The sequence below is a fragment of the Lynx canadensis genome, chromosome B2, assembly GCF_007474595.2.
Source record: "Lynx canadensis isolate LIC74 chromosome B2, mLynCan4.pri.v2, whole genome shotgun sequence".
NCBI classification, from domain to species: domain Eukaryota; kingdom Metazoa; phylum Chordata; class Mammalia; order Carnivora; family Felidae; genus Lynx; species Lynx canadensis.
Window position 1 is genome coordinate 128,318,778 of NC_044307.1, and position 72,089 is coordinate 128,390,866.

The 72,089-nt window shown below is 35.4% G+C and overlaps 1 pseudogene; it reads right to left on the reverse strand.

The window, feature by feature from the left end:
• Positions 1 to 10,674: 10,674 nt before the first annotated feature.
• Positions 10,675 to 54,881, reverse strand: LOC115515012 (annotated as a pseudogene).
• Between the last annotated feature and the right edge of the window lie 17,208 nt (positions 54,882 to 72,089).

Here is a 72,089-nt window from a genome sequence, read left to right on the forward strand (position 1 = left end):
CCCAGAGCAGCTCTTTCTGCCCATGGGTTCTGTCCCGGTGCTCTAATAAAATCACCTTTTTGCACCAAAGACATCTTTAAGAATTCTTTCTTGGCCATAAGCTCTAACCACCCCCCCCCCAATAACCCCAAAACCTCATCATTTGGCACTCAACGTGGGGCTGCTAGTCTTTACGTATAGACCATGAGGTGGTACAAACTTGGTGAGTACTTTCTCTTCCTTACACTCATTTCAGCAACTTTTTAAGGAGTATGGTCTTACCGGAACATTTTCAGGTTGATTGCTCAGGCTGCAATACTCTAGGCTGTGGCTACTCCACAGGGAGGAGAAAGACTGCCTTTTGCCTGGCTGGAATGGTAATAAGACCCAAAAACCTGATGCCTTCTCTTTATTCCTGTTCTTACACAAAGTTGTCTCTGTTGTGCATGGGACAGCCACCTAAGTGACTAGCATGGTTGCCAATCTTAAGAGTCCCATGTGAGGTTTCCTCCTCGTTGGTCTAATGTGATCCTCTTCACATCCCTGGTCTAGCCACTTCTGGTCACAAGACCTCTGCTCAGTGACAGCCAAAACTAGTACCAGATTGAATTAAAACCCAATCAGGGATTACTTCCTAGGAAGTCAGATGTTAAGGAATATATGTGTTAGAATGTGGCTTAGATCATGATGGATTTCTATTTTTACTGTTTTCCATCATTGCCTTCAACTACAGAATTATATAATTTTGTAAAATTTTTCCAGTGTTTTCCACGGGTTAAAAATGGCAGGTTCTTTGTGGTCTTCCCCACAAGGTAAGCCACAGTGCCACACAACATTGCCTTCTCTGCAAGGTGAGCCACAGCATGACACAGCAAGGCTGCCAATGGCACAGCACAGCATGGTCACCCTGGTGCAGAGCTGCATGGCCTTCTCAGCAAGGGAAACTGGGTCCATAAACCGGCACTCATTTGTAGTCCAGAATCCAATGAGGAAGTGGGGTGAGGGCCAGCCTACCTCCTACAGGGGCCTTTAAAGGCAGTGGTGATCACACTGATTTTGTTCCAGCGATGCCTTGGGCTGCTCTGACACCTCAGGAATCTCTGACATGTTCTGTGCATGGGATACCACCTGAGAGTCGAGGGGGATTTTCATGGTAATGGAATTTCTCCACTTTTCTCTCTCTAGGAGGAGCATGGGAGCTGCTTCTTCCATCCCCAAGGACTCTCCCTTGGGATAACTTTTAGCCCATTAGAAACAATTTGGATTGCAAAATTTATGAAAGAACCAATCTTTAACACTGCATGGCCTCAACAGGATCTAGCAGTTAGATCTCTTCTGTAAGGTACAGGGCAAATGCACAGAGGTACCCCAGGTCCAGACTTTCATTTCTCTTCATCAGGACCCAGATCTAAGGGCCTCTTATTATCTAAACAGGCCTTCCTTTCTCTAAATCAAGACCCAGAGTTAAGGCCCTCTTAATCTAAACTGGTCTCCTCCCAATAAACCCAGGTTGCTGGAAGAAACATAGGCATTGCCTAACGAATGGGACACTGACCCTCTCACTGTTCCTAAGAGTGGGGGCTTCTCCCTCATTCATTTCCTGGGTAATGGTTCTAACTGGAGCCAACTGTGGTTAGTCTGCCTCAGGATAGGGATTTTAAGGAATATTCCCAAGCAGCTGCCATAACTCCCTGTTTCAGAGAAATTCCTGGTCTTCTCCAGCCTGGCCTAGACTGCATATTTCCACTTGTTGGTGGAAAAAAATATGGCGTCTGCTCCTCTGTCAGAGCTGACATGATTTAGAACCAGGAACCCTCTTTCTCTACATGCTGGTGGCATCTCACCTCTTCTGCCTCCTCCTGTTTCTGCATCACCTTGGATGTGGCCTACAAACTGGTTCCTGTACTATCCTCAGTATCTCAGGCCCTATTGGCTCCTCCTTCCACCCTCAATATCTGGGAGCAAAAAGCATTCCCACATGGACCCACCACTTCAGATTTCCCCACCAGTGTCCCACGTAAAAACTGACAATGGGGAACAGATTGTATTCTAAGTGGGTGCAGCTTATTCGGTGTTTAATGTAATTTGCCGGTTTAATTAATATAGATATGTCTTCAGAGTTATCAGCATTAACTACGGAACTTATTCTATCTAGGTTTTCTAAAGGTCAAAAAAGCTTGTGTTGTCTCTATTGCAGTTTGTTAACAAAAATGTAACTTAAAAAGATGGTTAATTCCGTTTCAAAGTTTTCATGGATAATTGTTAAGATAGCTTTCAAAGTCTTTTTTTTTTGTTTTTGTCTTTTTTTATATATGAAATTTATTGTCAAATTAGTTTCCATACAACACCCAGTGCTCATCCCAACAGGTGGCCTCCTCAATGCCCATCACCCACTTTCCCCTCCCTCCCACCCCCCATCAACCCTCAGCTTACTCTCAGTTTTTAAGAGTCTCTTATGGTTTGCCTCCTTCCCTCTCTGTAACATTTTCCCCCCTTCCCCTCTCCCATGGTCTTCTGTTAAGTTTCTCAGGATCCACATAAGAGTGAAAACATACATACGGTATCTGTCTTTCTGATAGCTTTCAAAGTCTGTACTAATCTGAAACTTTAAAGCTTTGCTTGCATGATAATTGGTTATCACTTAGGCCTCTTCTAAATAGGATGAGGTGCTAAAGCATTGATTACTGAACATAGGTTTGTGCTTTTGACTTACTGCAGAGCAACTAAGGATATTTGGGTCTGATGGTAAACATGCTTGTGCTTTATAACTTTCTTAGGTTTTTTAACAAACTTCTCCAAGGTTTAAATTGTAAATGAATTTAACCAATTAGGCTTATTTGGTATGTTAAACTCTGGAAGCACTGTCAAACAAATATAAGCCTTAGGTTACATTTAGGTAAATGCTATAATTAGATTATATTGCAATTCTTAAAGTCTTGATAAATTTTCGCAATAAGGTCATCACTTAACTTTACAATTTTTAAGTGTTATGTGCCACAGAAATAACCAAATTTCCTTGCCAGCTATATTGTAGTCTCTCATTAGATCTTTAACTTTGCACATTTTTAAGTCTTTTTGTAAGTTTTGTGACTCTTGTTTTAAAACACTGCTGGTTCTCTAATGTTTGCTCTTCCAGATTAAGGAAACTTTCTCAAGATATCCATGATATAGGGTAATAGGATAAAGCATTCCTCTGTGAACAAATTAAAGCATTTAACTTTTCTCTCTACCTGAACCCTCTGAAATTCAAAAACTCTCCACAAGTGTTCTTTCTTCCATGGCAATTATAATTACTTGCATAAGTTCAACGAGAATCTTCTAACAAGACACCATTGAAAATATTGGTTATTTTAACAAGACTTGGACTGGAATGTCATATTTGAGACACATGCACAGACTCAGATATGACTACAGAGCTTTATTTTTCAATGTTTATTTATTTTTGAGAGACAGAGAGACAGAACACAAGCAGAGGAGGGGCAGAGAGAGAGGGAGATACAGAATCCAAAGCAGGCTCTGGGCTCTGTAGAGCCTGACGTGGGGCTTGAACTCATGAGCTTTGAGATCAGGACCTGTGCCAAAGTCGGACACTTAACCGACTGAGCCACCAGGTGCCCCATTCATACAGCTTTAAGGAGCTAAGATTGACTTTATGAAGCATGAAGCCAACAAAGCCCCTTGAAATGTTGGCCTGATAACTTGTTTACAGAGTTCCCAGCAGTCTTATCAGGTGAGGAAAGAATGTCACTTCTTGGCAGGTACAGGAACCTCAGGACACTTAGGTGTGAGAAATTCACCCAAATCAACAGGTATTGCAAGCATGTCTGATTGCAAGCACTTGGCTTGGCTTCTGGCCTGAAGAGGCTATTAAACGTTCAATCTAGAGATTCCTTATAAAAAGTTCCAGCGAAGCAAATTTTAAAAGATCTCTACGATCAATTAATACTCTTACCAAGCTTATGTAAATAATTAGGCTGAGTACATTTAAAAGACTCATATCGATAATGCAGATGACAGTTGGCTTGCTGATGGCAGTAGTTTCATGGAGAAGGGGATAAGGAAGGCTGGGTATGCTACAGTCAGTCTAACTCAGACTACTGAAGCCAAAGTTCTTCCAGCAAACATGTCTGCCCAAAAAGCAGAATTAATAGCACTCATTCTTGCTTTACAATTAGCAAAGGGCCTCAGAATCAATATCTGTACTGACTCTAAATATACTTTCCTAGTCCCACATGTGCATGGGGCAATCTGGAAGGAGAAGGAGTATCAACTCATAACTCTCCCATTAAATATGGATCTGAAATAATAGCCCTCTTAGAGGCTATATATGAACCCAAGGAGGTGGTTGTAATTCATCTCAGGGGACATAAAAAGGACAGATCCAGAGAATCTAAACAGAATAACCTAGCAGACTGTGAGCTGCACTCATATAAGGCAAATACTGAGCCTCATACCAGTCTTGACACCAATAAAAGATATATTCCCAGTCTATTCAGATCAAGAAACCCAAGTACCCCAGGAATGGGGATTCTCAAAAACTGCACAGGACTGGTTTATAAATGATAGAAGAATAGTCTTTATAGCCAAAGGCAACTAATGGAAACTAATACAGGGTATACACCAAGCTACTCATTTAGGTAAAAAGGCCCTGGGACAATTGGTTAAAGATACTTTGATGGGATTAATTTAACCACTACCATAAAACAAGCCTGTCAATCATGTGCTATTTGTGCATAAGCAAATCCAGAGGGTGCTATTTGCCTCCTGCCTCTTTTAAGGCCACTCCAAAGGCAGGGAATGTATCCAGGGAAGGACTGGAAATTAGATTTTGTACAAATGTCATCATGCAAAGGGTATAAGTACTTATTGGTTTATGTAGATACCTTTACTGGATGGATAGAGGCCTTCCCTTGTAAGACCAAAAAGGCCACTGAAGTGACAAAAACTTTGCTAAGGGAAATTGTCCCTAGATTTGAACTCCCTTGGTCCCTACAAAGTGACAATGGACCATCTTTTATTGCACAAAACTCAACAAATAGCTTAGTCCTTAAAAAATAATTACTATTTATATTTTGCCTCGTATATACAATCCTCTGGAAAGGCTAAAAAAGCTGACCACACCTGAAAGCAGCATCTTACCAAACTAAGCATTGAAACTCAAGAAAACTGGGTTACTCTTTTACTGGTAGGGCTTCGCAGAATGAGAATTGCCCCACAACAACCAATAGGGGTAAGCCCCTTTGAGTTACTATATGGAAAATCTTTTCTCAATGTAGACCTATCAATAGATGGAGACTATAATGTTCTCTTAAATTATTCACTTGAGGCCAGGTTAATTCATAAATCTCTAAATGAACATGCAAACCATATCCTTCTTAAATTTGATCTGACAGCTACTAGAAATCCACCCCATAGAAACCCAAGAAATACTGTTTATTTAAAGAACTGGAAGTCTAATACAGCAGGGGATATAACTGCAAAATGGAAGGACCCTTACCAAGTCATATTACATATTCCCACTGCAGTAAGTTAAAGGGGCATTCCTCATGGATTCACATATCAAGAATTAAACCTGTACCTTCCTCATACAGGAATCTAAAAAAAATCTTTTTAATGGTTATATTTATATTTGAGACACAGAGAGACAGAGCATGAGCAGGGGAGGTGCAGAGAGAGAGGGAGACACAGAATCTGAAGCAGGCTCTGGGCTCTGAGCTGTCAGCACAGAGCCCGAGGCGGGGCTCAAACTCATCAACTGCGAGATCATGACCAGAGCCGAAGTCAGACACTCAACCGACTGTGTCACCCAGGCTCAACCAACTTCCTCTCATAAAGAAATCTAGTATGCCAGTTGATGTATCTTTTTATTCCTCTGAACCAGTGGAAGACCCCAAATTTCTCTTCAAATGACAAGAAAGACTGGAGGAAAATTATCAAAGATTTTTTATTTAGGCTTCTCTTTTTCTCATTATCAACCTTATTTTTTTGTCTTTTCCTGTGTCTCCCTGTCTGGTGCCAAGACTCCTTCACCGCCATACCTTCTAGCTGACAGATGATCCTTTCTACTCAAGGAGGTTCCTATATGTGGTCTACCTTGGACCGGCTGCCTCTGTCTTTGGTACTCTTCTATATAAGTACCCCAACTGACCAATATTCACCCAAAGGTAGAGACGTCTCTAAACCTCTATACAGCAGGAAGAAGTTACAAAGGAGACGATCTTCTACCCTCAGCAAAGTTAAAGATTTAACTGTCAAAATTGTTCAGGGGGGAATGATGTGGGAAACAAAAGCATAAGGAAATGGCAGGTAAAATTAAATTTCTTTATAACCTGCAGCCCCTTGACAAATACTTGAGGCAGGCAGAGTAAAACTTTTCTCCAGGAACTCCCTAGGGTCTTAATGTTAATGCTTTGCTAGAGGGAAAAACAACCTTAGCTTGACAATAGCCAGGCATCCAGTCTCCTATTAGTCTTTTTTAGCATATGAAAATCCCTTTGGAAACTTCCCCTTGTCTTTATCTCCCTCAACTCCCAAGTATATAACAAATCTCTCTTCAGGGTCCCAGGGCAGCTCTCTCAGCCCATTGGTTCTGTCCCCATGCTCTCATAAAATCACCTTTTTGCACCAAAGAGATCTTCAAGAGTTCTTTCTTGGCTTCAGCTCCGAACCCCCCCAATCACCCCAAAATCTCATCAGAGAGGGGCACCTGGATGGCTCAGTTGGTTGAGTATCTGACTTCAGTTCAGGTCATGATCTTGTGGTTAGTGAGTTCCAGCCCCAAACTGGGCTTGCTGCTGTCAGCCTGTCAGCATAGAGCCTGCTTCAGATCTTGTGTCCCCCTCTTGCTGTCCCTCCCCTGCTTGTCCTCTCTCAAAAAATAAACATTAAAAAAACATAGAATTCCATGGAGACAAGAACCCTTCCAAGATGAATTATGTAGAAATAAACAAATGAGAACAGAGGTTGTTTACTCAGAGTTTGCTAGAAGGGAACCAGCCACTATCACAGCATTTGTCTGGGACTCAAAGAAAGGCAGGGGAGTGGAAAAGCTTTATGGTGGAAAAAAAAAGCTTTATGGTGGGGAAGGTTTAAATTATGCTTTCATTGGGGGTTGTTACCATAGGGAAGCTGGAGGCAGGCTAACTAGAAATGGATCACCCTATGTGACTGTTTTGGGGGGCCTATCTGGCTTTGTCCAGTTGGTTCTGATTTGGGAGTGAGTGTAAAACTTATGGAAGCTAGTAGTCCCTGTCCAGCTTCTGACTGTTCTGGCCTGACTGCTGCAGAAATTTTGATTTGACTTTCCGGATTGTTGGCTGCAGAATTTGCAGGTCAGATGTCTGCTTTCACATATGGTCTTGCCATTGTCCATTTGTATATTCATCACTCAAGTCAAACTATCTCCAAACAGTTCGTTTGCAGATCCTGGGCACTAGCTGAAGATTGGGGTAAATTTATACTACGAGTCCTTGTAAAAGAGAAGCCAACAATTTTTAGCAGCTGTGGATGATGGAGTAACACATTTTTTAACCTGATGGGTTTCAACCCCATGACAACACTTCCCCATGATATAACTGCTAACTAGCTATTCTGCAGGAAGTAAGGGGCTGAAGAGTTAATTTGCAAGTTTCTAAAAGAAAGAATAAAATCTCCTGCAGTACTGCCTTCCTGTTTTAGGAAAATAAAAGATCTGTTGGAGAAAGAGAGCCTTAAGTACAGTACAGTTGTCCGCCTTAGGCATTTGCCTGTTTGTGAAGCTGTATGGGGCAGGCAGCTGAAGAGCTAGGCAAGGTATCTCTGAACTCTCAAATTTTCAGAGCTGCAAAGACAGAAAACCATGAGGGTCTTAATCCTATACTGTAGAAAACTTAGAAGGCCACATCTGTAAATAAAGGTGAAACAAAAGAAGACTATACCTTCTCAAAGCTGTAATGAAGCCCTGACCAAGATAAATCTTTGAATGGACTGAGAAAATAAATAGCTGCCTTACTAGCCTTACACTGAAAAAAAAAAAAAAAGAGAGAGAGAAAAAAAAAAACCAGAAGGGGGAAAATACATATATACGAAACCCTATTGTTTGACAAAATGCCTAGAATATATCACTAATATTCATAAACTTGTAAACTGGTAAGTATACAAAAGTGAGTATATATAACCAATCCAGAGAACAAAGAGACAATGGCAGCAAACCCAGGAATAATCCAGATATTTAGTTATTTTATATAAATTATATGTCAACTGCATATATTGAGTTGTGAATCAAGTATTTTAAAGCATATTTTAGGATATTTGAATTTTTAAAGAAACTAGTTACATTAATTAAAAGTTATATGTAAGAATATGCAAATAACCAAGTAAACCTAAAGTTGGAAAATGAAATGTTAATTAACCTATCATACAGTAAGACAGAGTGCGCACTCAGAGAAATAAATATCAACAAGAGAAAAATAGGTTACTGGAACAAAATAGGCTACAGATGGACTCATGCATACATAGAAATTTAATATAGGATAAATTTGGCAGCATCAATCAATGCTGAAATGAAATATCATCCATAGATATGGAGTAGAGTGACTCACCATATGGGGAAAGTGAAAAGTCATTATTCAATCTCAGGAAAAAGAGTCCCAAAGAGGTTAAAGAAAACATGCCAAGATAAAATTTCAAAGATTACAAAAGTAAATGAAGGGGGATATATATGTGACAAAGGGGTAAGAGTGATGAGAAATACTTATCACAGAAAATTAAAAAAACAACTATCAAAACAAAAGTGATTGTGATACTTCTAAATAGGTTTCTCTTCAATGAAGAATACCAAAATTAACATACATAGGAAATTGGGAAAAACATTTTGGTTTGCTCTAAATCAGAAATGAAACGATATTTACAATATAAAAGGAATATACGTAAATCAACAAAAATTCTGCAATCCACATAGGAAAATGGGAAAGGATATGAATCTGCAAAAAAGGAAGAAAACACTCAAGAAAACAAAAGAAATGAATAAAAAAGAAACCAGAGATACAATAGATAGGATCAACAAACTCAAAAGCTATTCTTTGAAAGAAACTGATAATACTGACAAAAATCTGGAAAATTAAGAAATGAAAAAGAAGGCACAACATCAGAAATTTTTTAAAAATTACTAATTCTATAGATATTAAAAATTACTAGAAAATACTATGAACAAAGCTGTCAAGTTATTTAGCACTGAGATCAAATAAGTTCTGTGAAATATATAATTTCTAAAAGCTGAATTTAGAAAAAAAAGTCCTGCGTAATCCCATAAGAATAAATCAGTGTTTTAGAATGTTCTTATACAGATCAACAGCAGTTTCAAATAGTTTTACTTGGTTATTAAACTCTAAAGGAACAAATAATTCTACTCTTAACTTTTTTTCCAAACAACGAAAAAAAAAAGGAAACAGTCATCAGCTAATTTGGTAGCATAACATTAAAATCTGCTAAGTCGGTATGAGAAAAGAAATTACTATCCCATCTTACTCATAAACAAGGATACAAAATCATAAGAAAATATTTATTAGCCAAATTCAGGAATATATTTTAAAAAGACTATAAATAATAATATATGATATATAATAAAATATATATTATACTAATAATATACATTATTATATATTATATATGTTATATATAATAACTATAAAATAATCATTAAAAATCCAACAAAAGTTGTTACAGAACTTTAAATAAAAATTTTATGTTTATAACATTATGAAGTTTAAAGATTTTTAAATAACTAAATATACAGAGTGATGGATTGCAAAGATGTCAATTTTTACTGAATAGGGCTACAGAATAAATGTAATTCCAGTGCTAATGTCAAAAGATAGTTTGTAGAAATAGACAAACTGATTCTAAATTGTATGGGGAAAGGCAGTTTTAAAAATAGCATATAGCCTTATTTATAACCAGAACATAATAGGAACCCCCAAAATGTGTCTGCACACTCACAGACACACACACATTTGAAACTGGTAGGAAAACAAATTTTATTTGCTTCCTCACCAGCATATATTAAAGAACTTAGAGATGTAATGTAAATGTAAAAGTGTGAACTGCAAAATCTAAAGCTAAAGATTCTTAAGGGGTAAATAAGGAGTAAGTCACATTAGTAGTGAGAATTTCTGAACCAATATAAAAAAAATTACTAAACATAAAGGAAAATATGAATAAATACATTAATACATTAAAGCACATTAAAAACAAATACATTAAAATACTTATTCATCACATTTCATGAGAGAAATTGGAAAGGTAGGTTGAAATGACATTTGTATAAATACGGATATTACAGTCATTTGGAAATAGCAACTTTGAATTTCCAAAGATTATTTAGTTTTTATTTTTTTTAACATTTATTTATTTTTGAGAGACAGAGCAAGAGTGGGGAGAGGTAGAAAGAGAAGGAGACACAGAATCTGAAGTAGGCTCCAGGTTCTGAGCTGTCAGCACAGAGCCTGATGCAGGGCTGAACCCACAAACCTTGAGATCATGACCTGAGCCGAAGTTGGACACTTAACTGACTAAGCCACCCAAGCATCCTGAATTTCCAAGGATTATTTTAAAAGAATTTGTACTTTTAAATCAAGTTCAAGTCTCTTCCCCAAAGTGGATTGATAACATTACTTTTTTTTATAATAAGACTTTTCGTCAGCATTAAAAGTCTGAATTTTATATAAATTCTTGGACGGCTGAGTCGTACCCATCAGTTTGTTAAACTTTAGAACCTGTCTCACCCTTCGTAGCTTTTCAGAACTACTACCTTCACTATGAAGTTCCATGAATTTTCCCAATTCAGATTTAGGCTTCTATAGCACTTTTACTTTTCTATCAAAGACATCATGGAGAAGATAAAAAAAATTGGAAACCCTTTCTGTATCTTCTACAATGCTCTCCACTCCATTTATTGACGACTTCTTGCAAGTTATTCGTCTACAACTTTTGGATCATGAATTTCATCAACTTCTTCTGGATTTTGCAGACCTGTGGTCCTGAACTTAAGTCTTTTGAGTCTTACTGTTGCATTTTTTTTAGTAAAACCAACACAGGGTAGAAGAACCAAATAACCATCAGAATTCTTGACTTCAACATGAACCTCAATCACAGCCTGTTTTTTGTTCGTTTGTTTGTTTGTTTATCACAGAGCACAAAAGTATAATCCATCCTATGGAAGTGGGTCAGGCAGTTTTTGCCCAGAACATCCTTGGTAACTAGCATGATTTTTCTAACTTCATCATTCTGCAAATCAGCAAGTCTCCCTTCAAAAACACTACCCTTGATGCAATCAATATACACATCAGAGGCAATTTTGGTTCCTTGAATCCTTCAGATTAGCTTTTTTCCAGCTCTACTTATATAAAACATAGCTGTTGCTTTCACATCATATCAATGTGTCTTTAAAAAACGGGTCAGCTACTTTCTTTTGGCTCTCTTTTTTGCTGCCTTTTGTAAGATGCTAGTTGTTGCCATTCATCATGGTGCAGCTCTGGGAGCCAAAGCCTTACACCCTTATTTTATTTTGCAACTTTTATGGGCACTGCAAAGTTGCCAACCCCAGTCCATAATCTCAGAAGAAGGAAACTACTTAGACTTTTAAGAGCCTTTGCGTGTGTTTGTACAAAGAATTAAATAACTATCATTCCACATTATTTCCTTGTAATTGCCATTTTTTTTTTAAATGAAAAGCTATTTAGGGTATATGTCTTGAGGAAATGATAAAGATTATGGTAACAAGGTACTATAGTGCGACTGTGCCATACCCCTGAAAAAAAACCCATATGTTGAAATCAATACCCAATGTGATGATATTAAGAGTTACTTAGGTCCTGAAGGTGTGGTCCTCATGAATGGGATTAGTGCTCTTGCAAAAAAAGACCCTACAGAGTTAGCTCACTCCTGACCCAGAAAAGGGTCTTTACCCAACCATGTTGGCACTGTGATCTCAGGCTACCAGCCTCAAGAACTGTAAGAAATAATTTATGCACTACTTTGTTATAGCATACAGAATAAGACACACAGCTTATTTAAGCATTATGTTATTTGAAAGTTACTAAGATCATTTTTCAATACAGTTTGGTGAATAAATATTTCAACCCTTCTTATATCAAATAAAAACCAATCTGGTTCTTTAAACTTAAATCATTAGCTTAATATGTATTTTAGACTCATTCTTTGATTTTACCTTCCCCAATTACTAGCATAAGGATTTTTTTAGGCATGTAAACACCCTTTGGAGTATAAGAATATTTTAAATGGTGAACTGCTATCACTTATTTTACAGTTACTCTTGCCAGTCATTTTATTACAATAATTAGGACTAATAAATTGGTCACGACCTTGGAAACCATACTGTACAAATCAATATAATCTACCAGCCTGTTGGTTGTCATAGAAACTGATCATAGCAAGCATGTTTAATGCAGCACACATTTATGCATAAATTAACAACCCACTAAAGTTTAAAAGTGAGCCTAAGCAAAATCATTTTTACCACAACTTTTATCATTGGTCTCTATTTTACCTCATGTGTCATTCCTTTTAAAACTGGAACTAAAAAAATACATAATATTGAACTAAATAGGTAAAGGATATACCTTTAGAGCTAATATTCAGTAGTTTTCTCATAAGGGAAGAATTCTCTCATTTCAGATTAAATAATGTATCAATATGACTTGTCCTAGCAATCGAAATGCCCTTGCTTCCAATGTAGTTAGTTTCCCCCTTCATTGCCTAACTGTACTAATCTGGGGAATAAAAAGTCTTGCAAAATATAACATTGGGATGCAGCGAACTGCATCATCTTAAGGATTTAAAATGCAATTTCTGAAGAATAAAAAGGATATAATTGGAGCCTTGAAACACATAAGCAGAGTTTTCTGTGCAAATAATGAAATATTCTTGTCATTCAAACGTTTCGTCCATAAACCATTCGGTTAAAATTATATGTCATTCTTTTACACAAAATGCATTTCTATAAATTCTTTCTTTTCATTTGTTTAAATAAATTACACCAAAACATAAAAATATAATCCAAAGAGAGCATCTCTATCTCAATACTGAATATTACCAAGTCTAATATAAAATTTAAGGTATGTTTACATTAAAGAAAATCATTAAGGAAAGAAGTTAAAAGAAATAGGAATACTTTAAGAATATCTATGTAAAACATACAATTATATATGCACACATATATGTGTAAGTATATAAGCATATATAAGAATATAAATTCATATAACTGTATGTACATGTAAAAAGAGAGAAATCTAACCATGTATCATGTATCCATCATTTGGCTTCGATGAATAAAAATTCATGACCAATGTTGTTTTATTTTTATCCCCACTAATTAACCCAATATCACATTATTTAAAAAACTATTTTATTAAATTTTTCTTTATATGTTTCATATGTGCCTCTTAAACAATCTTTCAAAAACATGATAATTACATCAACTGCCTTAAAGTTAGTTCCTAATTATCATCAAATACCCAGTGAGTTTTCAGACTTCCCCAGTTACCTCATATAAGAGTTTTGCAGGGGGTTTGTTGGGATCAGGGTACAAATGAGGTCTACGCAATGGAATTAGCCAGTGTGTCCCTTAGATTTCTCTTTATGTATTTCTCTTTTTCTCCTTTTAATTTTTTTTCTTCCCTCTGGGAATTTTGTGAAAATAGGTTATTCGTCCTACATAGTTTCACACAATCTAAATTTTCCTGATCACCTCTCTATTGTGTCTTTTAACATGTTTTTCTGCCTTCTTATTCTATGTGAATCAACAGTTAGATCCACAGATTCACTTTTCAATTTTAGAAAGAATTTTATATAGTAGATGCAAAGCACTTGCATCAGAAGTCCATAATGGCTGGTTTTTGACATTGCTCTATTAGAAACCATTGATGACAATTACCTATATATAATTAATGACTTCAGGGTTGCAAAATGGTGATACACTAATGCTAATACCCTTATTAATTTATTGGCTGAGGTATGTTTAAAAAAGAAACTTTCTCTCATGAAATCTTTGGTTACCACACAATACAGTTTATATAGGAAAATGGGAATTTAAATACTTTTTTAACAGCTTTCATAATAATAAACTATTTTCCTAGCATCTTCCAAGAAATTCAATAAGATTGTATATTTATATATATGCACCAATATTTACCACAGCCATTATTTCTCTTTTATACTCAACTCATATATTAATAATATCTTAGTTAACTGTAGAGTCATTTGAGAACTTAAAAGAATACTTATTTATAAATACAGTCCTAGGTGGTTTTTTTTGGTACCTCACTTATAAGAAAGATTGTGTGGCTTTTCCTTTACAACATACAATTATGTAGAGTTGAATATTAAGGGTTTTATAAATGATTTTTATATAACTTTAATTTTACTGTATCAACTAGTATTTCCTAATATATCTTATTATAAATATATAAACTTCTGTGTTGCAAAATATGAGACCTGAAAGGGGCAGATGATGTGGTGTGAGAAGGCTGCCTGAATGCATATTATAAAGAAAAAGATGGGGCGCCTGGGTGGCGCAGTCGGTTAAGCGTCCGACTTCAGCCAGGTCACGATCTCGCGGTCCGTGAGTTCGAGCCCCGCGTCGGGCTCTGGGCTGATGGCTCAGAGCCTGGAGCCTGTTTCCGATTCTGTGTCTCCCTCTCTCTCTCTGCCCCTCCCCCGTTCATGCTCTGTCTCTCTCTGTCCCAAAAATAAATAAACGCTGAAAAAAAAAAAATTAAAAAAAAAAAAAAAAAGAAAAAGATAAATGGTATCTAATATATATATATATATATTTTATTATCTACAATATTATATACAAACTACATTATATATAATATATATGGATATATATGGATAAGAATATAGATCATAATCATTAGAATTTTCTTACATTGAAAAAATATTTATGTATTACATACACATAAAATATTTTATCTTTATTATTTAACATCATTAAGTTCATATTTTAAAGAAACAGGGAGTTGTTTTTTGTTTGTTTGTTTTATATTTTCCCCTTATATAATTCTTAATTTAAAAACTTCAAAATTCAAAAATTTTAAAAATTCTCATGGCCACTCTAACATTGATTTCTTTCTTAATAGCTAGGATTAACAAATCTTTTAAGAATAAACAGAAAATGAACCAAAACTGAACAACAGGTTTATGATTTAACTATAGCTAAATACTCAACTAACTGCAACAAATTTTAATGGTATAGTTGTTTATTTACATTGTCATATTACTTCAAAGCATTTTGAAGTTAATTGTTGTAACTTATAAAGAAATAAGCACACATCAGATTAGAATATGACCTCTATTGCTTTTAAAATCAAGTAGATTGGCTACGTGATTTCTAGGGTCATCATAACGTTTTAAAAATTAAATAGCAATAATAACATTTTTTGGATTATTTTTTAAAGATAAAAATCTACAACTTAAACGATATAAATACAAATAAGAAGTTCTGAGATTTATAAGCTCTTTATGAGCTTAATCAAAAGGAGTACTATGCAGTACTCTGTGAGAATGTATTCTTAACAAAATTTTAATATAATTATTCTGCCCACATGATATACACATCACTATATGTATATGTGATATTATTATAACATCTTTTGCCTTATATTGATTATGGGATGTACGGTATTTTTACCAATGCACTGTACCTATCAAATCATTCTCTCAGCCCACTTATTCACAAGTGCAGGGAGATAAGTTTTGAGACATGATGAACTAATCACCAAAGAACAGATGTTTGTATTCTACACTGTACTTATTAACTTCTTAGAAAAACTTTCAGGTTTTATAAGCTATCATCTATTTAATATACTTCCAAAATAATGAGATGTGAAGTAACTGGTCAACTATTACATTGTTATTAAAATTAAAAGGTTTATTTTCTTGATGTTGTCTTCATGTAGAATCCCCAAATAATCTATGCCAAATTATCTAACATAAGTGGAAAATAAAACTCAATAGAAATTCTGAAAAAATTAAAAATGTTTAGTGCATAATATGGCTATAGGTACCATGCAAAGTACTGATTATATATAAAAGGAATGTATAATTTATTATTTAATACAGTATAGTTGGAGAGTGAAAGGGGGTACTATTAATAATTATGCTGAAACAATGTCTGTAAAATAAGTCTGTCTATGGCAGGGCATACTGGTTACACTGAAATAATTAAAACAAATTGGTCCCCATCTCCTTAGAACTTGTTAAAGTATGATAGCCATATTATACATAAACAAATATAAATTTTAAAATTATTTAAGAGCTGAATAGGCATAGTTGTAAGGGAACTGGGTATGGTACTAACAAGATTTTAACACTAAACTTGCTACCCATATCAGTAGTGTTACGTGACAATCATATTTACAATTAAAACCTTTGTCTTATTACCTATATTTAGCCTTCCTCTGCTATTGCAATTTTTTTCCACCAGATGGTAGCCAATAAAAGCAGGAAAAAGAGCGATTAACAAAGTTAAAAGAAACAAGATTATATTGAAACAAAACTTATATAGAGAATTAGATTATAGCTAGAGATGTGGCTCTGCATGTAAAAATTCCATTATGTCAAATAAATTAACAATAACATTTTAACCGTTTTTTTTTTCAAAACAAATATTGCCCCAATATTGAATCTGTACAAATCCTTCGAGTTACTTGGATTTTTAGGTCTCTCAGACGATTAAATAATATACACAGGAAAATGCTAAATTTGATCACTGGAGTCCATGGTCATTTTTTCATAGGTTATTCACAAGCATGAATATAGACTTTATCACAATTTTTTTCTGGGAAGAAATTTTTATTACTATAAATAAATATTTACTTTTATTTCCAGCGTAGATAATATACACTGTTATGTTGGTCTCAAGTGTGGACAATAAAGTGATTCAACAATTCTGTGCATTTACTCAGTGCGCATCACTGTAAGCGTGCTCTTAATCCCCTTCACCTATTTCACCCATCCGCTCCACCTACGTCTCCTCGGGTAACCATCGGTTTTGTTCTCTAAGAATACAGGCATTTTAAAATTCCTCAATACTTTAGGTAAAAGAAACACTGTGATGTTCTAACATATAATTTTTAGAATATACATTTTCTGACAGTTGTTTTAAAAAATGCACTTATCCTTCTTATCCAGCAAAAATCAGATATGTGGTATTATTTCCTCTGTGTGGAGTCCTCTCCTCTAGCCTTGTTAGTCTTGGTTTGTACATGAAGTATTCATTATTTGCAAAAACCAATTATCATCCCTGTCTGGATACATTAAGATTTTTTCTACAAGTCTTTTCCTCTCTATCACATTTTAAGCAACAGTATACATGAATTATTCATAGTTCCCATATTGCAGGCAAGTTTTTTTTTTTATTAAATTTGATCATAATAATAGTTATTACCCCAGTCATGGCAGTTTTATGAGTCTTCTTCAATGCCATTACCTGGAAAGATTTCAATCAAGAAATATAAAAGATGCAAATCAATTTCCATAATAAAATTAAACTGTACCATCTACTCCTTCATTCCAGCAATAGAGCTGATTGACAGCCTCTTCCTGATAGCTGGAGCAGATAACTTTCAGATAAAGAAATGGAGAATGGCAGATTATTTGCTCTTAAGAATTTCAGTGACTTTTTCCTTATTGTTGATATTTGATGTTTGCTAATCTCACTGGAACATAATATTTAACTCAGGGTCTGTGCACAAATTTACTTTCAAGCGGAGTATTTTCTTCTCTAATACTAGTTAATTTTCTCAGGTAGTTGTGCTTAGAATAAACACAGTGTTGAGTGCTAGGATACTGTTTTCCTCCTGCTGACAAATGTAACCTCATTCTGTACAACAAAAATACTGATCTGGGGAAGAAAGAGTGACTAATTTGGTTCTGGGTATCAATTTTTTTAATTAAAAATATCATATTTTTATTGGGAGAATTTTCTCCTACTAAATATATATATCAGCTTCTGCTCTCACACAATGAGAGGTATTAAGCTGGACTCTAAGTTTGCAGATTTAGACTGGAAATTTTTATGATGAGAGGCCATGATGGCTGAGAACAGAAAAACTGTTGTGAATATATGCATTACATACCCTGGTTTAGAAGAGAGGGTCTGAAGCCCTATCACTACCCTTACTTCTTCCTCAAACCACTGAGTGACTAGATGGGCAACTGTAGTAGCACTCATCTAATCCCTCTCCTCCCAAAATGTATCACAGGATTTGAGTAAAAGATGAGACAGCAACAATGATCTATTATAAGAATGTCAACATTCTTTAAGGAAATGGGACCAGAGATCTTGCAACTTAATTCTTTCCTGTTCTCTCAATAGCTCTCTCTCACCATTAATAATTAGCATCGGATTAACATCAAAAATATCTTCAGCTTATTATCTTTACTCTTCTCAAAACTTCTTTCATAAATACTTGTGTTGTAAGATAGTATTAAAATAAAATTTGAGTAATAGAAACAAATTATTTTTAGTGAAGATAGATAATTTAAAGTTCAGTTGGCAGCAGTAGGAATCCTCAGAAGTTCTAATCATATCAGCCCTACTTATCTTCAATGAATTAATTTAAACTTTACTTCTTATCTGATAACACATAGGAAGATTGTCTATATTTTAATACTTATCACTATAAACAGTTCCTCTTTAATTGTTTATATCTATAACATACTATAAATACTTTCCAGCCATAAATATTGGATATATATCCCATGTCTATAACAATGACCAGTCAATGCTTACTGATTTGAATAATTGACTGATGGATATACTAGTTGCAGAGGTAAGCAGCTTCCATAATTGATATACATTTTCCAGAAAATCTCTTCTAATCAATAAACAATTGTTCCTCTACTGCTATGTACCAGACATAATGTTAATTTTTGTAACCTATGGTGTGTTCACATTTATGCTGTTCATTCTCTAGTTTAATAAATGTCAATAAGTGTCTCATTCATAAAGACATGAAATTAATTTTAATTTAATTGTATCTTATGTTTACAGGGTAGAAGTATTATATTTTCAAAAAAATTGTTAATATAACATAAACATAAGATTTACATGCAAATAATTTGAATATAAAATTTTATACACTTAAAACTAGCTAAGAATAATCTTAATAAAAAATTAAAAAAAATAAATATCCTGTGACGCCTGGATGGCTCAGTCGTTTCAGCACTCGACTCTTGATTTCGGCTCAGGTCAGGATCTCATGATTCATGAGATCAAGTCCCACATGGGGTTCTGCACTGATAGCATGTAGCCTGCTTAGGAGTCTCTCTCCCTCTCTCTCTGCCCCTTCCCTGCTCTCACTCTCTCAAAATAAATAAATAAAGTTAAAAAACTAAATTTCTTGCAAAGTTGTGGAATGTGGGTCACAAAATTAGATGCCATATTCCCTAGTATATAATGAAAATAAATACCAAAATAAATTATGTCATTTGTATTACTCATGAACTACAGCCATAAGAGAGGTGACTAAGTTGAGAGATGATTCAGCCATAAGGAGATTTTTGCTATGAATACTGTCCTTAATGGAATCCAGATAATAATAACAAAGATAATAAATTTTACTACAAAGCTATGGTAATTAACACATGTGGTACTGGCATAAAGATAGACAAATAGATTGATGAATAATATTTTAAAGTCTAGAAAAAAACCCTCACATTAATGTCCAATTAAATTTTGACAAAGGTGCCAAGACAATTCAATAGTGAAAAAAAAAGTCTTTTCAACAAACGGTGTTCAGACAACACAATATCCACACACAAAAGACCTCATATCCTGTAACTCACATCATGTATAACAATGAACTTATATCCACCAAGAAGACCTAACAATTGTAAACATTTATACTCCAAATGTGAGAGCACCCAAATATATAAATCAATTAATCACAAAATAAAGAAACTCATTGATAATAATACCATAATAGTAGGGGACTTCAACACCCCACTTACAACAATGGACAGATCATTTAAACAGAAAATCAACAAGGAAACAATGGCTTTCAATGACACACTGGACCAGATGGACTTAACAGATATATTCAGAATATTTCAAGCTAACGCAGCAAAATACACATTCTTCTCCAGTGCACGTGGAACATTCTCCAGAATAGACCACATACTGGGACACAAATCAGTCCTCAAAAAATATGAAAAGATCAAGGTCATACCATGCATTTTTCAGACCACAATGCTATGAAACTCGAAATCAACAACAAGAAAAAATTTGGAAAGATAACAAATACTTGGAGACTAAACAACATCCTACTAAAGAATGAATGAGCTAACCAAGAAGTTAAAGAGGAAATTAAGAAGTACATGGAAGCCAATGAAAATGATAACACCACAACCCAAAACCTCTGGGACGTAGCAATGGCAGTATTAACAGGGAAGTATATAGCAATCCAAGCTTTCCTAAAGAAGGAAGAAAGATCTCAGATACACAACCTGACCTTACATCTTAAATAGCTGGAAAAAGAACAGCAAATAAAACCAAACACCAGCAGAAGACAGGAAATAATAAAGATTAGAGCAGAAATCAATGCTATCCAAATGAAAAAAAACAACAACAACAACAACAACAACAACAACAAAAAAAACAGATCAATGAAACCAGAAGCTGGTTCTTTGAAAGAATGATCAAAATTGATAAACCACTAACGGGTTTGATCAAAAAGAAAAAGGAAAGGACCCAAATAAATAAAGAATGAAAGAGAAGTGATCAAACCAACAAAGTAGAAATTAAAAACAATAATAAGAGAATATTATGAGCAATTATATGCCAATAAATTCGGCAATCTGGAAGATATGGACAAATTCTTAGAAACATATAAACTACCAAGACTGAAACAGGAAGAAATAGAAAATTTGAACAGACCTATAAACAGTAAAGAAATCGAATTAGTAATCAAAAATCTCTCTCTCAAAAAAAAAAAAAAGTCCAGGGCCAGATGGCTTTCCAGGGGAATTCTACCAAACATTTAAGGAAGAGTTAATACCTACTCTCTTGAAGCTGTTCCAAAAAATAGAAATGGAAGGAAAACTTCCAAGCTCTTCCTATAAAGCCAGCATTACCTTGATTCCAAAACCAAAGACCCCACTAAAAAGTACTATACACCAATTTCCCTGATGAACATGGATTCAAAAATCTTCAACAAGGGAATAGACAACCGGATCCAGCAATACATTACAAAAATTATTCACCATGACCAAGCAGGATTTATACCTGGGATGGAAGGCTGGTTCAATATCTGCACAACAATGTGATTCATTACATCAATAAAAGAAAGGACAAGAACCATATGATCTTCTCAATAGATGCAGAGAAAACATTGGACAAAATATAGCATCCTTTCTTGTATAAACCTTCAAAGAAGTAGGGATAGAAGGGTCATACCTCAAGATCATAAAAGCCATATATGAAAAGACTCAACACTAATATCATCCTCAATGGGGAAAAACTGACAGCCTTCCCTCTAAGGTCAGGAACAAGACAGGGATGTCCACTGTCACCACTGTTATTCAACATGGTATTGGAAGTCTTAGCCTCAGCAATCAGACAACACAAAGAAATAAAAGGCATCCAAATCAGCCAGGAGGAGGTCAGACTTTCACTCTTCACAGATGATAATCTGTATGGAAAACCCAAAAGATTCCACGAAAAAACTGCAAGAACTGATCCGCGAATTCAGCAAAGTTGCAGGTTATAAAATCAATGCGCAGAAATCAGTTGCATTCCTATACACCAACAATGAAGCAACAGAAAGAGAAATCAAGGAATCGTTCCCATTTACAATTGCACCAAAAACCATAAAATACCTAGGAATAAATCTAACCAAAGAGGTGAAAAATCTATACACTGAAAACTATAGAAAGCTTATGAAAGAAATTGAAGAAAACAAAAAAAATGGAAAAAGATTCCATGCTCCTGGATAGGAAGAACAAATATTGTTAAAATGCCGATACTACCCAAAGCAATCAACATATTCAATGCAATACCTATGAAAATAACACCAGCATTCTTCACAGAGCTAGAACAAACAATCCTAAAATTTGTATGGAACCAGAAAAGATCCCAAATAGCCAAAGCAATCTTGAAAAAAGAAAACCAAAGCAGGAGGTATCACAATCCCAGACTTCAAGCTGTATTACAAAGCTGTAATCATCAAGACAGTATGGTGCTGGCACAAAAACAGACACATAGATCAGTGGAACAGAATAGAGAACCCAGAAATGGACCCACAAACGTACGGCCAACTAATCTTTGACAAAGCAGGAAAGAATATCCAATAGAATAAAGACAGTCTCTTCAGCCAATGGTGCTGGGAAAAATGGACAACGACATGCAGAAAAATGAACCTGGACCACTTCCTTACACCATACACAAAAATAAACTCAAAATGGATGAAAGACCTAAATGTAAGACAGGAAGCTATCAAAATCCTCGAGGAGAAAGCAAGAAAAAACCTCTTTGACCTTGGCCGCAGCAACTTCTTACTCAACATGTCTCCAGAGGCAAGGGAAACAAAAGCAAAAATGAACTATTGGGACCTCCTCAAAATAAAAAGCTTCTGCACAGGGAAGAAAACAATCAGCAAAACTGAAAGGCAACTGACAGAATAGAAGATATTTGCAGATGACATATCAGATAAAAGGTTGGTATCCAAAATCTATAAAGAACTTATCAAACTCAACACCCAAAAAACAAATAATCCAGTGAAGAAATGAGTAAAAGACATGAATAGACACTTCTCCAAGTAAGATATCCAGATAGCCAATAGACACGTGAAAAGATGGTCAACATCACTCATCATCAGGGAAACAGAAATCAAAACCACAGTGAGATACCATCTCACACCTGTCAGAATGGCTAACATTAACAACTCAGGCAACAACAGATGTGGTGAGGATGCAGAGAAAGAGGATCTCATTTGCACTGCTATTGGGAATACAAACTGGTACAGCCACTCTGGAAAACAGTATGAAGGTTCCTCAAAAAATTAAAAATAGAACCTATGACCCAGAAATTGCACTGAGAGGTATTTATCCAAGGGATACAGGTATGCTATTTCGAAGGGGCACATGCATCCCAATGTTTATAGCAGCAATATCAACAAGAACCAGAGTATGGAAAGAGCCCAGAGCATGGAAAGAGTCCATTGATGGATGAATGGATAAGAAGTGGTGCATATATATACACAATGGAGTATTACTCGGCAATCAAAAAGAATGAAATCTTGCTATTTGCAACTACGTGGATGGAACTAGAGACTATAATGCTAAGTGAAATCAGTCAGAGAGAGACAAATATCATATGACTTCACTCATACAAGAACTTTAAGATACAAAACAGATGAACACAAGGGAAGGGAAGCAACAATAATATGCAAACAGGGAGGAGGACAAAACATCAGAGACTCTTAAATATAGAGAACAAACAGAGTTACTGGAGGAGTTGTGGGGGAGGGGGTGGGCTAAATGGGTAAGGGACATTAAGGAATCTACTCCTGAAATCATTGTTGCACTATATGCTAACTACCTTGGAAGTGAATTAAAAAGATAAATTAAATTAAAAATAAATAAATAAACTTGGGGCACCTGGGTGGCTCAGTCAGTTGCGCATCTGACTTTGGATCAGGTCATTAGCTTGCAGTTCATGAGTTCGAGCCCCGCATCAGGCTCTATGCTACAGCTCAGAGCCCAGAGCCTGCTTCAGATTCTTTGTCTCCCTCTTTCTCTACCCCTCCCCTATTCACGCTCTGTCTCTCCATCTCTCTCAAAGATAAATATTTCAAAAATTAATAGAAATAAATAAACTTAATAAAAATCATAAATCCAAATGTAAGAGGTAAACTATAAAATTCTTAGAAGAAAATAGGAGTAAATCTCAATGACCTTTGATTCAATCGGCAATAGGCAATAATTCAATAGGCAATAACTTCTTATATGTGAAATATATAATTAAATTGGCAATAATTCAATAGGGAATCATTTCTTATATAGAAAAAGAAAAAAGGTAAATTAGACTTCATTTAGAAACCTTTGTTAGCACAATAAACTGAAAAATGGGGACAATATTTCCCACTTGTATCTATGATAAGGGATGTGCTTCCAGAATAAATACCTCTTACAACTCAACAGTAACCAAATAAACTAATTAAAATGGGAATGGATTTGTATAGGCTTTTCGCAAAAGAAGGTACACAGTAGGCCAATATGCACAGGAAAGATGCTCAACATCATTAGATATTAGAGAAATGTAAACCAAAACCACAATGAATACCATTTCACACTCACTAGGATGGTCACAATAAAAAAAAAAAAGATAAGCAATAACTAGTGTTGATAAAAACCTGGGAAAATTGGAATCCTCATATATTCTTGGTGAGAATGTAAAATGGTATGGTGCCTTTGGAAAACAGCTTGGCAGTTCCTCACCAAGTTAAACATAGAGAGTGACCATATGACTAGCAATGCCATTGGTATATATTATTTAAGAGATCAGAAAACATTCCCATAAAAAATATGAAAATATTCACAGCAGCATTCTTCATAAGAGCAGAAATGTGGGATAATTTAAACATCCATCAACTAATGAATGGATAAATAAAATATATCCATACAATGGAATACTATTCAGCATTAAGAAGCAATGAAGACATATACATGCTACAGCATAGATGAATCTGATATCATTATGTTAATTAAAAGAAGTCAGTGAAAAATTACCATATATTGTAACATTCTATTTATAGGGAAAGTCCAGGAAAAAACAAAGAGCCAATGGAACAAAAGAAAACAGCAAATACTGTGATAGATTTTAATACGATATCAATAATCACTTTAAATGTGAATGATGTAAAGATATCTCTTACAAGACTGTGATTATCAGACCAAATTAGATGCTGTCTAGAAAAACCTCACTTTAAATATAAAAATACAGATAGGTTAATAGTATTTTTACTTAGAAGACCTTAAAAATGTAAAAATTTAGAAAAATGTACTAAATTATGTTTCTACAAAATGGTGTAACTACAATGTCTTAATGGGATCAATAAATTAAATATACATCCTGGGTCACTTTTGTTCCATTTTTTAAATTTTGTATATTTTAGTTCAAAAGAACAGAGGATAATATTAACCAGTACTAGGGAAAGCCTAATTTGAGATGATACATTTTAGGACCTCTTTATGTCAATTTGTTGCTACTCTCAGGTATTTTTTTTTTAATTGCTTTCCTCTTTCCTCAGAAATCTGAGAGTGATCCAACTGCTTCATTGTCTGCAAAGTGCATTTCAAAGCTTCTTCTCCCTTATAGCAGCAAGAACAGAGTACCCAAAATATGAGGATTTTTGAATTACTATCCTCAATGTAAGTCATTATGAGCAATTTATTCTAATACATATCATTGAGCTCTAATATAAAAAATATTCATTATAACCATTATCAGCTAATACTATTACTCCAGGCAATAGAAAATTTACTCACATTGTTAATGTTTGTTTTAATATGTTTTAAACCTTAAGAAAGATATTCAGAAAAAATAAATAAAGATTTCTAAAATGGAAATTGAATCCTCTTCTGCTTATTGTTAGAATTTTTGTTTTGTTTTCAAATAAGATCTGGTACTGAAAATTTCTGACAGATAGTAAAATAAGCTCCTGAATCTTCCCTTTACCTGGCATTTCCATTTGAGGATGTTTCTAAATGAGAAATAAAATGAACCACAAATAAACAGTAGCTATTTTCTAGACCAATCCAGTTTTGAAAATCTCTAATAGTTGATGTATGCTTTGTGTTTGTTCATCTTGAAAATTCACCTTAGTTTACTCTATGTATTTCACTTTCCCAGATATAAAAAGAACCTCCGATGGTCTGTTCAATACATGCTACTTGATGGAGTGATTAGCTAGAACTGGAGAAACATCTTGTGTCTGGCTGTTTTACTGAAAATGCTTTTCCTTTCCTACAGGCAAAAATAAGTTAAAACAAGTCAACCTTGGCCAAATATATTTTTATTCAAGAATCTCTGCAGTTGACTTTATTTATTTTTAATATGTATAGAATTACAGATGACAAACACATTTGAGGTTCAACTTTGCAAAGACTTACTCAAGTGAAACACTTGTTTTAGAAGGAAAAAACTAGGGGATAGAATCCCTAAATCTCTGTGAACCCCATTAGTCATGAAACAATGTTATCATTGATTCACTGAAGTCAAAGTATAGACACATAACAATTTGCTGACAAAACAAAAAAGTAAATATGTAAAGATTTCCTTAGGAAGCTTCTGAAAATGTAAATATGTTCCCAGCAGAATGTCTAAAGTACCTAGCAGCTTACCATAATTACAACCAAATAAAATCCCTCAATACTGTGTTACTTCCAACCTGGATCATTAATAAACTAAATATTCTAGAGCTTTGTCAGAATAGCTTGGCTGAACACTTGTTGACACAGTTGTTTTGTTTTTTCTATTGTGTTTGCTTGTTTAACAAAGCAGTGCAAGTGAAATTCATTTACATAAGTTAGAATTTTTTTTATTTTCAAAAACCAGGGAATGACTATGTGCTAATTAATATTAAGCAAAAGTATTACTGAATCTTATACTATTTTAAAGGCAAATAGTTCAAAGGTGTGATGTTTGTGTTTATGTGTGCATACTGATACAGCATCAATCAGTTCTGGGAAGCAGGTAAAGATTGAGGAAGTGTAAAATCTGCCTCTGTGGTCACTGGAAATATTCAGATGATAGGACTTTAGAATCCACTATTCACTCTCCTTGATCAATCATAAATTTAATCTACTGTTACCATGAAACTACTGACAAAACAAACCCAGTTTATTATTTTACATAGTTAGGGGCTATAAACAGGCAACTAATAAGAAATATGAAATACATATTTTAACCAAATCAAATTTTAATTAGAAATGTTAAGGGGTGCCTGGGTGGTTCAGTCAGTGAAGCATCCAACACTTGATTCTGGCTCAGGTCATGATCTCATGATGCTGGGATGGAGCCCCATATAGGGCTCCATGCTCAGGATTGCTTGGGATTCTCTCTCTCCCCCCCCACCTCCTCTTTCCTTTCCCTACTCTCCCTCATGCTCTCTCTCAAAATAAATAAATATTTTAAAAAATGTTAAAATTTTTCCAACAAGTGCTGATGTTTATTGAAAATTTACTGGGATATGTTCTTTAGAAAACACATGAACCTAAATGACTTGGAAAGGAAGATGGAAAGTCACTGGAATTGACAAATGATTCAGTGCTGACCATATATGTTACAAAATATTATAATATAATAAATATTAACATAATATAATATATCACATAATATAATATATAATTACCATATAAATACAATTCTGCATTAGAATGGAGAACCTTGTATAAAGATAAATTATGACCCTCAATACTTTCTTTTTTTTAGACACAAGTGTCCCAATAGTAAGAAGGAGAATATTAGTATTATGAATACTTTTAAATATTAAGAATCTTAGTATTTTAGCATTCACTAGGAAAAGCAGATTTCCAATACGGGAATTTTAGAAGAAACTCTGGATCATCTAGTCAGAAAAATATTCAAAAATGAAGTATTTGATTTCTGACCTTTATTAATATGTAATCCCTCTGATATGAATAATAGCTAATTAGCAGTACTTAGTTTATATTATTATTCTACTTCCATGAATATCCCAACAGAGATAAGGAAAGCATTCCTATATTATACCAACACCATATTTTGTGGAACTTAAATACCCATTTCAGTTAGGACACATATTTATTATGCATTAGGGGTCTTGGAGCCTTCATCAGCACTTACTCTTAAATATGATTTCAAAATAAGCCACAATACTCCAAAACAAAGAATAAATACACTGCATATGTTTGCACCATTAGAGGCTACATGTCTAATATTCTAGTTTGTGTAGTTCCTTTATACCATAATGAAACAGACAGTGGCATTCGCTAATTGTTTGGAGTCAGTGTATGGGTTATATGTTGTATATTTGGGAGATAACATCTTTAGAAACGCAATATATGTAAGGACCAAAATGGATGGGTACTTTGTATATGTGGATATAATAAATATTAGTGGTAAAAATGAGTTATGGCAGGAAGGACTGAGATAGTCTTTGTGGACTGGAGTTATAGTAATGTGTCCTCTCCTCATTGTAAAACATTATTAATTTAGTGTCAATCAACCATCTCCTCATACATGGGGTTTCAATAATGTTAACAAAACAGGCCAATATAGGATAATAACATGACAATGTGCTATGTTTAACTCTCACCAAAAAAAGTGAAAGAACCAGCCTGTAAGAAATTAGATCAAGGTGAAGGGTTTCATATTAACATAATACATGAAAAAAGATGCCAATTTAATAATTGTTGTCTTTGATTTGAATCACATAGAAGATATAATCAAGTCTTATATCCTGAGACAAAATCTGCAAAGTCTACCACTCTAAAACATTTTCTTTTTTCTTCTGGGTTTCGTAACATCACTTTAATCCTAGGAAAAGTATTAGAAACAGCATAGAGGTAACAAAAAAAAAATGAGAATTAAGCTCATGATGTTTACATTTTAAAAATGATATATGTAAATAATACTATTTATTTATCAATATACTGATTTTGAGATCTTTTTTACATTTTTTACATATTCAAAATATTTTAATGTTAAAAATATGGTTTGACATTAAAATGTATGAATTAACAATGCTTACTAAAATTTATTAATTTGTGATCCATGTTTCACTTGAGATAAGTCATTTATGGAAAGTAAATCTTTTACTTTTCTACCTATATAATGAGTATACATTTTAGAAATGTATAGAATTTCTAGAATTAAATTAATAGAATAGCATCTAGTAAAAGAATGTTAAATAAATTAACAAGAAAATGTGTTGAATATTATTTTCCACATGAATAAAATTTCCCTGGTATACTTTAAAACATTAAAAACAATATGTAACATTGAAGAGATCAAAAATAAACCATTATGTACACATACACATATTGGGACTGAGCAAACATCTGATTCAAGGATAAGTAAATATTTTTATAAAAATAATGAAAATGTTGCCTTGATGATGTTAGGAACAATGTGGTTTCAGAAAGAATTATGACATACATATTTAAGAAGCGTTTGTTCTAAATTCACAATTCAAGAAAGCAAGAAATTTATAAAACCAAAGGTAAAACACAAGAACACAATAATAAAGCCACTCAAACAAATATAAAAAGAGAACTGGTAAGTAAGGATATGTCATGACTCCAGTAATGAAAATAAAGAAAGAAAAACAATGAGATATTTCAAGTCATATTAGATTCAAACTGTATAATCATCATTTTTAAAATACCATTATTATGTACAAAGGCAAAAATCAGGAAAGCCTTCAGATTACAATGAAATCATCAAAAGTAAGATAAAATGAAAGGAAATTATTCAAATGTAGGAAAGGTAATATAAATTCAAATTATGGATTATTGGTATTTTGGAATAAATTCATAGAAGTAATAATAATATTTAATAAAAGCAATCATCTCCTGCATTAAATAAATTCCTAAATTTACTTATTTGCAAGTGTCAAAACAGGGAAGATTAGTGGTTACTCACAAATCTGTTGGCCTTCAATTTATTTATAATAACAAATGACAGAAAAAAAAAAGTACATATCTCTGAGAGATAGTTTCAGCAGTTCAAGATTTTATGCTATTTTTATTTATGACAAAAATCAAATATGGTATGCAAGAGTCAGAATCCTTTTTAAAAGATCTCAAAGGGCACCTGGGTGGCTCAGTCGGGTGAGCATCCAGTATCCAACTCTTGATTTCAGCTCAGGTCATGATCTCAAGGTTCATAGGATTGAGCCCTGCTTCGGGCTCTGCACTGTCAGAGTTTAGGATTCTCTCTCTCTCTCTCTCTCTCTCTCCTGCCCACTCATGTGCCCCCTTGTGCACTCTCTCTCACAAAATAAAATTAAAAAAAAAAAACAAAAAACTAGGGTGCCTATATGGCTCAGTCAGTTAAGCGTCTGACTTCTGGTCATGTCATGATCTCACGGTTCATGAGTTTGAGCTCCACATTGGGCTCTGTGCTGACAGCTCAGAGCCTGGAGCCTGCTTCGGATTCTGAGTCTCCCTGTCTCTGTCCCTCCCCCACTCATGCTCTATCTCTGTCTCTCTCTCAAAAATAAATATTAATATTTTTTAAATAATAAAAAAATATTTAAAAGATCACAAAAATAAAAGACATAACAAAAAATTAACTCTGATTTTTAAAAATCATGGCTGAGGAAACATTAAGTTGCAGGTGATCTAGAGTTTAACACTTTCCAGCAAAAAGAAAAAGGCCTCAAAAGTCTGACTACCTTCAAGCATCTATCAAGCTCAGAATAAGTATAAAAGAGTATATATGAAATAAACACCACCTATGTTATATGGTAAACGAGGGCATATTAGCCAATTAACCATATTGATTCAAAAACACTCTTTGCTTATAAAAATTTTGTAGGATAACAGAGGTGTTGAATTCCTCCAATGGGTGGCCAGGTTAAAATGTATTGTGTCTAGGGGCGCCTGGGTGGCGCAGTCGGTTAAGTGTCCGACTTCAGCCAGGTCACGATCTCGCGGTCCGTGAGTTCGAGCCCCGCGTCGGGCTCTGGCCTGATGGCTCAGAGCCTGGAGCCTGTTTCCGATTCTGTGTCTCCCTCTCTCTCTGCCCCTCCCCCGTTCATGCTCTGTCTCTCTCTGTCCCAAAAATAAAAAAATGAACGTTGAAAAAAAAAATGTATTGTGTCTGTAAAGGTGAAGATAAAATGAGTCTCAGAGGCTGTTGAAATAGATAATGAACAGACTAGGTAAATCCATAATAGAAAATATTGACTGGATGGTAACTAGATGGAGTCCGTAACTTCAACAATTTTGGGTATGGGGGTCATAATGGGTAGGACCACAGCAGAATGGTCATGGTAATTCACTATGAGGCAACAGTCATTGTTTCTAGGTTTAAGACCTGGGCAAATTGGGCTGTTAGGAATAAAAGCAGTGAATTAATGGGGACACTAACCCCTTCAATAATGCTTATATAAAATCTCTCAATCCCTAAAGGCCTTATTTTACTTTACATTGGACTGTATTAACTATTTTAATAGAGGGCAGCATGTGGGGAAGGTGAGGGTAAAGAAGCTTCATGGCAAGGCAATTGGTAAGTATCACAGGACTTAATTTCACTTTGTCACTTAATAAATATGTCAGAGTATCCATGCCAACTTTGAGGTTGTCTTAAAATTAGGTGCTAAGATTATCAACAAGGCAATACTCTAGATGGTTACAACAAGGCATTTATATTTATTTGCCTTTTTTTAAATAATAAGTAACTCCCCTAAGATATAGTGAACACATATAAATGTAATGAAATCCTAGGGTATAATTCTAATTTGAGTTCCAGAAGTGGTTAAGGCCATGAAAATTTGACAGTTGGTACATTTCAACAGATGTTAAAGTTAATCCAGAACCTATAGGGATCCAAAAACCAACCAATACCTTTTTATCTATTTGTTATATAAATAATTTTAGTAAATTTTGGATTTCCATTTGGGTTAAATTGTGAAGACTTTTTCAATTTAATTGTTTGTTTTGTCTTCTTGTATCCAGATTTCTCTCTTACTTTTATTCATTTTTTTTCTTCTTTTTGCTCACTGGATAATCTTAGATGAGAGGGATTGTATTCTACTAATATTTATAACTACTTGCTTCAAAGAGCCTCAACTAAGTATCCTAAGGGTTGGGAAACTCCCCAGCTTAATGGTTGTTATATGGTGTTTGAAGACCCCAAAGTTAACTCAGGCTTGAATTAACCCATTGACTGTGCCACAGTGGTGCCATAGTTTCTTGTTTGTTTCTGATAAACCTAAGGATTAGGTTCTTTATTTCAACAGAGGCAAAGACAGGAGAATGGTCCATTAGAAGAGTTCTGGGCCCACAACCCTGAGGCTGGCAGACTGCTGATGGAGGAGTTTTGAAGTCTCCAACTATGAATGTTTCTGTTTCTCCTTTCAGTTACATCAGGTTTTGATCCTTGTGTTTTATTAGGTGTATAGACAATTACAATTGTTATATCTTTTTAAAAAATCAACTCCATCAACATTAGGTAATGTCCCCCACTTTCCCTGTTTCTAGTTCTTATTCTGAACTCTACTTGGTATAATATAAATACCACACTAGATTTCTCAACGTTTTTTATTTATTTTGGGACAGAGAGAGACAGAGCATGAACGGGGGAGGGGCAGAGAGAGAGGGAGACACAGAATCGGAAACAGGCTCCAGGCTCTGAGCTATCAGCCCAGAGCCCGACGCGGGGCTCGAACTCACGGACCGCGAGATCGTGACCTGGCTGAAGTCGGACGCTTAACCAACTGCGCCACCCAGGCGCCCCTACCACACTAGATTTCTTTTGTCGATGGTTTGTATGCATTTCTTTTTCCATCCTTTAGCTTTTGTCCTCTCAATGTCTTTATATTATGACTTTTCTATTAATCACATACCTAAGAATGAATTTCATATTAAATTGCCATTTTTGCCTTTTAATTGATGTTCTTAGACCATTTATATTTAAAATAATCTTATATAGCTAATTTAAAACATACCATCTTGTTAACTGTTCACTTTTAAATTTTTTAATCATTTTTGTTTTCTTTCTACATTTGTACTCATTTCTATTTTTCATGAATCCATGTTATCTCTAAAATTGGCTCTTACTCATAACTATTTTAAAACTTGTAGCAGCTGTCTTAAGATTTATAATGCACAGTTTTCCTTCATCAGTCTACCAATAATAACATTCAACAACAGTATTCCAATAAGAATATCCCACTTCACACATAGCACAAAAAATAAAAGCAAATAACTAGAAATTTCAAAATATTATTAAAAAGAGGAATATAGTCAAGAGACACACCATATGATTTCAAGTTATTTAAAGCAAAGTCATAGTAATTGAAGGAGTATAACATTGATAAAAAGGTGTATAAAGAAATCAATGAAACAGAACTGAGTCAAAAAATATATATATACAGATGACTCCAAATAATTGTGGATTTGTCTACATGCCTATTAATAAATATGAAATAAAAAACTGTAATAATCATGAATCCATTAAATGAATTGAAATTAAAATTATATCAACAGGGGCACCTGGGTGGCTCAGTTGGTTGGGCGTCTGACTTCAGCTCAGGTCATGTTCTCACCATCTGTAGGTTCGAGCCCCACATCAGGCTCTGGGTAACAGCTCAGAGCCTGCAGCCTGCTTTGGATTCTGTATCTCCCTCCCTCTCTGCCCCTTCCCCACTCAAGCTCTGTCTCTGTCTCTCTCAAAAATAAATAAACATTAAAAAAGTTGAAAAAATATATATGTCAATAAAAATTTTAGTTTTGTATGTTTCACAGGTAATTGCTGACAAGTACTCAAAGAAGAAAAAATGACAATAAATATTTTCAAAATGTGGAAATGCAGAAATGCTTCATAGATATGTCTGTATACAGTATAAACAAAATCTCACCCCAGTATAAGAAGCATAAGAATCCTACAAAAATAAATGTAAAATCCAGTAACAGGTAACATTATCATTCAGGATAGGTCTCAAAGGAATCTAGCCTTAGTAGAAAGTGAAAAGCAGCTAAAATCTACCCTGGTGTAGCATAAAACATGAATCAGAGGTATCAGATTGACCCACACATGCTTGTCAAAACAAAACTGAACACTTTTTAAAGGACATAAAAGTCCAGACATTTTTATTTCAGTATCTACTATCTCCAACATCAAATACAAATCACTAGATATACAAACAAGCAGGAAATTCAATCCAAAAAATGTCAACAGAAAAAGTCACTGAACACATAGATAATGGAATTACAAAAATGTTAAAATAGCTATTATAAATGCATATACTTATTTGAAAGGAAACAGAAATGTAATGCCAAGAAAAAGTAGGAAAAAAAAGAATGAAGTAGAACTTCCATATCAAAAATATAATATCTGAAGTTATTAGATTATTGTAAAATAAAATATCCATAAAACATTACAGAGAATAAACCTGAAAAAAAGTGGTGTAACATACACATCATTGAGGGACAAGAGGAAGTTAAAAGAGAAAGTTAAAAGTTAAAAGGTTTGTTTTGTTTTTCTAAATAGTGGACAAAATTTTCCCAAATTTGAAGAAAATATACATCAACAGAGTCAAAAAAACAAGTAAGTCCTAAACAAGATAAATGTCCACACAAAAATTAGCCTCCTTCTCTGCTGCAACAAAAGCACACCATAACTAAATTGCTGAAAACGTGAGAAGAAAAATCTTAAAAATAGCTAAAGGAAAAGAAAATATCACCTACAAAGGGACATAAAAAAACTCATTGCAAGCTTTCCATCAGAAACTGTGCAAACCAAAAATACAATGGAATGGCATCTTGAAAGAAAATATTATTCAAAGATGAAGATAAAGTAAAAATTGATTTTCAGACAAACAAAAGCATGATAATTCATTGGCGATGTCCATGCACCAAAAGCGCTATTGACAGGCCTTCACCAGAAGGAAACAATAACAGATGGGAACTTGTACTAACAGTAAGGAGTAAAGAGGGTCAGAAAAGGTAAATATGGGGTAGATACATGAAATTTTGTTTTCTCGCTTATATTTTCTATAGAAGATAACTGATTTTTAAGCAAAAGTAACAGCATTATATGTTGATGTTTATAAACATGTAGAAGAAAAAGGTAAGACAGCAATAGCATGAAGGAGAATAGAAAGGAAATGAAACTATACTATTGTAAGGATCTTGTGTTATAGGTGAGATACTAATAATAATTTGAAGATAAACTTTGAAAAGCTGCAAAATGTATATGGAGATTAACCAATAATAAAAAAAGTAAATCTAGTTAGATAATGGAGGAAATGAAAACGGAACACAAACAAATGTTCAATGATATAAATGGAACATCAAAAAGAACAAAGAGTAAAGAATATAATGGACATTTAGAATATACAAAGCAGTATAATGTATTTAAATCCAACCAATTTAGAAGAGACTACTGGAATAGATAAGATTGTCAGACTAGTCTAAAACATCCAATTATATACTGTTTACAAGAAATGCACTTTAAATACACCACTGGCTACAATTAAGCCAAATTAAAAAGCTATGTGAGCCCTAAGATTTAAAATCCTGAAAAATAAATAAAAATCCAAGAGTGGCTATATTAATAAGAGACATAATAATTTTCAGAACAAGCAACATCATTGGTGATAAAGAGAAATACTTCCTAATAAAAAGGCGCCAATTCATCAAGAAGTCACAACGGACCTAGGTATGCCTTAACAGAACCTCATTTATATGAGACAAAGACTGATGGAATATAAAGGAGAAATGCATAAATCCCAACTACAGTGAAATTTTTTGACATTTCAATAGAGCTGATAGAACAAGTGGATAGAAAAGGCAATAAAGGGAAACTCTGAAAACAAAAATTGCGTTATTGGGCCAACTGGTATTTATAAACTACCCCACCCAACAAGAGCAGCACCCAGATTATTTTCAAGTACTTGTGGAACACTAAACAATTTAGACCATGTTCTGTCTAAATCAATACATTGGAAGGGATAAAAGTAATACAAAGTATGTGCTCTGAATATAATAGAACGGTTTGCAGAGAATCAGAAATCCAAAACAGAATTCTATCTGAACTACAGACAAACATATCTCTAAATAACCTTTGGATCAAAGAACAAATCATTAGGCAAATTATAAAATATTTTGAATTGAGTAAAAATAAAAACACAACATATCAAAATGGGTAAGATGATGCAAAAGTTATTAAAAAGGAATTTATAGCTTTGAGTTATACAAATTACATTAAGGATGATCTAAAATCAATGATCTAAGCTTCACGATAAAATAAAAATGCCAAACTAGAAAATTAAAACCAAAATAAAAAAACATAAAAAATAATAAAGACAAAAGTACAAATCAACAACAAAAAAGGAAACAACAGAGAAATCAATGAAAACAAAGTTTTTCTTCTGAAAAATCCATAAAAAGTTGATAACACAAAAAAGAAAAGTTAATAATATCAGTAATTAAAGATGGGTTATAACTACAGATCCCATAGGCAACAAAATATTAACAAGAGAATATTATGAAAATATTTATAACAATATATTTGACTTTATTGAAATGAATAAGAAATAAATTTATATTTTATTAAATTTATTAAAACAAATTCATTAAATGTATAAATCTACTGAAATAAATTCCCAAACAACAATGAAGAAACATCATCTAAATGGCCCATTTCTATTAGATAACTTGAATTCTTAATTACAAATCTTCCCATAAAAATATCTTCCAGGCCACAATGGCTTTTTGAAAAATTCTATCAAACATTTAAGATAGAAATAACGTCAGTCACAGAAAAAAGAATATTCCTATTTCACTGCATATGAAAATATTATAGCATTAAAATTTCAGCATCTGTAATTTAAGTGAAGCTCAGCCACATTTTTTGCTTATTAATGTATTATCCATGATGATTTTCACACCACAGTGGGAGAATTGAGTAGCTGCAAAGAGACCGTACATATGTAGTGCTTATCATTGCTTATCACTGTTGCTAGGTACATACCACCAATCATAGTGATGCAGTAATAACACGATCCCTTTCAAAAAAGTTTTGTATGCTTTGATTTATAAGAAAAATTGAAACTTGACTTCTCTCGCATATAATGGATAAAAACAAATTACAATTGAATATATGTGAAAATTCATACACATACAAACAAAAGCACACACACACAAAGTACTGGCAATTTTTACTATATGAAATTTGAGATATTCTAGTCATCAAAACCCAGTTAACAATATGAAAAAGTAAATGAAAGAATAACACTTGCAACTTGTATCCAGTAAATACATAAAGAACTCTTCAAATAAGACATATTATCCCAAAGAAATAGATACACAAAAATTGAGAATGCAGTTCACAAAAAATATTAAGCAGATAGCCAACAAATTATGAAAAGGTATTCAACTTCATTAAAAATGAAAATATCATTAAAATAAAATTGAGGGGCGCCTGGGTGGCTCAGCTGGTTAAGCATCAGACTTCAGCTCAGGTCATGATCTCATGGTTCGTGGGTTTGAGCCCCATGTCGGGCTCTGTGCTGACATCTCAGAGCCTGGAGCCTGTTTCAGATTCTGTGTCTCCCTCTCTCTCTGCCCTTTCCCCACTCACACTCTGTCTCTGCCCCTCCCTCAAAAATAAATACACATTTAAAAAAATTTTTAATAAAATAAAATTGAAACATAAGCTAACACTAGCCTCCTACTAGAACATCTAATATTAAATAGACTGAAAAATGCAAATGGTGATTAGAATGGAAAGCAATAAATACTTTCATGTTTTTCTAGTTGCAATGTGTTTTAGTTAAATCACTTTAAAAAAATTAGTGTTTTCTACTAAATTTGTTGAACAAGCATTTCCACTCCTGAGCCAACAGAAACATGTATGCATGTGCACCAAAAGATGTGTACAAGCATATTCATAGTAACATTATCCATAATACCTCTATATTGGAAGCAACCTACATGTCTACTAGAAAAGATAAACTGGTATATTTTTACTAGGTAACTCTATCTAACAATGAAAATAAACGAGCAATTGTAGCATGCCACAGCATGGGAAAGTCTCACAAAAATAATGATTAAGAAATGAATCCAGGCACACAAAAGTACCTTGTAGGATTGCATTAAAATAAGGCTTAATGATAGGCCAAAAATAGTTTGTTAGAATAACTGGAAAAACAGACATGCAAGATTAGGGACTGGGAAGCAATGTGAAATGAGCTTCTCAAGTATTCATAAAATTCTGGTTCATGCCTATGTGGAAGTCGCACAAATTATTTTACATTGCGATTATTAACCAGCTGTATTGATATTTGTGTACTTTTCTGTATGTGTGTTATATTTCTAAAATATTTTTAATTACAAAAAAGTATAGTGATTTGAAATAATAGGACTCTTGGAGGTATGGTAGATAGCTGTGGGTTGTAAATAATATTAACTATATCACTATTTATACAATTTTACTTCTACCCTTATATTCATAAGTTAGGTCCACATATATCAAATGGTTTCCTCAAAGCATAATGCAGCTAATCATATTTGCTATATTTGATATGGAATACTCTTACTGAACCATATGATAAAGAAATAATTTACATTCCATAGAAGGACAACTACTTAAGAGCAGTAAGCTTTGTAATTTCCTTTCTCTAGAATGAGTAGTTTCCCTCTTCTACCCTCTCAAGAAGAAAATTTGTGTGCCTAACTCACCAGTAAATTTTCTGCTTGTTATACTGGCCAAGTATTTCCTTCCACATCAACACACATCTATGATCCTAAATATGTGAGCACAGAGCCAGCATGGCATTATTATAGACAAGATATCTGGAAATCGCTTTCAGGACTCATAGTTTGTGCAATCCAAAAACACCCATTGACTTTGTTACATAATAGTATACAAACCTACCAATGATAGAAATCCAAACATACTAGAATACTCTCAGGTGTATCCTTTCAAAAACCAGAAAATTCATGCATGTAATGATATTAATATCAAATCATGTAATATATATGTATTCTTTCTTAAATGATACCACATTTACCCTTACCTCAATAAAGCTTACTTTTTGTTTTTAAATGGTCATTATACATTAATCTTTTGGGTTGAGATATTAAAAGTGTTCCTTTTGTAAGTAAAAATATATAAAGCAACTTATTAGCTAAGGGCAAGCATTTATTTTGGTGTTTTTGCAAAGTGAAAATAACAACAACATATTTGTTGTGTTATCCAATAAAGAACCATATGTTAAGTATATGGCAGACTATATATATGAACTTCCTTGTATGAAATGGATTACTGCTGAAAGGCACATGAATTGCTACAATGTAGTTATTGTAAACTAATCCTGATTTCACACTATTCCAATCAGGATCTTTAGCCATCATATTATCACGCCTGAGTCCAAATATGCAATAATAAGCTCTCTAAAATAACTAAAAGACTTAATTTAGTCACAGTAAATCTATATCTACATAATAAGAGAAAATCTAAATCTCAATAGTTAGAGAAAGTCTATTTCTACTAATAACTCAATTATTCAGTAGAAATAGAAAACATATAATTCACATGGACAATATCATAAAAATAGTCGTAATTACACCTCTCTCAGAGATTCAATGACACTGCTTCACAGGTAAAGCTGCATCAAAGTTTGCTTGTGAAGACCAAGAGGAACTCTGGTAAGGACCTATATTTTGGGGTTCTCAGTTATAATCAATCCATCAATAAACTAAGAAACAGCCATCATACTTTGTATAACATGATACTCCTCGTGATAAAACATTTCTTCTCACCAAGACAATCAGATTGACTTTAAGCAAATTGAATTTTTTATAATATTCAGTTTTTTTGGCTTCTATACATATTAATGGAAAGATTTAAAATGATCCAAATTCCATTTTTCATAATATCTCAAAAGGATAGCCCTTAGGTGGTTTGCTCTCTTGTGTATTTTCAATTTTCCCTTCCTTACTCAATTACACATGCCAGTACACTAACATGCTTTGTCCTGAAAAAAACTAAATAAATAAAACCGAAAACCAAAACATATCTCCCAAATTCTTTTATTTATTTATTTTTTTTTACATTTTATTTATTTTTGATAGAGAGAGCCAGAGCACAAGTGGAGGAGGGGCAGAGAGAAACAGAGACAGAATCTGAAGCGGGCTCCAGGCTCCAAGCTGTCAGCACAGAGCCCTACATAGGGCTCAAACTCACAAACCACGAGATCATGACCTGGGCTGAAGTCAGACACTTAACCAACTGAGCCACCCAGGCGCCCCTCCCCAAATTCTCTTACTTTCACCCTCTTTAATCCCACATCTCTCTCTTGCTTCACTATTAAAACTCTCAAAAATATGGTTAACATACTCATTTTCCACTTCCACCTTGCTTTTCTGGTCTACTTTTATGAAGAAAATGATAGCATCTTCCCCTTTCTTTCTACTTCTCCACACTTTTTCATTTTCAAATTTCTTTCAGTTATTACTTTATATTTTGTGAGATTAATAACATTTACATTTTGTGATCATAATCAATTCTCCTGTACTCTACTGATGGCTTCGATCTAAAAGTTGAAAATAAATAAGTTATATTTACATTGTTAGTAAAAAAATATTGTTCAACACAGAGCTAACTCATTTCATTTGCTAATTTTCCAATGATGTAACATATAGTCTCTCAAGGAAATGTTCTAGGGATGCTTGGGTGGCTCAGTCCGTTAAGCGTCCAACTTCAGCTCAGGTCATGATCTCGCAGTTCAGGAGTTGGAACCCCACATTGGGCTCTGTACCAACAGCTCAGAGCCTAAAGCCTGCTTCAGATTCTGTGTCTCCCTCTCTTTCTGCCCCTCCATCACTCATACTCTTTCTCTCTCTCACACACAAATAAGAATTTTTTAAAATGTTCTCTTAGAGTCTGCTTTTGCTCAAAATTTGTATTTTTACTTTACATTTGCACCTTGGCTTTTTTCAAGTCCCTGTGCCAAGCTCCAAAGATTGTCCGCTACCTTCCATTTTAATGCTGAAAAAATATTATATACAATAAAACCTTGGTTTGTGAGCATAATTCCTTCTGGAAACATGCTTGTAATCCAAAGCACTTATATATCAAAGCAAATTTCCCCATAAAAAATAATGGAGACTCAGATGATTCGTTCTACAACCCAAAAATATTCATAAAAATTATTATAATACTGTAATATAATACAAAATAATAAAGAAAATACAAAATATAAAGAAAAATATTTAAATTAACCTGCATTTGCCTTTGAAACCTTTATGGCTGGTTTGAGGGAGACAAGAGAGAGGAAGGTTATTGTGCAGGATGACTTTCACTATTACTAACAGATATTGACTATACTATAGTACACTATTAGTAAACTCTTGTCATATACTGTATTTAATGTAACTGGCAATAAAGCAGCAGAGGAAAGGGTCTGTATCTTCAGGCAACCTAACCTAGAATGAAGCAAAGCATTCCTAAGCTCACCTGGTATGGAAAAGCAAAGGACTGTCCATAGGTGCTTTCAAGTGACAAAAAATACACTGAGCCAGTTGGGGGCACTTTCTACTGTTCTGAAAAATAACTGATTTCTGCCAAACACCGTGGCCTGAGACCAAGCATCCATGCATGGGAGACAATTACCCACAATCCCTCCTCAATCAGAGAGAGAAGAACAACTGATTCAGGTGTGATCATATGACATTCAGCGTAACGTACTGTTAGTATTGAAAGACACTGCTCATTTATCAAGTTAAAATTTATTAGAAATGTTTGCTTATCTTGCAGAACAAGTTTCTCACAGTCCAAGGTTTTACTGTACTTCCTTTCCTATGTCACCAACAATTTCTAGTACTTACTTATCTTCTTTGTGGATTGAAATCCATAATGATCTTTTTAAATACATTATTTTTGAAAACTCATAGATTTTGTGCTCCAAAGTGTACCTCTTGCTTTCTAGGTCTACTGCCTAATATCATCTTGACATTTTTTTTCTATTAAACTTTTTTTTTTTCATTTTCAACTTTGTTCTGTTCCCAGACTTGCCGAAGAAACTTCCCAAGGAAGATGAATGTCCAAAACTTTGAGTCTCTAGAAGTCTGAGAAAAACTGACTGGAAGCCTGTTCGCATAATTTTAATCTTAAAGATTTTAATCATTTTTCCTGAGTATACCTAAGGATACTGCAGCATCCACTGTATTCTAGCATCAATACTGCTGATAAGCAATCAGATTCCAGTTTAATTCTTATAATTAGCCAGTTTTTTTACATTACCCAATTCCCCCCCCTTCCCGGGAAACTTTTGCTTGTCTTGACTATTTATCTGAAAACCCTACCTTTCCATTAGCCAAATCAAAAGTACATAATTTATTCTATTATTTAATCTATCAGAAGTATTTGCCAGAATTTAGCATGCCATTCTTCTTGAAACATTCTAATCTGTTGGCTTTTAAATTGACATATGCCACTGAAAAAATGAACTAACAACTCCACAAATCCTTACACATCTATGCTTCTCCTTTTCAAATATAATGCATTTTATTTTTTTGTTCAATATATGAAATTTATTGTCAACTGGTTTCCCTACAACACCCAGTGCTCATCCCAAAAGATGTCCTCCTCAATACCCATCACCCACCCTCTCCTCCCTCCCACCCACGCCCTCCCTTCCACCCCCCATCAACCGTGTTTGTTCTCAGTTTTGAAGAGTCTCATGCTTTTTGGTTCTCTTCCACTCTAACCTCTTTTTTTTTTCCTTCCCCTCCCCCATGGGTTTCTGTTAAGTTTCTCAGGATCCACATAAGAGTGAAAACATATGGTATCTGTCTTTCTCTGTATAGCTTATTTCACTTAGCATAACACTCTCCAGTTCCATCCACGTTGCCACAAAGGGCCATATTTCATTCTTTCTCATTGCCACGTAGTACTCCATTGAGTATATAAACCACAATTTCTTTATCCATTCATTAGTTGATGGACATTTAGGCTCTTTCCATAATTTAGCTATTGCTGAGAGTGCTGCTAGAAATATTGGGGTACAAGTGCCCCTATGCATCAGTACTCCTCTATCCCTTGGGTAAATTCCTGGCAGTGCTATTACTGGGTCATAGGATAGGTCTATTTTTAATTTTGTGAGGAACCTCCACACTGTTTTCCAGAGTGGCTGCACCAATTTGCATTCCCACCAACAGTGTAAGAGGGTTCCCGTTTCTCCACATCCTCTCCAGCATCTATAGTCTCCTAGATTTGTTCATTTTGGCCACTCTGACTGGCGTGAGGTGATACCTGAGTGTGGTTTGGATTTGTATTTCCCTGATGAGGAGCGACGTTGAGCATCTTTTCATGTGCCTGTTGGCCATCCGGATGTCGTCTTTAGAGAAGCGTCTATTCACGTTTTCTGCCCATTTCTTCACTGGGTTATTTGTTTTTTGGGTGTGGAGTTTGGTGGGCTCTTTATAGACTTTGGATACTAGGCCTTTGTCCGATATGTCATTTGCAAATATCTTTTCCCATTCTGTTGGTTGCCTTTTAGTTTTGTTGGTTGTTTCCTTTGCTGTGCAGAAGCTTTTTATCCTCATAAGGTCCCAGTAGTTCATTTTTGCTTTTAATTCCCTTGCCTTTGGGGATGTGTCAAGTAAGAAATTGCTACGACTGAGGTCAGAGAGGTCTTTTCCTGCTTTCTCCTCTAGGGTTTTGATGGTTTCCTGTCTCGCATTCAGGTCCTTTATCCATTTTGAGTTTATTTTTGTGAATGGTGTGAGAAAGTGGTCTAGTTTCAACCTTCTGCATGTTGCTGTCCCGTTCTCCCAGCACCATTTGTTAAAGCGACTGTCTTTTTTCCATTGGATGTCCTTTCCTGCTTTGTCCAAGATGAGTTGGCCATACATTTGTGGGTCTAATTCTGGGGTTTCTATTCTATTCCATTGGTCTATGTGTCTGTTTTTGTGCCAATACCATGCTGTCTTGATGACTACAGCTTTGTAGTAGAGGCTAAAGTCTGGGATTGTAATGCCTCCCACTTTGGTCTTCTTCAAAATTACTTTCTATTCGGGGCCTTTTGTGGTTCCATATGAATTTTAGGATCGCTTGTTCTAGCTTCAAGAAGAATGCTGGTGCAATTTTGACTGGGATTTCATTGAATGTGTAGATACCTTTGGGTAGTATTGACATTTTGACAATATTTATTCTTCCAATCCATGAGCATGGAATGTTTTTCCATTTCTTTATATCTTCTTCAATTTCCTTCATAAGCTTTCTATAGTTGCCAGCATACAGATCTTTTACATCTTTGGTTAGATTTATCCCTAGGTATTTTATGCTTCTTGGTGCTATTGTGAATGGGATCGGTTTCTTTATTTGTCTTTCTGTTGCTTCATTCTTAGTGTATAAGAATGCAACTGATTTCTGTACATTGATGTTGTATCCTGCGACTTTGCTTAATTCATGTATCAGTTCTAACAGACTTTTGGTGGAGTCTATTGGATTTTCCATGTATAAAATCATGTCATCTACAAAAAGTGAAAGCTTGACTTCATCTTTGCCAACTTGGATGCCTTTGATTTCCTTTTGTTGTCTGATTGCTGATGCTAGAACTTCCAACACTATGTTAAACAACAGCGGTGAGAGTGGGCATCCCTGTCATGTTCCTGATCTCAGGGATAAAGCTCTCAGTGTTTCCCCATTGAGGATGATGTTAGCTGTGGGCTTTTCATAAATGGCTTTTATGATGTTTAAGTATGTTCCTTCTATCCCGACTTTCTCAAGTGTTTTTATTAAGAAAGGGTGCTGGATTTTGTCAAAGGCCTTTTCTGCATCGATTGACAGGATCATATGGTTCTTCTCTTTTCTTTTATTAATGTGATGTATCACATTGATTGATTTGCAAATGTTGAACCAGCCCTGGATCCCAGGAATACCACTTGATCGTGGTGAATAATTCTTTTTATATGCTGTTGAATTCGATTTGCTAGTATCTTATTGAGAATTTTTGCATCCATATTCATCAGGGATATTGGCCTGTTGTTCTCTTTTTTTACTGGGTCTCGGTCTGGTTTAGGAACCAAAGTAATACTGGCTTCATAGAATGAGTCTGGAAGTTTTCCTTCCCTTTCTATTTTTTGGAATAGCTTGAGAAGGATAGGTATTATCTCTGCTTTAAACGTCTCATAGAACTCCCCTGGGAAGCCATCTGGTCGTGATCTCTTATTTGTTGGGAGATTTTTGATGACTGATTCAATTTCTTCGCTGGTTATGGGTCTGTTCAAGCTTTCTATTTCCTCCTGTTTGAGTTTTGGAAGTGTGTGGTGTTTAGGAATTTGTTCATTTCTTCCAGGTTGTCCAGGAATTTTTCATAGAATTCCCTGATATAATTGTTGGCATATAATTTTTCATAGAATTCCCTGATAACTGCTTGTATCTCTGAGGGATTGGTTGTAATAATTCCATTTTCATTCATGATTTTATCTATTTGGGTCATCTCCCTTTTCTTTTTGAGAAGCCTGGCTAGAGGTTTATCAATTTTGTTCATTTTTTCAGAAAACCAACTCTTGGTTTCGTTGATCTGCTCTACAGATTTTTTAGATTCTATATTGTTTATTTTTGCTCTGATCTTCATTATTTCTCTTCTGCTGGGTTTAGGCTGTCTTTTCTGTTCTGCTTCTATTTCCTTTAGGTGTGCTGTTAGATTTTGTATTTGGTATATTTCTTGTTTCTTGAGATAGGCCTGGATTGCAATGTATTTTCCTCTCAGGACTGCATCCACTGCATCCCAAAGCATTTGGATTTTGCATTTTCATTTTCGTTTGTTTCCATATATTTTTTAATTTCTTCTCTAATTGCCTGGTTGACCCATTCATTCGTTAGTAGGGTGTTCTTTAACCTCCATGCTTTTGGAGGTTTTCCAGACTTTTTCCTGTGGTTGATTTCAAGCTTCATAGCATTGTGGTCTGAAAGTATGCATGGTATGATCTCAATTCTTGTATACTTATGAAGGGCTCTTTCGTGACCCAGTATGTGATCTATCTTGGAGAATGTTCCATGTGCACTTGAGAAGAAAGTATATTCTGTTCCTTTGGGATGCAGAGTTCTAAATATATCTGTCAAGTCCATCTGATCCAATGTCTCATTCAGGGCCCTTGTTTCTTTTTGACCGTGTGTCTAGATGATCTATCCATTGCTGTTAGTGGGGTGTTAAAGTCCCCTGCAATTACCACATTCTTTTTTTTTTTTTTTTCAACGTTTTTATTTATTTTTTTGGGACAGAGAGAGACAGAGCATGAACGGGGGAGGGGCAGAGAGAGAGGGAGACACAGAATCGGAAACAGGCTCCAGGCTCCGAGCCATCAGCCCAGAGCCTGACGCGGGGCTCGAACTCACGGACCGCGAGATCGTGACCTGGCTGAAGTCGGACGCTTAACCGACTGCGCCACCCAGGCGCCCCTTTTTTTTTTTTTCAACGTTTTTATTTATTTTTTTGGGACAGAGAGAGACAGAGCATGAACGGGGGAGGGGCAGAGAGAGAGGGAGACACAGAATCGGAAACAGGCTCCAGGCTCCGAGCCATCAGCCCAGAGCCTGACGTACCACATTCTTATCAATAAGGTTGTTTATGTTTGTGAGTAATTGTTTTATATATTTGGGGGCTCCCATATTCGGCTCATCGACATTTATAATTGTTAGCTCTTCCTGATGGATAGACCCTGTAATTATTATATAATGCCCTTCATCTCTTGGTACAGCCTTTAATTTAAAGTCTAGTTTTCTGATATAAGTATGGCTACTCCACCTTTCTTTTGGCTTCCAGTAGCATGATAAATAGTTCTTCATCTCCTCACTTTCAATCTGAACGTGTCCTCAGGTCTAAAATGAGTCTCTTGTAGACAACAAATAGATGGGTCTTGTTTTTTTATCCATTCTGATACCTTATGTCTTTTGGTTGGTGCATTTAGTCCATTTACATTCAGTGTTATTATAGAAAAAATATGGGTTTAGAGTCATTGTGATGTCTGTAGGTTTCATGCTTGTAGCGATGTCTCTGGTACTTTGTCTCACAGGATCCCCCTTAGGATCTCTTGCAGGGCTGGTTTAGTGGTGACGAATTCCTTCAGTTTTTGTTTGGGAAGACCTTTATCTCTCCTTCTATTGTAAATGACAGATTTGCTGGATAAAGGATTCTCGGCTGCATATTTTTTCTGTTCAACACAATGAAGATCTCCTGCCATTCCTTTCTGGCCTGCCAAGTTTCAGTAAAGAGATCCATCACGAGTCTTATCGGTCTCCCTCTATATATTAGAGCATGTTTATCCCTTGATGCTTTCAGAATTTTCTTTTTCCTTGTATTTTGCCATTTTCACTATATGTTGTGCAGAAGATCAATTCAAGTTACGTCTGAAGGGAGTTCTCTGTGCCTCTTGGATTTCAATGCCTTTTTCCTTCCCCAGATCAGGGAAGTTCTCAGCTATTATTTCTTCAAGTACACCTTCAGCACCTTTCCCTCTCTCTTCCTCCTCTGGAATACCAATTATGCGTAGATTATTTCTCTTTAGTGCATCACTTAGTTCTCTTTTTCCCCTCATACTCCTGGATTTTTTTTATCTTTTTCTCAGCTTCTTCTTTTTCCATAATTTTATCTTCTAGTTCACCTATTCTCTCCTCTGCCTCTTCAATCTGAGCCGTAGTCATCTCCATTTTATTCTGCAATTCATTTATAGCATTTTTTAGCTCCTCCTAACTGTTCCTTAGTCCCTTGATCTCTGTAGCAATAGATTCTCTGCTGTCCTCCATACTGTTTTCAAGCCCAGCGATTAATTTTTATGACTATTCTTCTAAATTCACTTTCTGTTATATTGTTTAAATCCTTTTTGATCAGTTCATTAGCTGTTGTTATATCCTGGAGATTCTTTTGATGGGAATTCTCTCGTTTCATCATTTTAGATAGTCTCTGTGGTGGGGAACTGCAGGGCAGTTCCCCTGTGCTGTCTTAAATAACTTGCATTGGTGGGCGGGGCCGCAGTCAGACCTTATGTCTGCCCGCAGCCCACTGCTGGGGCCACCGTCAGACTGGTGTGGACCTTCTCTTCCCCCCTCCTAGGGGCGGGATTCACTGTGGGGGTGGTGTGGCCCGACTGGGCTACTTGCACACTGCCAGGCTTGTGGTGCTGGGGATCTGGCGTATTAGCTGGGGTGGATCGGCAAGGTGCACAGGGGTGGGAGGGGCAGGCTTAGCTCACTTATCCTTTGGTGATCCACTTTGGGAGGGGCCCTGTGGCACTGGGAGGGAGTCAGACCCGCTGCCGGAGGGATGGATCCACAAAAGCACAGCATTGGGTGTTTGCACAGTGCAAGCAAGTTCCCTGGCAGGAACTGGTTCCCTTCGGGATTTTGGCTGGGGGATGGATGAGGGAGATGGCACTGGAGAGCTTTGTTCCCTGCCAACTGAGTTCTGTCGTCCGAGGCTCAACAACTCTCTCTCCCATTGTCCTCCAGCCTTCCCGTTCTCTGAGCAGAGATGTTAACTTATAACCTTCCAGATGTTAAGTCCTGCTTGCTGTCAGAACATACTCCGTCTGGCCCCTCCACTTTTGCAAGCTAGACTCGGGGCCTCTGCTCGGCCAGCGGGCTGCCCCTCTGCCCCAGCTCCCACCCGCCATTCCGTGTAGCACGCACCGCCTCTCCGCCCTTCCTACCCTCTCCCGTGGGCCTCTCGTCTGCACTTGACTCCGGAGACTCCGTTCTGCTAGTCTTCTGGCAGTTTTCTGGGTTATTTAGGCAGATGTGGGTGGAACCTAAGTGATCTGCAGGACGAGGTGAGCCCAGCGTCCTCCTACACCGCCATCTTCCTACCCTCTCCTATGCTGCTCCCTTTTAGTGGAGCCTCATTAAACAATCTTAAAAATGGCATTTAGTATTGAGATACTATGGGTCATTGCCAAGTCTTAAGAAAAGGGTCAGAACTCATTTGTATGAAAATATTTAGAAAGCTTTCCCAAAGCCTGCCAATATCAAATCAAGGCTTAACCTGTACCTAGATTGTACTTTCAATGTTTACCACCTTGGCTTTGCCAGTTACCCTTGGTAGTTCTACCATAGATGGATTACTTAATTCTTGGGGGAGTATCCTCAAAGTTTTACTGTTTGTTTTGTATGGGTTTTTTTTAAATTTTTTATTCAGTTTTTTTTTTTAATTTAAATTCCAGGATAGTTAACATACAGGGTTATATTAGCTTCAAGTATACAATGTAGTGATTCAACAATTCTATACATTACTCAGTGTTCATCATGGTAAGTGTACTCTCTAATCCCCACCATTTATTTTATCCATCCCCCTACCCACCTCCCATCTGGTAACCATCAGCTTCTTCTCTATATTTAAGAGTCTGTTTCTTGGTTTTCCTGTGTTCATTTCTTTCTTAAATACCACAAATGAGTGAAATTGTTTTATCTTTATTTTTGCATATTTATTAGTGGTTTTTATTTTCTAGTTACCATTAGATTTATATATAACATCTTTTTTTTTTTAATTTTTTTTTCAACGTTTATTTATTTTTGGGACAGAGAGAGACAGAGCATGAACGGGCGAGGGGCAGAGAGAGAGGGAGACACAGAATCGGAAACAGGCTCCAGGCTCCGAGCCATCAGCCCAGAGCCTGACGCGGGGCTCGAACTCACGGACGGCGAGATCGTGACCTGGCTGAAGTCGGACGCTTAACCGACTGCGCCACCCAGGCGCCCCTATATAACATCTTTTGTACATAGCAGTCTATATTACGTTGATGGTCACTTAAGTTTGAATCCATTCTTTACTCCTCTCCTCCCAACTTTTATGTATATGGTATCATACTTTACATCTTTCTGTGAGTCCCTTGAATGACTTGTACACACATACTTATTTTTACTACTTTTGTGCCTCTTACTTTTCTTTATTCTTGCTTATGGTCTTTCCTTTCCACTCAAATAGTCCCCCTTTAATATTTCTTGTAGGGCTGGTTTAGTGGTCATGAATTCCTGTAACTTTTGGTTGTCTGAGAAACTCTTTATCCTTTTCAGAACGATAGTCTTGCTGGATAGATTATTCTTGGCTGCAAGTCTTTATTTTTGTGTTTGTTTTTCCTTTCAGCGCTTTTAATATATCATGCCACTTCCTTGTAGTCTGCAAAGTTTCTACTAAAAAATCAGCTGATGGCCTTATGGGGCTTCCCTTGTAAGTAACTGCTTTCTTTTATCTTGCTTTTAAAATTCTTTCTTGGGGCGCCTGGGTGGCGCAGTCGGTTAAGCGTCCGACTTCAGCCAGGTCACGATCTCGCGGTCCGTGAGTTCGAGCCCCGCGTCAGGCTCTGGGCTGATGGCTCAGAGCCTGGAGCCTGTTTCCGATTCTGTGTCTCCCTCTCTCTCTGCCCCTCCCCTGTTCATGCTCTGTCTCTCTCTGTCCCAAAAATAAATAAACGTTGAAAAAAAAAATTTAAAATTCTTTCTTCATCACTACTTTCTGCCATGTTAAACACTGTTGTCTTGGTGTGGACCTCTTTGGACTGATTTTGTTAGGGGCTGACTATGCCTCCTAGATTTCTTTACCCTCCTCAGATTCAGGAAGTTTTCAGCTATTATTTCTTTGAATAAATTTTCTGTGCTCTTTTTTTGTCTTCTTTTTCTAGAATCCCTATAATGCAAATGTTATTACATTTGATGGTGCTGCTGATTTGCCGAAGTGTATTCTCATTTTTCATAATTTTTTTTCTCTTGCCTGCTTAGCTTGATTACTTTCCTTTACTTTGTCCTCCACATCACTGATTTGTTCTTCTGCTTCATCTACTCTCCCATTTATTCCATCTAGTGTATTTTTAATTTCATTTATTATGTTCTCGTCATTAATTGGTTCTTTTTCATCTCACTGTTAAGGGTATCACTGATAACCACCACTCTTTTCTCCCAAGTCCAATGAGTATCTTTATGATCATTACTTTAATTTTTCTATCAGGCACATTGCTTATCTCTGCCTTTCTTAGGTCTCTTACTGTGATTTTGTCCTTTTTCTTCTGGAACATATTCCTCTGTCCTCAGTTTGTCTAACTCTGTGTTAGGAAAGATAGCTAGATCTCCACTTGAAAGTAATGGCCTTATGAAAAAGAGGTCATGTAGTGTCCTGCTGTGCACTGTCCCCTGTTCACAAGAACCTGGAGCTTCATGGGTGTCTCCTATGTGAGATGAACACAAGCTGTTGTATGGCTGAGCCACTTTTTCCTTCAATCCAATGGCTCTCTTTGCCTGTTTTGGGCAGTGGTTAGTCCCTATGGTGTTAGTGGGTCAGTCTGGGGACACCGTGGGCTTGAGGTGAGTCACACCAGGTGCTTGCCAGAGATGTAGCACCACCAAACTGCAGGATGCTTTCTGTGACTTGTCCTCTAAGAAGCTTTTGTTGGTGGGCAGGCATACAGTCATACCAGTTGTCTGCCTCTAGGGCCTTCATCTGACTGGTGTGTGTGGTTATCTTTCCCTCTTTCTGAGGTAAGAGTCACTCTGGAGTGGTGATGGCTACTATAGAGGCTGCTTGTATACTGCCAGACCTGCAGGTCTACCCTATATGGATTCTGGCTAAGTGCATATTAAAGAGGGAAAAGCCATCCAAAGCACAGTGTGGGGGAGTGGTACGGTGGGGCAGTGGTGCTAGCAAGCTTTGCACACCCTGGTCCTCTGTGGGAGGTTTCCTGCAGCACTGGGACTGACATGGCTCTGTGAAGAGGTGGACGGGTGAAAGCACAGCATGGGGGACTGGAGGATTAGGGAGAGAATGGCAGTGCTAGCAAGTTAAGTAGCAAGTCCCTCAGGTGGGTGTGTTTACACTGGGGACACAGGAGGGACATGGCACTTGCCAGTTCCTTTGTTCCTGGAGGGGTTACCCAGAGATTTCTGTCCCTTCAGGACATGCTCTTGGATTAGTAAAAAACTCCCTTGTGTAAGCCCCAGGCACCTTTCAAACTGCTGCCTCTAGCTGTATCTCTGTGGGCTGCTTATTGTGCAGTGTTTTTAAGGGTATGAACTCAGTTCCTTCTAGCCCTCCTGGCTCTGCTAGGGCCCAGTGTGTTGATTTTTTTAATTTCAAGGTTTTAAGTTCCACTGCTTTTAAGAACTCACAAACTTTGGCCCCTCTGGTTTTCAAAGCCAAATGTTATGGGGATTCATCTTCCCTGTGCAGACTTCCTATTGTGGGGGTATGTTTGTCTCCCCTCCTTGTCTGCAGCGTCCCTCCCTCCCACGGACAGTTCTGCAAGCGCGTTTAGTTCCTGAGAGTCCACCCTTCTTACCCTACCTTCTTTGATGCGCCTCCTCTCTTCATTTAGTTGTGGAATTTATTCTGCCAGTCTTTAGGTCATTTTCTAGGTTATTTATACTGATGAGAATGTTCTCTAGTTGTATCCATGAGATGAGGTGAGCCCAGGGTCCTCCTACTTCACCATCTTTCCAATCCTGAGTTATTTTTTGGGAGTTGTCCAAGTGCAGAGCATGGTGGATTTTGCAAAGAAGCACAAAGCACATCCCTGGTCCTCCTGGAGCTCTGTCTAGTCAAGCAGGCGCAGATGTATCTGTTTTGTTTATTTAAATACTTTAATTTTTTTAGAGCAGTTTTAGGTTCAAAGCATTTACTTCCTTAATTATTCCCCAGTCTGCTCTGGATTTCTAAATAGCTTAGCCACCGCTACGTTTATTACAACCTTTCTAATCTCTGCCTTGATTTCTTAGTTTCTTAATTAATATTTTGTCTTTTTCTGCAGGACTATCAAAAATTAACTCAAATTTGATCATGTTACTTCTTTGAATATCTCCCTATGATTTCTAATTATATTTAAGTGCCATGCTAAATCCCTACATTTGGCTTATAAAGCCCTTAATGGTCCAGTCCAATCTCATGTTAAACCACCCTGTACAAGCTGTGCTGCTACAAACACAATAGGCATTTTTTAATTTGCTGAGAGGCACACACACTATACTGACTTTAAGCCTTTGCAAATGCAATGTCACATTCTTAGTGAGTCTATCTCCGATGAATTACACTAAATTAGGTTTTCTACTACAAATCTCTTAACTGTTGCCTTCATTTTCCATCATTGCCTGGTTTGTAATTACTGATATAATGTCTTTATTTCCCTCTAGAATCTAAAGTCCAGAGGCCCATGAAATGTATGTAGTTTTTTTTTATCATTGATTGATCAATGTATCTAAATAAATACATGAGGAATAGACAAATAAATATTATAGAGGATGCTATAAAGTCAAACTGCCCCTCTGATATTTTTCTGTATTAAAATAACGCTTCCCTTTTTTCTTTCAGAGCCATGTTAGCAACCTGTCCAGCAGACTTCCTGCAAACTCTGTCCAAAAGATTTCACTGGTGTTCAGAATAAGAAATAAAAATATCAATCTTCTAATTTAGACTATGCTTAATACAAGAGGAAAAATATTTTCAAATGAGGCCAAGAAGAAAATTAGTATATTATTAATATAAATTTAATAAAGACCCAGATGTGAATGAGGAGTTATAGTGAAAGATGTCAAATAGATGATCATAACCAGATGTGGAGAGAAGGAATTGGGACACCAAATTAGGGTATATTCTGATACCCTAATTTTGCTTTGTTACTTAAGGTTGTTAAATTAGGTCTTAACTTTCCAAATAGACTGTGAGTTCCTTTAAAACAAAGATTTTTATCCATGTAATAAACTCATTAAGTTATACAACTCGCAACATGTTGAGATGTTTATATTTTAACTATTATGCATAATTAATGAGTGCTCATTTTAAAAAATCAGTTATTTCAAACAAATAATTCATTAATTATTACCATGTATGAGAAATTTATAAATAATTGATACCAGGTAGTAGGTAAATATAAAAGGATTAGAGGAGTCTTGTGGAAATTAATATCCATAGAGATATACTTAAGAAGTTATCAGAAGGTCCTCAGGAGCTACCAGTAGACCACCACTTACAAGGTGAGATCTGCTGTTAGGGTGTTATTGCCGCCACCTCTGTTGCCCCACAATCTGACTCTCATGCCCATCAAGCAAGTGAATGAACGCTTGTATGCAGAGCCCAACTACTGTCATTGTATGTAAACACTGACAAATCGTGATCTCACTACTAACTTCAACAGTGACAAAAGATGCCTCTGACTGACTTCTGCCATGAAATCTCATATGAAAGTATTTTCCTGATGGATCAATTTTGTACAAAGAATCCTAGCTGAAATGGAATCTGAAAAATGCTGTTTTTAACTTTCCAACATCTTAAATTGGAATAGAAGGGAACTAAAATTGAGCAAATCAGTCCACAATCTCCTCTCTCTCTCTCTCTCCCTCCTTCCCTCTCTCTCTCTCTCTCTCTTTTTCTGTGTGCTCTACTTCCCCAATACTGGTCATCTTTTTTCACTCAATAGATACTAGTCTCCTTGATAAAAAACTGGAGTCAACAGAATTAGAAGACAAGCCGCAGATTGAGAGGAAATATTTGCAAAGGATATATCTGATAAAGAACTGTTATCTCAAATGCACAAAGAACTCTTAACATTCAACAAGAAGAAAATGAAAAACTAGACATAAAAATAACAAAAAGCTCTGGACACTTCACCAAAGACAATACACAGATGTCAAATAGGTATATTAAGCATGTAAAATTACATATGCTCAAAACCATATGTCATCAGGAAATTGAAAATTAAAACAATGAAATACTACTACTCACTCAACACAATGGCCAAAGTCCAGAACACTGACAACACCAAACACTGGTAAGGATTAATGTGGGAAACAAAGGCAGAAGGAAATGGCAGATAAAATTAAATTTCCTTATAATCTGCAGCCCATTGGCAAATACTTGAGGCTGGCAGAGTAAAACATTTCTCCAGGAACTCCCTACCGCCTTAATGCTAATGCTTTGCTACAGGGAAAAACCTTAGCTTGACAATAGCTAGGCCTCCAGGATCCAGTGAGTCCTTTTCAGCATATGAAAATCACATTGGAAACCTGCCCTTGACTTTACCTCCCCCAACTCCCAAGTATCTCTTCGTGGTCCCAGGGAAGCTCTTTCTGCCCAGGGATCCTGTCCCCATGCCTTTGCACCAAAGACGTATCCAAGAATTCTATCTGGGCTGTTGGCTCTGGACCCCATGAACCCCACTATCACCCCCAAAACCTCATCATTTATCTGGTGCCCAATATGTGGGGCTACTAGGAGTCTTTTTATCTGGACTCTGAGCTTCAGTGCAAGTTCAGTGAGTACTTCTCTTTTCTTCACTTACTCTCATTTCAGGGGCCTTTTGAGAAGTATGGTCTTATTGGAACACTTTCATGTCTATTGCTCAGGCTGCAATTCTCTAGCACTACTTTCCAAGGCTACTCTACAGGGAGGAGAAAGACTGCCTTTTGGCCGGAAGTTAGTACCCCGGCTGGAATGGTAATAAGACCCAGAAACTTGATGCCCTCTCTTTATTCTTGTCCTTGTATAAAGTTGTCTGTCGGGAATGGGACAGCCACCTAAGTGACTAGCATGGCTGCTAATCTTAAGAGTCCCATGTGAGGTTTCCTCCTCATTGGTCTAACGTGATCTCCTCCACATCTCTTGTCTAGCTGCTTCTGGCCACAGGACCTCCACTGGGAGCCTGCCGTCAGCTCCGGATCCCACAAACCCCACTATAACCCCCAAAAACTTCATCAAGGATGCAGAGTGAAAGGAACTTTCATCCACTGCTAGTGGGAGTACAAAATGGCACAGCCGCTTTAGAAGACAATTTGGTACTTCCTTACAAAACTAAACACTATATAATTGTACTTGGATATAGCAAAAGGAGTTGAAAACTTATGTCCACAAAAAAAAAAAAATCTGCACACAGATGTTTACTGAAGCTTTATTCATAATTTCCAAAACTTGGAAGCAACAAGATATTTTTCACTATGTGGATGGATAAACTGTGATATATACAGACAAAGGAATATTATTTAGTGCTGAAAAGAAATGATCTTGCAATGAAAAGACATGGAAGAACCCTACATGTACATTGCTAAAGCAAAGAACAGAATCTGATAAGGCTACCTATTCTATGATCCCAACTATATGATCTTCTGGAAAAGGCAAAACTACGGAGACAGTAAAACGATCAGTGTTTGCTAGGTGTAAAGAAGGAATGAATAGGGGAAACACAGGATTTTGGGGGGCGTGTAAATATTCTGTACAATACTATAATGATGGATACATGTCAATATACTTTTGTCAAACCCATACAATGCACAACACTAAGAGTGAAATCTAATGTAAACAATGGACTTTCAGTGATAAAGACATGTCAACATAGTTTCAGCAATTTCAAGGTGGCTTCAGCAATTTTAACAAATGTAACATTCTGATCTGGGATGCTGTTGGTGAGGGAGGCTCTGTGTGTGTTGGGGCAGGGAGTAAAAGGAAACTATCTTCTACTCAATTTTGCTGTGGATTTCAAAACTAAAAGTATATATAATCTAAAAATTACAATATTTTAATAAAAAATGGGAGGGCAGTGAAAAGAACACCAAACATGAGTCTGATGATTAAATAACTATAGGAATTTACTTTTAGGATGGCAATTAAGATGATGAATTCAGGAAATTCTCACTGAATGTAAGTGCATTGAAAAAGAAGATATTTAATTGACCTCTAAACACAGATTGGACAGAGTATTAAATCACATGTCATCTACCCTGTAATTTCCTTAAGGATTTTATTGATGTTCCTCAGTACCATCTTCTCTGAGTATCCATCTTACCATTAGTGGTTTTGTTGAATTAATGATTGTGAGGTTAGGAATATTATTATTTAAAAAAAAATTTTAATGTTTATTTTTGAGAGACAGAGAGACAGTGCAAGTGGGAGAGAAGGAGAGAGAATGTGAAGCCGGCTCCAGACTCTGAGCTGTCAGCACAGAGCCCGATGTGGGGCTCAAGCCCACACACTGTGAGACCATGAACTGAATTGAAGTCAGACGCTTAAACCAACTGACCCACCCAGGTACCTCAGGAATGTTATTTTCTAAGATATATACAAATAAGTTAATATAATTGTGGGCAAATTATACATCAATGTTACTTTCTAGAAAATGGAATACATAATTAAACATAGATATGCCATTATGTTTTCATGACTTGTAATTTGGTGACTTTGATATTAACATGAAAAGGTATACAATTCTGTTGAAAAATTATATAAAACGGCTTTGGTAGGACACAGTGATATAGGATTTTGGTTTGGTTTTTTTGTTTCTTTATTTGTGAGGTTTTTTGGCATATGGTTTAGGTTTTTATCTGCACTGCTCATCTGCCTTGCAGAAAAGAGGTTTTAAGTGGGACTTTCTTTTCTTTGCACTTAAAGTAGACTGGTTCCTGGAAAATATTCTTTATATGAGCAAACTGTTTTTTTTTAAAGCCAAAGAACATTTACACTTGGTTTGTATATGGACTGAAATGATTAAGGTAAAGAAAGAGTGAAAATATTTTGCTATAAAGGAGTTAAATTTAATGCCCATAGACAGACTGAAGAATCTGGTGTTTCCTTTAATCTGTCAATGTGATCCTCAATTCAGGATCAACATACTTGTTTGTATTTGACAACGTACTAAACATGATATTGACATTATGTGTAGATATCTGTATTGTTTTAAGGTCGAGTAGCAGACATTCACAACCAAACACCATTTATGATGAGTAGTATCAATTGACTAAATTCTTCATTTAGGGGAAGTGCCATTTGAGATCACCTCTTCTATTTGTATAAATGTTTTCTTCTATTTTGTTTGAATCTCAATGTTTCATCATTATCTGAATTAGCTGCACCAGATCGATTCCTTTTATCCTATTTTATCTAACTTGAGGGCCAGCTACTCATTCAAAGACCATAATTGAGATTCTAGAAAACATCTTCAATATTGTTGTCTCCCTGGCTTCCAACTCTGTTTTCAGCATATAGTTTCCTTGTTACAAAAATACATCATGAATTGAAAATAAAAAGGAATTGATAAAGCATCTAAATAGATCACAAAGTTGATGGTTCTTCATTGATTGCCTCATGCCTTTATTGTTAGCTGTGGTTATGACAGACCGTGTCATGGGTAGAAGCCTGAAATACCCAACGGTAATTCTTTTTTTTTTACAAATACTTCATGAGAAATTAGACAATCAAGATTCAGTAATTTTTTTTAAAGTAGTTCAGCTGAATTCAGAGAAATCACCAAACTGCCAGTGAGTTATTAAGGGATACCATAGAAACATATTTTAGAAAATATTAGAACATTATTGTTCAGAGAGCTATAAAGCGCTGCTCTGGAATTTTCAACAAGACAGGCATCATTCAAGTGATGAATTTATAGCTAGAAATAAAGTGTCCTTTACCATAAGTTCTTAACTCCTATGTGCACAGTGCCACCAACAGGAAAGACATGAACTATCAAATAATAATGCACTTAATTTTCAAAAGGAAACCAGAGACTTTCAATAATCTTCAGAGCATAAAAAGAATTATTCTCTACTATGGCATATATTGAAACCATTCTAATTTTGAATGCTAACATTAGAGTTTAAATAACTTTATTCTGCTTTATCTCTAATCTAGAACAACATTCTTCATCAGGAAATCTTGTGGTGATATTCAAATGTTTTCAACATGGACCACAGTAAGACTGTTTTTTTTTTTAATTATGACCTAGGACAGATATATATATATATATATATATATATATATATATATATATCTATCTACAAACAAGCAAAAATAAAACTCCAGAAAACAATATTTACACTTACTATATGTAATATACTTGATATTTCATATTTCTCTGCCTTCTGATGGAATAACCTCCATGACTACTGCATTCTCATAGAGTAAGCTCCATGAGTGCCTTGCTTAATAAAGGTACCCATATAAACATCCAGGGCTTCAGTCAGTGCCAAGTCCATACTTAATTATATGCACTGAATAAATGTGAGAATCTTCCCAGCAGCTCAAGACGAGCATAAAAATTCTGCCCGTTGAAATTATTTCTTTGAATTTTGAAATACTTTGGGGAAAAAAAGTTAAAATCTTAAGCAATAAGTGATAAAATTAGGTATTGGCATTTGAAAGCAAGTTTCTTTGGGAATACAACCCAGGTGGAGAGCCAGAAGGAGAAGTGGGAAAAGGAGTCAGAAACTCTGATAGATATTTGATTTATTAAAAAATAACACACTAACATACTCACCAGTCTGTTTTTTTTTTCCTTTTGTGTGGTGGTTCTCTTAATTCTTACATTTGCTAAGAGGTAGATTTCCCCAGGCCGTTCTACAGATATCATATAGGTAGCATTGATGCTTCTGATGTCTATTAACCAAAGATATATTGATAACAGTTCACAGAATATGACCATGAGGAAAACAGTTTTCCTTTTGTAACTGAATCAAGTCTCGCCGAAACATACCTTATTCAAAATTATATTTTAGCTAATCATTTTATGACCTTAGCATTTTAATAGTATCTTTAATTAATATATATTCAATACTAAGCTCCATTGTATGTATATATGTACATAGATGGATATAGGCATATTTCAACAAGAGAAACATCATATATATTGAAATGCCATAAATACACACATATTTATTTTTTAACAAGTAAAAATACTTTTTAAAATTGTATAAATCATTTTTTCTGTCACAGTGAACTGCATTTACAAATTATAAAATTTTAAAATGCAACATGATTCGTGCAGGAAATAAGTACTGTGTATTAAATGTTAGGCCTTTAAAAAGCTGTCCCAAAGGACAAGTTACAGATACCTACCACAAGGGGGCTCAGTAAGGAGGAAAAGGGAAGAAAATAGAGCATGATATTTTGAAAAGAAGAAATATGAAAATGCCATGTCATAGTTTAAAGGTCCTCTCCTCTCCCTAGAAAATAAGAATTAAAAAGTGAAAGTTTCCGAGAGGAATTGCTGAGAGTTCTGATTTATCATGCACCCCACCTACACTGTTACAGGAAAACTGAATTGACATTACTCAGGAATCACAGCAGGGTAATTTTTAGACAATGCAAATGATTAGTACACTTAAAAATGATTTTACAGATTCATACACATCTTTATAAATTCAAAGTTAAAGATCTTTCTTAAAAGGGAAGAGTATAATCAGTGTGGATAATGAGGCTTCTTTTACTTCCTCTTCCTCTTTTTTTCCTCTTTGGACTTTTCCTGATTCTTCTCTTTCTGTTATTCTCCTCCTCCTTCTCTTTCTCCTTTCCCCTCCACTTCCACATTTTCACCTTTCTTTTCATATAAAAATACTTTTTGTTCATGGTATAATGCAAAGTTCAGAGGGGCTGGCATCAGGCATAGTTGTTGAATTTTAGTGTTTTGTAGGACTTTGGATGTATTATTAAATATTTATAAGCACTGGTTTCTTAACCAGTAAGTTTTACAAACACATCCTTCAGGACTGGGAGAATGGTAGATAATACATGTGTAACACCCATCACAGTAACTAGAAATTATTGATTCCTGAATAATAGATGTTTTTATTATGATGATGAGTTTTAATGATTTTACGAATATGAAATTATACAAATGAAGTTATTTAGTTTTTGTTGTCTTAATTTTCTTAATATTCAGAAGTGTATTATCATTTTAGCCTTTCAGTGTAAAATCCTATAAAACCTTTCTGCATTAAGAATGAAAAATCACAGGTATACACTGCTGATATGCAACCACAGTCAAGTATATGGGAGCTTTAGTACACAGAATTCATACACATTTGAAGATTTCAGAAATTAAAAAAAAAAGATTTCTTGGTAGAAAGCAAGAAAAGAAATGACTCAAATGATTTCATAAAAAAGGCACTAAGTATTGAATTAAAATATACAAGACTGGGAGAATGTCTGTAAGACAGCGTAATGATATATGATATTATGAATTTGCCAAAACTCCAAAAAATATACTATACAAAGTGCAATGCATAATGTAAAGTATAAACTTTAGTTAATATTAACCACTGATATTGGTCCATTAATTGTAACACATGTACCACCAACGAGAGAAGTTAAAACTAGGGGAAATTGTGAGTAGGGATGAGAAGAAGGGAGTATATGAGAACTCTCTGTATTTTCTGTTCAATATTTCTATAAACCTAAAAATGTTCTGAAAATAAAGCCTATTATTCTTTTAAAAATCTATACATATTGTTCCAACAAAGGCTGTCTAACACATTTATTTGTTGAAGACAGGCCATTTATTTCTTCATGCAAAGCATTAAGGTGAAATTTAGACTGTGAGATTTAAATTACTATTATATTTGGTATTTAACATCTACCCGTGTTTTTTCCTACTATGGTTATACAGATATGCCTAAACTTGAATTGAGAAAATTTAAGATTTTGTTTCAGACAGACAAGTCTTTAAATTATTACTTATAATAAAATAGCAATCCTAGTATTGACTTATTTATTCAGCACTGTCTCTGTTCCAAATACCATGCTAGGTACTTTTACAAGCATCATAAAAAGCTTTTCATAATTTCTAAGGGAAAAATCATGATCAAGAAAGACTTCTACTCTGGTGATATTTATGTACTATTATAACCTGAAGAATTACATAAACGAGATGCAAAGAATTATTTTAGCTTCATTTAAAATCAATGATTTGGGGCGCCTGGGTGGCGCAGTCGGTTAAGCGTCCGACTTCAGCCAGGTCACGATCTCGCGGTCTGTGAGTTCGAGCCCCGCGTCGGGCTCTGGGCTGATGGCTCAGAGCCTGGAGCCTGTTTCCGACTCTGTGTCTCCCTCTCTCTCTGCCCCTCCCCCGTTCATGCTCTGTCTCTCTCTGTCCCAAAAATAAATAAACATTGAAAAAAAAAATTAAAAAAAAAATAAAAAAAAAAATAAAATCAATGATTTAATAATAGTATTCATTCTGGGCTCTGTGTCACTCTGTGTTTGTAAGATTATGATTAAGATAAAGCTGTGTTAAATATCCATTCCATTAGAAATATTTATATAAATTAGATGTATTTTATTACACACTGGTAAATCAGAGTTTCAACTCAAAAATTCACAAGAGACTATTGGTACTGTGATTATTTCTGAAACTAGAATAAAAATATAGAGTGAAAAGTATTCAATATGTTCCTTTTTCATTTTATATCTTTGTCACAGAGCATACTTATTGTGGGAATATTAAATTACAAACACTTAGTGAAACTACACCTTAGTATATCAGCCTAGAAAAGAGTGTTTTTAGAAATCAGTGATATCTATATAAAAAAATACTTTATTTGGAAGAACACAAATATGTCACTCTAAGTTTAGATCTTTATGGGTGCCTGGGTTGTTAAGTGTCCAACTTGGGCTTGGGTCATGATCTCATAGTTAGTGAGTTTGAGCCTGCGTCGGGCTCTATGCTGACAGCTCAGAGTCTGGACGCTGCTTAGGATTCTGTGTCTCCCTCTCTCTCTGCTCCTTCCTTGCTCACACATACTCTATCTCTCAAAAATAAACATTAAAAATATTTTTAAGCTTAGATATTTAAAACATTCAGAAAAATCACTAAGTTACACATATAAAGAACAATCAATGGCATAATACAAACCTATAATTGGGCATATAAAGAAAATATGAACTAGAGAAGCCAAGTGTTGTGCCAAAGATTTATCTGGCCTGGCCGTAAATGGTCTATTGTAACATGATCAAATGGCCCTGCTCCTACGGGGGAAAAAGAAACAGTATACGATCATTGGTTCTGATGTTTTTAAAAATAACAACAACAAAACAAACAAACAAAAAAAGTCTTGTCTATTGTTTTGTTTTGCTTTTTTGCAGACATCTTGTAACTCATCAAATTTCCATTTTAGAAATTTAGTCATACTTCAAATAAGTAATAGTAACACAGTTGACAGATGCTAGCCTTCCATCATTATTCAGTTTATCTACCCCAAATCACTTTATAGGGTATTTAAAATATATATTAACTCAATTCTTTTTGAGGTCCCTCCTTCTGGCACAAAGTTATTGTCCCACACGACTTTATGTGATCTTATATGGCCTTATATCTTTGACTCCAATGTCCTAATTAGAAAAGTGAAATAAAGAGCCTCCCTTTCTAAAGTAATGGCTTGTCTAAGAGAATCTAACTACTGAATAGCCCAAAATACCAATTCACCAAAACAAGTACTTTTTTAGTTTAAAAATGACCTTGAATCAAAGAGCTCTCAAAATAATTTGAAATAGCATATTAGAAACCTTGACAATACAAAGTATTGCTGTTTTTATTCAGTAAGAGATTATTTATAATTAATTTTCTCATCTTGAAAAGGTCAATGTAGATGAAAATACCACATCATCTTTGGTACTCGTAAAACTCTATTGCCAAACTTTTAGCCCAATGATGCACACAACACTGGTTCACTAATTTAATCATAATCAGAGAATCTTGGGGGCAAAAGACTTGCTGAAGCCTGCTTTCTTACTGTCTAATGGAGGAAATCAAGGGCCATATGATCATTTCTCAAAATCCATGAAACAGGAGAAGAGTGAGGGAGAAGGAGAAGGAGAGAAAAATAAGAGAGGGACCCTATAGGCTATGTTGTGTCCATTTCGTATTGTTTAATACAGTTATGTATTCCCTACTTTGTGCAGCTCACTAAATATTGGCATCTGCTCAATTCAGCAATCAGTTAAATTATTCTTCTCCACAATGGAGGGATCAAAAGGGAATGGAAAAGTGGACATGAAGGGTAACTCTCAAACTCTTCTTCCAGGGCCATAAAGAGCTATGATACATAGAGGATAAAGTCTTCCATTAAATATATTTGATATATTTTCAGCAACAGTTACAGTTATTCACCAGCTATTTATAAAAAAGCAAAAAATAAACTTTAATTAAATCATTCCATCTAGGTGAAAAAAGTTTCTAAATGGGAACATTCCTAATCTCTTTTCAGATTCATCACTATCAAGAAAAACTTCAGAAATGTATTAATCAAGAATATTGTTTGCCACAAAAAAGATTTTGCGAATACTGTCTAAAAATAATTGATTGACTTCTGATCAATTGACACCACAAAACTCATAGCAATCTTATTGGATGCAACACATCTTACAATAGGGTCTGCAACATTATTCACAATGCCTCTGTCTATAATCAATTTTGAGATCTTCACACAATTTTAAACCAAATAAGGTATTTTCTTTTAAGGAATCACAGAATTGATCTAATTGTTCCTGACATTTGTTCTAATCTAAATGTTTCCGACATTTTTTTTTTTTTCTGAAGTGTTGGCACCTATAGCAGGTGAAATAGCTATTCCAGTGGACTTTATAACCTTACATATGGCAAACTGGAAAAATATTCTATAGGCTTAGATAATACAGGGTTATTAGTTAAAAAGCAAACCAAAGAAGCAAACTGGAGTAAAAAAAAAAAGCATAAAATAGGGTTGTTGTTGTTTTTTTTGTAATTTTTTTTATTTTTTCTTAGTCTTATTTGAGAGAGAGGGAAAGAAAATCCTAAGCAGGCTCCACAATGTCAGCACAGAGCCTGATGCAGGGGTCAAACTCCTGAAACATGAGATCATGATCTCAACAGAAATCAAGTTTGATGCTTAAACGACTGAGCCCCCCAGGTGCCCCAAAATTGATTTTTTTTTGTATTTCAAAAACATTTTATCAATAGACTCTAAGCCAAGAAATAAAGGCAGAGATAAAAAGCTGAACAAATTAAAGTTTATCTTGATGAAATAAAAAACTACACTTTATGATTAATTTCATTAGAAAATATGCATGGTCTAAGGGGAGAGAAGAAAGTCATGTTCATAAATCTTTCTTCTAGTTTAATTAAATAGTATATATGTTCTGTTGCATTTAGTTCTTTCTGGATTGAAAGGTAAACACTGTCTAATTCTCCAGTGTTTCATGGAACCAAGATGTTGTACAAAAACAAAAATAATTGTTACATGATAGATTATAAGACCTTTGCTTTATTCAAACTTATTTGAAATCAAGACTATGTTAGAAGGAAGGAGAAGTGCACTGAGAGATGAAAGTGTATACGTTCACATTTTCAAAAGGCTTAATATATCTCCTGCTCATGGACCCTATTTAAGAGTTTCACTCTAGTGGTTATTTTTAATATAGTCTACATACTCTATTTGCACGTTCCTGCTATCTTTATGGCTAATTATAAGGAATTTCAAATTCCATTACCTTCACTTAATAATTAAAAATTAAAATTATATGGTTTAATATAAGAGTGGTGAGATATTGTATTCTTGAGTTAAAATTAAAATTCCTTTTAGTATTTTTTATACAACCAGTAAATATGTTGATGAGTAACTCAGATTATAAGGAAGAATACGTACATATATATAAATATTTAAATTTCTAACAAGAAATATGTTATATATATATATACATATATAATATAAATAACATATACAGTTTTAAAATACTTTCACACACTTGTTAATCACTAAGAATGCTCTGTGTTTATAAATAACTAAAAGTAAAGATGTCACATGAGATGAATGTGAAATGAATATATTCTGGTCCCAGGTGTCCATTCTACCATTTGTCCTTATCACTTCCATCCAGTAAGAAATTTCCCCTTGGAGATATCCTTTTGCTATATAGGGTTACTACTAATTTCTTAGCACTGGTCAATGCATAAAACTCTTGCCTCCTACTCTTCACCAAAACAGAGCTTCCTATATCGCATGTTACATAAAAATGGGGTTATTGGGGCGCCTGGGTGGCGCAGTCGGTTAGGCGTCCGACTTCAGCCAGGTCACGAGCTCGCGGTCCGTGAGTTCGAGCCCCGCGTCAGGCTCTGGGCTGATGGCTCGGAGCCTGGAGCCTGTTTCCGATTCTGTGTCTCCCTCTCTCTCTGCCCCTCCCCCGTTCATGCTCTGTCTCTCTCTGTCCCAAAAATAAATAAACTTGAAAAAAAAAATGGGGTTATTATATCATTCTTTAAATAGATTAATCCAGATTAACAGGCCAGATAGCTCATATTGATGTTTCCCTGGTATTAGTGCAACATTTAAAATGATAGAAATTTTCTTATTTATATACTTTAGGATATGCAGTGTGTTTTATGTTTGATAAGCAAATGAATAAATAAATGTCCCACTAGCCAAGTAGATAAAATTCATGAGTGACAGCAGGTCAGATGGAAGAGAAGTGAGGAAGGAAGAAAGGAAGGTTAATTTTAAACAGGTTGCCTTTTCTACAACATATATTAATCATATTACGTCAGCAGGCCCCTACCTAATTCATCTACAAAGAGATATTTTTCTCGGCATAATGTTTTCATGTCAATGGGTTTTGGATAATTTGGTAGGCAGAATACCCTACTGTCACACTTATGATCATGTTGTATGATATACCAAAAGAGAGATTATTAAGGTAGTCTAATAACATGACTTCTTAAAAGCAAAAAAAGAAAAAGGAAAGAGAAAAGAAAAACCCCCACCAAAAACATTTTCTAGCTAGTGGTCAAAGAAGTTAAAATTCCAGGAAAGACTCAAATGTGCCACTAATGCACATGTGGGAAGGGCCCATGTGGAAAACATAAAATGAAAATGAACTTGGAAGAGGATCATAGTCCCCAGATTTGGACTGGTGAGTCCAGAAGCCACTCATGTCATGCCAGGCTTCAGACCTACCAAAACTGGAAGGGAACAGATTTGTGCTGCTTAAAGCTGCTGCATTTGCAGTAACATGTTATGCAGCCATTGGAAACTAATACAATAGGATTGACTCATTCTTCTTCAAGGTAAAAACAGAAATGCATCCTTTGTAACTGCAGCTTTGAACAGTGCTGGTAGGAAAAGTATCTTTTTGTTTAGGGTTTTGTGGTGTTTTTTGTTTGTTGCTTGTTTTTTGAGAGAGTATGAGAGTGGGTGCACACACAAGTGAGTGGGAGAGGAGCAGAGGGGGAGAGAGAGAGAATGTTAAGCAGGCTCCATACCCAGCACTGACCCCAGTGTGGGGCTTGAACTCACGACCATGAAATGATGTCTTGAGCTTAAATCAAGGGTCCAGACATTTACCCACTGAGCCACCTAGGCACCTCCACCACTATGTTTAGGGGTTTTAAGACAGATGGACATGGCCAGAAAAGTGACCCCCCATATCTTTAATTAAATTTTCAAGAATAGGACAGAAGATATTTGATAACTGAGACTTTATGAAGCCTTTATACAATATGTTCTAGTCTGCAATTACATTATTCAAAATCATCAAATCAATGTAACATTTGTTTTGCTGGTAATTATCTGAGGTAGTGTCTAAAATTAAATTAATCAGTGACAAAAACACCATATTTATTTGTCAGAGAACCACATATCAATCAATGTACAAACCAATGAATGTTAACTCCTAGGTATTCATGAAATGCAAAGTTAAATCATAATACTTCTCACCCACAAGACTGGCCCAAATTTGGATTTGAAAATACATAACATTGTTAAGATATGGAGAAATAGTAATACTCATACTCTCTTGAGGTATGTGAGACTTTAGAAAGAATTTGAGATTACCTAATAATATTGAGCATGGGCATACTCTAAGACACATAAATTCCACTTCTGGGATTAAATTACAGAGAAACTTTTGGATGCCTTTACAAGAAGACCAAAAAAAAATGTTGATTAGAAACCTGAGCTCCTATTTGAAATAACAAAACAAAACAAGGCAAAAAAAACCCTAAATTCCCGTTGACAATAGAATTGATAAATAATGTAGTATTCATATATTCAGCATTCTCTAGATGAATGAAAATGAAGTAAAACAAACACTAACTTGAATAAATGAAAATTCACTGCGAATGTATACCATATAATTCTAAAAGTTCAGAAACAGGCAAGAGTAAATATATATAAAAAAATATGGAAATGATAAGAAAACACAGGCTAATAGATACCTTAAGTTGTGGGAATACTATGCTTCTTCAGTGTGTGATATTTAAAGATTCCATTTTTAATATAAACTATATAAACTATATCTCTTCATTTTATTCTTAGTGCTGTGTTTATAAGCATCATTAATTATCATACTCTGATTTGAAAAAATATAATGCCACTAAATGTGGCATCTCTATATAAAGATATAGATATCCAAATTTCCATCTGGTACCATTTTCCTTCTTCCTGAAGTACTTCTTTTTTTTTTTTTTTTTTTTTTTTTATTTTTTTTTTAAAATTTTTTTTTTTCCAACGTTTATTTATTTTTGGGACTGAGAGAGACAGAGCGTGAACGGGGGAGGGGCAGAGAGAGAGGGAGACACAGAATCTGAAACAGGCTCCAGGCTCTGAGCCATCAGCCCAGAGCCCGACGCGGGGCTCGAACTCACGGACCGCGAGATCGTGACCTGGCTGAAGTCGGACGCTTAACCGACTGCGCCACCCAGGCGCCCCCTGAAGTACTTCCTTTAACATTCACTGGAGTTGAAGGTTTTTTAGCAAAAGTTTTTCTCATTTTTTAGTTCCCTTAACACATCTTCATATTTTTCTTTCTTTTTTAATTGAGGTGTAATTGACACATAACATATCCGTTTCAAATGTACAGCATAATGATTTGATATTTATATACACTGTGAAATGATCACCACAGTAAGTCTCAACATCCGTCACCACAGTTACAATTATTTTTCTTATAATAACTTTTAAGCCACTCTCTTAGCAACTTTAAAACATGCAATATCGTATTATTACATGTTAAATTAATTATTACATATTAAAACAAATAACTATAGTTACCTTGTATATTACATCCCCATGGCTTATTTTATATACCTGGAAGTTTGTACCCTTTGACTCCTTTCATCCATTTCACTTACCTCTCCTTCTCCCCAGCCCATCTCTCCCAACTACCAATCTGATCGTTGTATCTAAAGCTTAGGGTTTTATCATTTTATTTTTTTCTTTCTTACATTCCACATGTAAGTGAGATCATGCAATAGCTTTCTCTGTATTATTTCACTTAGAAGAATGCTTTTGAGGTCCATCCACATTGCACAAATGTTTCTTTTTCATGGCTAAATAACATTCCAATGTGTGTATATGTATGTGTATTATAATTTCTTTATATTTGTCTATCAGTGGGCACTTGGGTTTTTTCCATATCTTGACTATTATAAGTAATGTAATGAACAGGGTGGTGCAGATATTTCTTTAGGATAGTGACTTTGTTTTCTTGGGATAAATACCCAGAGGCAGAATTGCTGGATCATATAGTAGTTCTATTTTTAACTTTTTTTGTCATCTCCATACTGTTTTTCAGAGTGGCTGCACCAATGTACATTCCTAACAATACTACACAAGGATTCCTTTTTCTCCACGTTCTCGTCAACACTAGGGTGATGCTGAACATCTTTTCAAGTACCAGCTGGTCATTTGTATGTCTTGGAAAAATGTCTCTTTGGATCTTCTGCCCATTTTTAATAGGATTATTTTTTCTATTGAGTTCTTTATACGTTTTGAATATTAACCCCTGATATGGCATATGATTTGCATCATCTTCATTTCTGAAAGAGATTTTTGCTGGAAATATATTCCAGTTATTTTTTCTTCTTTTTTATTCCCCTAGCAGCCTTTTGAAACATTCATAGTGTGTTTTGGTTTGCATAGTTTCTGATGAGAAGTCTACAATCACCCATTACTTAAAACTTGGGAGAGCGCATGCGTGTCTCAGTTGGTTAAGTGTCCAACTCTTGGTTTCAGCTCAGGTCATGATCTCACAGTTTCATGAGTTCAAGCCCCACATTGGGCCCTAGTAGCATGGAACCTGCTTGTGATTCTCTCTCTCAGACCTCTCTCTGCCCTTCCCCTGCTCATTCAGTCTCTTTCTCAAAAATAAATAAATAAACTTAAAACAATTTTTTTTTTAAATTTTAAACTTGGAAAAGTCCAGGAACATATGGCTTACCTACTAAATTCTTCCAAATGTCAAGACTTCTTATGCAAACACTTCTAAGGAACAGTAAAAGATGGAAATGTCCCCTATCCTTTATGAGTTAACCTATTTTTTTAATAAAAATTATTGTCAAATTTGGCTAACATACAGTGTGTACAGTGTGCTCTTGGTTTTGGGGGTAGATTCCCATGGTTCATCGCTTACATACAACACCCAGTGCTCATCCCAGCAAGTGCCCTCCTCAATGCCCATCACCCATTTTTCCCTCTTCCCTCACCCCCCCATCAACCCTTAGTTTGTTCTCTGTATTTAAAAGTCTCTTATGGTTTACCTCCCTCACTCTCCGCTTGTTACTATTTTTTCCCCTTCCCTTCCCCCATGGTCTTCTGTTAAAGTTTCTCAAGATCCATATATGAGTGAAAACATATGATATCTGTCTTTCTCTTTTTTTTCAAGTTTATTTTGAGAGCAAGTGAGTAAGGGAGGGACAGAAAGAGAGTGAGAGAGAGCCAAGCAGGCTCCGTGATGACACAGCAGAGCCACAATATGGGGCTTGAACCCATGAACAGTGAGATCATGACCTGAGTCGAAATCAAGAGTCAGACACTTAAGTGACCAAGTTACCCAGGACCAAGTCCTGAGTTAACAATCTTAATAGCAAAACATGAAATAACATTCTAAGGAAGAAAAATTCCAGACAAACTCATGTGCATAGATGCAAATTTAGTAAACTATCCAATAATATGAGATAGGATAATATATCATCTAGTTTTATTCCAAAAATAAATGGCTGCCCAACATTTGAAGATCAATCAGTGTGATTCACCACAATATCAGAATAAAAGGAGAAAAATAATCTTAAGAAATTCAGAAAAAGTATCTGACAGTATTTAACACCTATAATTTAAAAAAACTAGTGGGACACCTGGGTGGCTGAGTCAGTTAAGCATCCAAACTTTGGCTCAGGTCATGATCTCGCAGTCCATGAGTTCGAGCCCTGCGTCGGGCTCTGTGCTGACACCTCAGAGCCTGGAGCCTGCTTCGGATTCTGGGTCTCCCTTTCTCTCTGCCCCTCCCCCACTCATGCTGTGTCTCTCTCAGAAATAAACATTAAAAAAAATTCAAAAATTAGCAAAGTAGGAATTAAATGAAATTCCCATATTTATTCTTAAACTGATTAACTTTCAACAACTCCTATACCAAACATTATTTTTAGTTGTCAACTATTAACTGTTAACTTTGGCTCATCATCAAAATAAAGATCTTAGCAGCAGGGGCGCCTGGGTGGCGCAGTCGGTTAGGCGTCCGACTTCAGCCAGGTCACGAGCTCGCGGTCCGTGAGTTCGAGCCCCGCGTCGGGCTCTGGGCTGATGGCTCAGAGCCTGGAGCCTGTTTCCGATTCTGTGTCTCCCTCTCTCTCTGCCCCTCCCCCGTTCATGCTCTGTCTCTCTCTGTCCCAAAAATAAATAAACATTGAAAAAAAAAATTTAAAGATCTTAGCAGCAAAGCAAGGGAAAAGCAAAAAGTGTAAAGTTAACTTTGGTTCATCATCATAATAAAGATCTCAGCAGCAAAGCAAGGGAAAAGCAAAAAGTATAAAATTAGAAATGAAAAACAGAATCTCATTTTTCACAAGTAACAGAATCATGTAAAATACAAAAATATATGTGCATATAAGCCATTTAGAATAAATAAATTTAGCAAGTCTGAGGACTAACATATAAAAAAAAAAACAATGCTATCTCTATAAAACATTGACACATTATAGAAATTAAGTTTTGTAAATGGTATATTATTTAACATCAAAAATAACGAGCACCTAGAAATAAGACTGAAATGTATGCAATGCTACTTATAGAAATGAGAAACCTTGTTCCTAAAAGAAAAAATAAATATTGTATAGATGACAATTTTCCACAAATTTTCTGTGAAATTGATAAGCTATGTCTAAAATTTATACTGGACTACATTTGATCAAATTATCCAAGGCACACTTGAAAAAATGAAGGCAGTTACAACACCAGATATCATTACTTACTGAAAGTAACTGTAATTAAGTGTAGTGTTGATGTAAGCAGGGGTAAATACTCCAGTGAATAATTACAGAAGTGTGACAACAGATCCACACAGAGACAGATGGTCACATGACCTATGAGTGTATCAGTGCACAATAGGGAAATAATTATCTTTTTAAATTGGTGTCAGGTCAATCGAGTATTAGCATAAAGAAGTAATCTTAAAACTTTATCTTTTATTTAAAAAAATTAATTATAAGGGCACCTGGTGGCTCAGTTGGTTGAGCAGCTGACTTTGGCTCAGGTCATTATTGCATGGTTCATGAGTTTGAGCCCCACATCAGGCTCACGGCTGTCAGCACAGAGCCCACTTTGGATCCTCTGTCCCCCTCTCTCTCTACCTCTCCCA